General features: G+C 40.0%; 1 protein-coding gene and 1 long non-coding RNA gene across 2 annotated transcripts in view; both read left to right on the top strand.

The window, feature by feature from the left end:
• LOC104611592 (uncharacterized) overlaps positions 1-8,096 on the top strand; it is an 11,215-nt gene extending 3,119 nt beyond the window's left edge. Inside the window, exon 3 of the long non-coding RNA XR_737696.3 lies at positions 1,095-8,096. This is a non-coding gene — a long non-coding RNA (uncharacterized LOC104611592). The remainder of the gene's footprint in view (positions 1-1,094) is intronic.
• Positions 8,097-14,866: 6,770 nt separating this feature from the next.
• Positions 14,867-42,161, top strand: WAVE2 (SCAR family protein). The gene is made up of 9 exons (XM_010278725.3): positions 14,867-15,360; positions 16,968-17,131; positions 36,285-36,408; positions 36,487-36,619; positions 37,007-37,074; positions 37,254-39,879; positions 39,968-40,069; positions 41,578-41,685; positions 41,795-42,161. Exons 1-9 carry the CDS (start codon positions 15,206-15,208, stop codon positions 41,846-41,848), a joined length of 3,534 nt encoding a protein of 1,177 aa, XP_010277027.1. The 5' UTR covers positions 14,867-15,205; the 3' UTR covers positions 41,849-42,161.
• The last annotated feature ends 18,595 nt before the right edge of the window (positions 42,162-60,756 follow it).

Raw genomic sequence — 60,756 nt, forward strand, 5'->3', positions numbered from 1 at the left:
TTGCAATCTGAGCTGAGGTACCAGCCTGTAGGTATCCACCAATTATATGATATTCGGCAAAGTACTGTGGCTAAATCTTCATTTTAATTCTGTTCACTTCTAGGGAAATGATCGTTGCAAACCTGTTCATGGAATTGGATAATTGGCTTAAGGGGTAAACCTGGGGCAGTATGACTTGGGTCCTATAAATTTAATGCCCTGGTTAGATGGGGAAAGGAAAAGACACATTTGGAGCTTCATAGAAGGACATTATAATGAAGAGATGAGGAAATTATAGGTCTTTGGATGGTTACATCGAATAGATTTGATCTGCGCTTCTTCCTATTGGAGGTAAACTGTCTAAGGAAATTCTTCTGTCCATGACTAGCTACCTGGGTTGGAGTTCGAGACAGCACAAAGTTCCTCGAAATACCTCTCCAGTCCCCCTTGCCGAGACTCTCCAGACCGGCTAGAAAAGTTTTGTGCTCTTCTTTAGTCCATGGGATCCCTGAGGGAAGAAAGGAAAACTTTAAAACATATTTGTGAAAAAAAAATGGAGTTCTTCAACCCCAATCAATATTAAGTAGACCACATATAGGTGAATAGTTACTTCAAAATAAGGCCATCTATGACCATTATTGCAAAACAACACCACATCCATGTTCAAATCTATTTTTTTTCTTGACCACTGGAGTCTGTGCAGCCCTTCAGTGGTAAGACTCCTCAAAGTGCCCCCAAAATTCACATGAGGGAATGGCATTGATTGCTGTAATACCTATGTCAAAGCACTCATTCTTACTAGTATCATCATCAGCATGGTTTTGCATATCCAAGCCATTACAAATGATTTTTCCTATTTTACTGCTTACTGTGTATTGGTTCAGAAATTATTTGGTTAATAAATAATGCATTACCCCAAGGTGGCTTGTATTAATGTGTTTTTTTTTTTTTTGAAAACGTAAAGTATTGTATTGTACTAGTATAAAAAACGATTAGCATAGCTATACAGCTCCATAGGATATACAAATTGTTAGCAAGGTATTAACAGTTAAATAGCATGTCCTGGTCAAAATTATGTGATTGTCCAGCTCACTGAATTCCCTGTGAAAATACAGCCATGAGCAGAGCATCCCTTTGATGTTGGACAATATAGTTTGATAATCCGAGCTCACATTATTGAAGATCCGAGCATTCCTTTATCCTTTCCCTCCAAATACACCAAGGCCCTGTTTGCTTTTCGGTAAGTTATTTATCCGGTAAATGCAGTTACCTGTGTAAGTTTTTTCTGGGAAACACTTACTCGGATAAGTACATTTATCCATGTTCTTTTATTTCTCGTGTAGATAAGGCAATGATCATTTTAGCCATAAAAATCCATAATTAAAAGGGGCAATTTTTGTCCCATTTTAGTGTTGGCAACTTTCCCCCTAATGGGAAAGTATTTACCCACCTAAGAGATGGGGTAAATGATACCTAGGAAAATAAACTTTCCTTGGTTCCCACATAAATATGAAAAAAAAAATGAGATTTTTGGTCAATGGAAACCAAAATCCCATTGACCAACTTTCCCCCCTCTCAAAATCCAAAAAAAGAATGCCCCCCAAATAACATCCATACGAACCATATCCCATAGGGTTTGACCTCTCTTGCTCAAACATTTCAAAATCCAGCTTTTGAGAAAGGAGAGAATGGATGAGGGGAAGCAGCCAGACCAATCAAAAGTTCCCAGAACTACATTCCATGCCCTATGTGCATGCTGACAATGAAGAAAGATGTGATTAGCTGTTTCCAACTCAGCAAGGCAAAAAATACAGCCAGCTTGATCCAGTTTCATTCCTCTGGTTAGAAACTTATCCTGAGTTGAACACTTCCCTAGAGCAGCAAACCAGACGAAGGATTTGGCCTTTGAAGGGGCATTGTTCTTCCGGATTCTAGAGGCAAGGAAAGAATTGGGGACTGCACCAGCAAGGAGCTTGTAGAAAGAGTTCACAGCGAATGAGCCACCTTTCTCACCCACCCACATTCTAGTGTGTTGTGAGTCTCGCTTGGGAGAATGAAGGTGCAGCACATGGAGCATTTCCCATCCATTGATCAAACTCCCAGTCATTCAAATTCCTTCTGAAAGATGGAAACTAGTTGACAACACTATTGGAGATAGAGAAACAGTTCCTAATTAACCAACACCCCACTATCCTGATTTGCCAAGAATAAAGCTGGGTAATGGGTATAACTCCATTAGAGGTTTCTGCCCGAACCACTTCTCCAACCAGAATTTGATTACGCATAGACTACTCACTCCACGACCCATTTTCTAATGGTTTAAGTTAAAATTCTGGGACACTGCATAGATTACCAATAGATGATACAAATATGAATATAAATAGGAATGTGAAAATTGATTGTACATTCTATAAGTAGAAATGCACGAGACCGGATTGACTGGAGACAAAAGCATGTATATCGGGCTAGGTTATCTATCATGAGTGTACGTGACGTGATTTTTGAACCACCATTGACCCAGATGGTCAGACCGTTCGGCTTGGAAATTTTCTAGGCAATCGATTTCGTTTCACACTTAACTTGTTTTTGGCCAAAATTGTCGGCTTGATCAGCAACCCGCTCGACCCAGACAACAGTTTTGGCCATTTTATTTTAATTATTTTTTTATTTTTTTAAATTAGAACGAACTATCCATTCAAACCATATGATTGAACCACTGACCCAAAAACCAGTGGCCAAAATGGTTCAGGTACTGGGTCGGTTTTTAAAAACCATTGGTATATGCCAATTTTCAGTACAGGTGGGGCTCACAATAAAAATGTCAGTGTTCACTTGTGATAGATAACCCAGTCCGGTGTGCATGATTTTATCTTCAACTCATCCGCACTAGAAAATCCCCAAAGAAAATAAAAGTGTTCGAATGAAATAAGCTACACTTGTAGTTGAAATTCACTAGACAAAACTGATGCCGAACCCACCTTTAAGCCCCAGATCAGAAGAGCAAAGTTTAGTTAACTAGTTTGGCTATTGCTAACGGAGTGTGCTTGAATTCATTACCAAATCAAAACGCAGTTTGATTGGGCTGGGCTTGCCTCAGGTTAGGCCAGGTCTTGGGCTGGCCCCATGTCAACTCGTCCAAGTTGCACCAAAAGATATACTCAGAAAAAAAGGGGCCCTATCGGTCTTTTTAAAAGGGCCCCCTCCCTGTTAGAGTCTGCACTTGACTTTTTATATATCTTCAATTAAAATATGCTCCAAAAATCTTATTTACAGCATAGGAAAACGCGTTATTGCGTTAAGCTACAACCAAAAAAAGCAATAAAACCTTTAAGCCTCTACCCCAAAGTTAGTACCTCCAAAAGACAGTTTGTTCTTCCACAACGCGCTAGACTACAAACCAAACAGATTGTCGGGTTCTCGAGATAGTACTATCAAGGGAGCTTCTCTTCCGGTCTTCCTTCCTTCCTGTGCTTTGGTTTATAGTAAATGCAACCAAAGAAATTGTCAATTGAATGAAGGAGCTTCCAGCACAAAGATATAATTCTATTGACCGCAACGCATGGCTGATATATATGTACTATTTAAAAGAAAAACAAGTGCCTAAGATGGTTTTTAAAACCCGATCGGACTGGATGGTCAGATCAGAAAAACCGTGAACTGGTCAAGTGACGGGTTCCGCTTTTCCTCAAAACTGGAATTTTTCTAAAAATCGTTGATTTTGGTCAGTAAATCCCGGGCGATTAATTGTACGAACCACTTTGACCGTTTTTTATTTTTTGTCAGAACGGACTGACCGTTTGGCTCGAACAGTTGAATCATTCGACCTGGGAACCGGACTCCTGATCGGTTTGTTCTCCGAGTCAATTTTAAAAACCTTGGTGCCTAATACCAGAATAGGTCTCTCGATCAGAACATGGCCCTAAGCAGATTAATCTTTTGTCAAAGTGGGACCTTCCCTCTATGTCGTAGGATATGTTTGGTATCATTTTCGTTTCCAGTTGAAACCCTGCCACATCAGCACCACCTAGGCATTTTGAATTGTAATGGGAATTTTTTATTTGATTGAGACTTTTAACTCAAAACAGTCTAAGAAATGTTTTGCCGGAAGGGGTATTGGAGGAAACTTCAAATTGAGGTTCCCCCATTGTGTCTCACAATTCTTTAGCTTATATGACACTTACCTGTCATCCTGTGGCATGGTGATGAATTAATATGGTGCATCACGTATCATACAACACTTTGAGCAAAGCTATACAACCTGTCTTCACCGTACAAGTTCCATCGTCGTCTTCTTCTCAAAGCTGCCTGAAGCTCTTGATAACACTTTTATACATAACACTCCTGTACATTGGAGGAAAAAAATTAAATCGTAGATTTAGAAAGTTCTTGTCCATTAGATTGGTATAACAGTAATTGGAAGTGTGATTGGTGTTACATATAATTAAAATGAAATCGTATAATTGGAAAATTCTTGTTTGGAAAATTCTTGTCCATTAGATTGGTATAACAGAAATTGGAAGTGGAATGGGCAGCAATGGAAACAGGTGGATTCGGAGAGGGTTTTATAAATTCTAGACCCCTGTACCCCTCCCCATAACCTATACTAGGTTGGATTTTCAGAAATCAAATTTTCATCGCACAAGAAAATGCAAAAAACTCACCGACCTACCTTCCCCATTTGAGGGTGGGGCAGATTAGATTGTTGGGTTGGGCCCAGAACTTACATCTAATTTCTTGTTATTTCTCGTCATATATAGGCAATAAAGAAATAAAATAACATGAAAAAATATCAAAATTTTCAATTATTTGATTATAACATGTAACATGTAGAAGACATATAGACTATCAAATTTTCTTCATATAAAATTCATAATATTATTAAATTCAACACATAATGCATAAGTTCAGATGCCTTCCAACAATATATGAGTTGGTGTTGGGTTTAGCCTAATACTATACCCAACTTGCACCAGTACGGATTGTAATATCCCAAAATTCTCCCGTCTCAAAATCCATTTTTCAATTCAGAAAAGAATGCTCCATTAGGGACAAATACGAAATATATATCCACCGGATAGGGTGGAAATTTCCCTCCTTAGTCGTTGGCAGTATTTTCACATGATGGTTGATTCAGGTGGTTGAACTCATGACCTAGTGACCGGGCTCCAAACTTGCCACCTGGCCATCTTTCGGGTCCACAAAACCTCCGGGATTCAAAATACTGATAGCTACCTAGTCGATCAATATCAATAAGGGCTACTTGGAATTAAAATTTAAAATATGAATGCCTACTTTACAACCATGAGAGAAGTCCCCACTCCCCAGGCCTGTGGGTTGTATCACGTACGAAACACATTTTTCTATTTGGTTGAAAGCTTAAATCACTTCCAGAGGCAAGAGGAATCTAGTTACCTCATGGAATCCAGCCCCAGGATCACATATATCTGTATTTGTGGCTGAAGATGTGAAGTAGGGGAAAGGGGGAAAGTGACTTCTCCTTCTCCCATTGGAGAACTGCCCTAATCTTTAGTACCATTTTTGCATCTCTTTCTAACTTTTTGAAAACAGTCCTCTGTCCCATTTTGTCTAAATTAAATTGCCATTGAACCTTTCATTATCCTTTTGTAGAGTCTGTATAAAGTCTCAGACAATTATACATCACCTTTATCATTTTGATTTGCCTCTTGAACTCATTCATCTTTCTTTGCCCATAAATAGACTTCTTCTTTTTTTTTTGAAAGGCCACAATGAAAGTAAATCTCTAGGATTTCTTCAATACTCATTTCCATGCAAATAATAAAATGCTCAAAATTGGGGACATGCTATCCCTCTTTAACACGACATTAGTAAGTGCTTTCTTTATCATTTGAATAGACTGACTCCACTAACACATTTGTCTGCATTTGCACTGGTGTAAATGTATGGGAGTGTAAATTTTGGTTTACTTTGTTTCATATTTGACTTTATCTTGTCTATTTGTAAAAAACAAAACAATTGATAGGATGTAATTGGTGTGATCCCACCTTATATGCAAGAGAATGGAGGTTCAGTTAATTATTATTTGGAATGAGGCAAGATGATGTGATTCTCACTTTATGCAGAGAGAATTGAGATGGGAGAAAGGCAGCCTAAATTTTATATCAGTTTTGAGATGCAAAATTTACACTTCTAGCGAGTACAAATGAGACAATGGTGCAACATTTGTATCTGATTCAGATTTGCACCACAACCAAATACAGCCTTTATATTATTTTATTAGGCTATGTCCATTAATCATCCCCTAAGCCTTCTTCCAACTAAATAGGGTTGGTTACATAAATCCTATTTCACCATTTTGTTCTATTTAATGTCATATCCATTATCAAATCATGAACACATCAAAACTATTTTTCTGTATTTTTCATTTATTACTTTCTTGAAGATTTAAAAAAATATACAGTATATATATATATATATATATAATATAAAAAATAGGGGTTTCCTGTCCAGGCCTCCACTGAAGGATTAGATTTAAAGATATTATCAGCTCCTATCTATTACCTTCCACCACCATTGTGTATAATTACGTCAGGTACCTAGATATTTTATATATAAAACTCAATAGAAATGAATGGTAAAGCCTAAAGGGGACCCTCAAATCCATAAATACTGATTTCATGAAGAGCTGTGACTTGAAGGACAATGCAAGTATTAATAATTAATGGGGGAAGCACGTTCTAGATTTGATAAATTTTTTTAATTAATAGGCGACACTTCTCTTTGGGCATTGACTCATATGCTACTACACCTACACACGGCCTTCCTGTGCGAATTTTAATGGGGAAAACATAAATTAATGCATGGGATATTAATTGCATATTTGTGAAGAAAAACGGGTAGGAAATGCGAGTTGAAATCAGTCTCCCACAAGATTATCTTGCACAACATCCCACAGCACATCTCCGCCGAGCATTGGGAATATTTCCCGATAATAATCCTAGAAATACACGATGGGCATGTGCTATGGGGGCCAATCTTGTGGGGGGCTGATTTGGTCTCGAAAATGCCCTGAGAAATTCTCCCAATTAAAAATGTAAAAGAAAATAAAGACGAAAGGTATGATGATTTTTTTTTTTTTTTGGGAAATCTATTTCTAAGCCAATGGTAGGATGTTTAGACCCCACAAATTTGATTGCATACTTCCCATAATTTCCACCTTTTATATGAGTGAGGCCGGGCTTGTTCTTGTTTCCATTTTATAAATCAATTTCCTAAGAAAATGTTTCTCCTCATGACCATTATGTAGACAATTATCTATGGTGCAATGGTCTGGTGACTATATATAACTATTTTATTTCTCTCCTTGTCTATGTCAAAGATTAAATCTCAAAGCTTATACGAATGAGGTCTCTTAATAGGTTTTTATTCTTTTAATACACCCTCTCTCTCATGAGAAAACCATTTAAAGTGTGAATAAACATAGGTCCATCCATACTTTGTGTTAAATTTTAATTAATTATAATAAGGGTGGTGAGGATCAAATACTAGACCACTTGACCAAATAAGTTTTGATACCATGTCAAACAACCTTTTTACCTAAATGCTTAAGCTGTTAAGTAAGGTCCCTAAATAGGTTCTATGAAGATTAGTTAGTAGACACTCTAGTCTTCTTAATCTTAATGAAAGGAAATAGTAGGGAGTATTACATGAAGGGGGCGTTCTTTTTTTGGATTTTGAGAGGGGAGAAAGTTGGTCAATGGGATTTTGGTTCCCATTGACCAAGAATCCCATTTTCTTTTTTCAAATTAATGTGGAGACCAGGGAAAATTTATTTTCCTGGGTATCACTTACCCTGATACCCATCTCCTGCGTGGGTAAATAACTTTCCCACTTGGGGGAAAGTTTCCAACACTTGAATAAGACAAAAATGCCCCTTTTAATAATAAATATTTATGGTTAAAATGGTTATTTCATTTTTTTACTTTGGAAATAAAAGAACATGAGTAAATACACTTACCTGGGTAAGAGTTTCCTGGGAAAAACTTACCCAAGTAATTGCATTTACCTGGTTAAGTAATTTATCAAAAAGCGAGCCGGACCTAAAGCTCAGTTTGGAGGAATACAAATGTAAATTTGTATAGTGCAAAACCTTGTATTTTGTATGTATTTATATTGTACATACTTGTATTTGTACTCTTTCCAAACTGACCCTAAGAAGAATTTGGATTAGCTAAACGCTTTAGTTGTTCAACAGGTTGTGGAACCAATCAACCAATGATGAGGTTACGTTCCATACCAGTAATAAATTCATGGGCTCCACTATAAAATATGCGGGCCTCATGTATTTTATTAATGGCATGGAACCTCATTATTGGTTCCACAGCCCGCTAAACAGCAAAAACATTCAGCTAAATAGCCTAAACCTTGCTCCTCTAAGAGACCCTTTATTTTTTGTGAAACTAAGGCTTAATTTGGAAATAGTACAAATACAAATATGTACAGTACAAATGCATACAAAATATAAGGCTGCGTTTGGAATCAGTGTAAAAATACGCTAATGATGTTTTACGTTGAACTAGAAAGTGGCCATTGCTTTTTTGAAAATAGTGATGGGTGAAAGAGTGTAAAGTTTTACATTGATAAAATCAATGTAGTTTTTACATTGACTATCGATATAAAACTTTAGGTTGTGTTTAGTTTGAAGGAAAAAGTAGGGAAATGTAGGGAAACCTTTACAAGCCTTGTATAGGTTTCTCTATGTTTCCCTTCCTTTCCCTACTTTTTCCTTCAAACCAAACATAGCCTTAGAGTTGATGAGGTTTTACATTGAACTAGAAAGCGACCATTGCTTTTTTGAAAATAGTGATGGGTGGAAGAGTGTAAAGTTTTACATTGATAAAATCAATGTAGTTTTTACATTGATTATTGATGTAAAACTTTAGGCTGTGTTTGGTTTGAAGGAAAACGTAGGGAAATGTGGGGAAACCTTTACAAGCCTTGTATAGGTTTTTCTACGTTTCCCTTCATTTCCCTACAACATAGCCTTAAAGTTGATGAGGTTTTACATCAATTATCGCCATAAAGCTACACTTCACACACAAAACTGAACCAAAGTATAATTTTACATCAATAATAATTACACCCTCTTTCCAAATACATACAAAATCGAACCGATGTAAAATTCACATCCATTCTTGATTTACATCGCATCCAAATGCAACCTAAAATTTTACACTCTACATATTTATATTTATACTCCATCCAAACTAAGCCTAAGAGACCCTTATTCAGGGTAAATCCATTGAGATGATAAAATCATTTAATTGATCCTAAACTACTATTCAATTACTATTACAAAATACAGTGAAAATCTCTCTCTCTCTAAATGATGTCAACTGCATATTCCCATCATATACTGTATTTGTAGGGCATATTTAAAACCTATTGAATTATTTATACTTATATATATAGCTGGCGAGTTTTGGGAAATGACAAAAAATTCAATATAGAAAACTTTGGTGATATTTCAATATTGGACATACTGACTTCTTGGATGGGCAGATGTCTTAGGTAGGACCCATTAATTCTTGTCTTCTACTCCTTTACATCAATTACTCACTGAACAGCTACCCTTATTGAATTGAGATAATAAACTTAACCAAGCTTGATGAACATTCTGAATTAACAGCAAAGAGTCACTTCACACACTGATTTTAACAACTGGCTCATCCTCCATTAGATTTTCGAGTAGATGCATGTGGGAGTGTCTACTAGGTCGCCAAGGACAAACATGCATGCAATTTATCGTACCATCCGTCCGAGGATTGTCTCCCACCCTCTAGAAGCGATCATAATATATATATATATATATATATATATATATATATATATATATATATATATATATACTGTTTTCTCTTTTGGCTCTGTTTATTTGTACTTTGCAGCCAAAAAACTGAATCAGATACAAATTTTGCACTTGGTTTAGTTTTGCATCTATTTATTTGAAATTATAATTTGTACTCTTATCTGATACAAAATTGTACCTTTTATCTAATTTGCACTCATTAAAAATGTCAATAACTGAGAGCCACATCATTTTGCTTTCTACCTCACTCCCAACCAAAAAAAAAAAACTTCGACCTTCACTCTTTTTCATATGATTGCAACATTTTACTTCTCATAAAAATTTGCACTCAGGTCAGCCTATTTTCATTTCCATGCATTTACACCAACGCAAAATATCTTTTAAGGAACGACTGTTCATGAAAGAGAAAAAAAAGTTTAATAATCCTGATTATCAAAATTAATTAAGATAATCCCAAATCACTGTCTCTTGTATTTTATTACATGATGATGACCATGCATGTTACGGCCAGCTAAACTGAGATTACACTCCTGGGTCCTTACTACTTTGTGGTCTGACATTAAACCATTTTTTTTTGTCTGACAGTAGATCTGGATTCACTGCCTAAGCAGTTGAACCACTAAATCTAAATCTGAACTTCTAATAATAAATAGAGATAGCTTTCACCGATGGGTGTGTTATGGGGCCAAGTGATGTCACTGAACTGGACCCAGCTGAATTCACAAGTCCAACTGGAATATTAGACCATTCGGCCCACCTACCACGATCACAGTCGTGCGGTCTTAAAACAATGTTCCACCTGCTTCACTTAAAAGGGGCATAACACATACATCAGATGGGCCCTTCTCACTTTTAATTCTTCTGGCCTCCACCTGCTATTAATATATGGATCTTCTGCAAATTATCGTGGACTCAGAGCCATTGTTTTCATTGTTTTGGTTCCATCTAGAAGGCATCCTGGTCCTAAATTCTATCCAACTGGATGATATTAACCGCTTCATATGAGAGAGAAAGAGGATGAGAGAGAGAGAGGGTTAGTAAGGAATGAGTTCATTGAGTGGGTCAGTGTGGGTAGGTTCCAGACCAGAAACAAAAATTGTTCTATGCATAATGCATCCAAGATGGAATATATTATTAATCATGCGTGCATGAGGATCTGATAGTCATCTTATGAATTCTGATGGATTTGTGATTCATCCAGGGTCTCTCACACAATATAGGGAGAGAGAATTTTAATAGTAGATTGGTAGTGTTAGAGAATAAAAATCTATTTAGGATTTTATTTAACAGTTTAAGTTTTTAGGTTGAATAATTTTTTGAGATGGTATCAAAGCTAATTTGACTAAGTTGTCAAGTGTTCATTCCTTGCTATCATTAGTATAATTAATTAAATTTCAGCACGAGGTATGAGTAGACTTGTGATTATCTATATTTCGTGCCCAATTGGCCTTTGCGTGAGGGGACATGTTAGAGAATAAGAACATATTTAGGGACCTCACCTAACAGCTTAAACTTTTAGGTTAGAATAGTTACTTAAGATGGTATTGAAGCTAGTTTGACCAAGTGGTCTAGTGTTTGATCCTCGTTGCTTTTATTATAATTAATTAAATTTAACCATATATTATGGGTGTGCCTGTGATTGTTCACATTTCAAACCCAATGGGCCTTGGCATAAGAAGGTATGTTAGAGAATAAAAAACCTATTCTGGGACCTCACTTAACAACTTAATCTTTTAAGTTAAACTATTTCTTGAGATGATATCAGAACCAATTTGACCACAAACCTCACCCAACACTTTTACGTTGAACAGTTTTGATGTACAATTTTTTCAACCACCCATGTGGAATATTGTGTTGTAGGACCCACCCACCAAGAAGAAAACTTGCTCTATATGATGTAATGCATTTGCGTATAATCCAAGAATACCTTAGGCCCCGTTTGGTTTGCAGGAATAGGGGTCCAGAATCAGAATCGGAATGGATTATTCCGGTTCCAACTGTTTAATTGGATAGAATTGGAATTCCATTCCCATTCATGTGGGAATAACATTCCTCCATTTGAGGGAATGGCCCTTCCCTGCCCTTCCCTTGGGAATAAAATCTTATTTCTGCTGATTTCAATTACATTTCCATTCTTATCTGAATCAAATAGACTATGGAAATAAACCATTCTGATTTTGATTCTGATTCTGATTTTGATTCCAATCATAAACCAAATGGACATTTAGATTTTATTTTATTTTATTTTATACATAGTTGAAAGATAACGTAGTTGGTAAATTTTGGGAGTCACCTACAAGCCTTCTTAATGGGAAAATCGATGGAAAGGCTTAAAGCTTAAACAATGGTTATTGGTAGGCATCAGCCATCAAGGAAAGAACTAGCAGGACCTCATTGAAAGTTACATTGTTTATTTTAATAAATAAATAAGTGGTTTGGTAACCTATGAATGGGCTATGAACTCCTTATAAGGTTGCCTTGTTTACGTTAGTGCCAACATTCTCAAACCATATAACCTCACAATTGATTCCCTTTCCTTAATCACTCTCAGTCCGTTGATCAGTAGCATGGACTTCGGCCCATTAAAAAAATGGATTTATTTATTGTTTGCTTGTCGTGGGGCCTACAGCCCATACAGGCTACAGCGGACTAAACTGCAAATACTGTGGCAGTTGGCACTCTTGACTCCAAACAGTCCATTAGTTAGTGGATCCAGACTAGGTCTACTGTCTATACGTCCTTGGTAAAAAGTTGATCTAACCCATTAACCTGATTTGAACTGAAAAGAGTTAGGTTCTCATATCTAGTTACCCGAATTTGAGAATGACCCAACCTGTAGAAGGGATTGGGTCGGTTTGGGTCATGGGTTAAGTTGTTGACCCGATTGTTAGGTCTAGTTAGAATTTTAAGATTAATTTCTTTAATTTTATTATTTTTTATATTTTTTTTAATTTCAATTATTTTAGAATCAATCCATAAGTCAACCCTAGCCTGAACAGTTAGAATTACTTAAGTTTTTTTTAATTTTATTATTTTAATATTTTTTAATTTTAATTACTTTTAGGATCGGCCCACAAGTCAACCCTAGCCTGAACATTTAGGATTAGGGTCTAATATTTGCTGATTCAACCTGAATTCTAACCAGAAAGTAACATGACGCAACGGAAGCGAACCATATCCACCCAACCCAATTGCCAGGTCTTTCCACGTATACTAAAATCGGCCCAAATCTGATAAGACCCGGAATTGATGCATATAATTGGATCTGTGTCAGGGTTTACATGAACCTAGACATGCCTAGGTAAAATTTAGAGGTGAGAGAAACATGACATTCACATATGTGGGTGGGTGGGCCACTTTATGTCGTTAAATTGGAATCTATCTAGCATACATGCCCCCACCTTGTACGGTTGAGGTCTCTTCTGACACCAATCCACTGGTTAAAACTTAAAACCGTACCCCCCACCTCCACCACAACCCGAGGGCTCCACATTGAATCATGAACCCTTAGACAAAGGGCTATTACCCATTACCTTGTTACAGAGTGGAAGCTCAATAGCTCATTGGTAAGGTCTAGCTCTAGATCTTGGTCTAATGTTCTGTATCAGATTAGTAATCGGGTCCCACCTCCCACGTATTAATAAAGCTCAAGAACATGAACTTATTGGCCTGTTATTGGGTATGGATGCTTTCATATTTTAGATTTTCAATCAATTGGCCCAGGCCCACAGCTTAGGTGGTGGTGGCCTACTAGTGTGCATCAGATGACATCACTACCTTCTCATGTGGCAAGCTTCAGCCAAAGAAAGAGGAATAAATTGACTGATCACAGAGCCAGAGGCCCAGAGCCATCATCATCAGCCAAATGTGTGACACTGAGAATAGAGCCATAGAGGTGGTCAGGTGGGCTGGTGGGGTTGAGGCTTGGGAGGCCCAGAAAGGGAATATGGGTTGGGTTGGGGCACTGAACACTTGGCCAAGGCAGAAGGTTCTCCTATCCAAATGGACCATCCCAATTGTCCACCTCATCCTACCACATGGCTGAGCCGCTGAGCAAATGTAGGATATCCATTGGAGAGATAATTGGGCTACCTTTCTCTTTTTTGGGATGGCCACCCTCCCTGCTGAAACACTGCAACATGTCCAACTCAGATTTATGTACCGCTTTTGATTTTTAGTGGGCTTTTTTTTTTTCTCTTTTTCCTGTTTCCCTTTACTGGGCCCCCATCGGCCACGTGGAGTGATGCCCAGGATCATGCGTCATACATTCAACGCTGCAAATGGACGCGTATTCTCTCCGTCTCGGTAACGAGATGGATGGATTTCTCAACATGCAAAGGCGCGTTTCCACCAGTCAGTCATCAGCTCATCATACCGAATCTCGTTCCAAAACTTGCTGACGTGGCAAATCCTTTCGGTTCTAAAGCTTGTTGACGTGGCAAATCTCGACGATGAATTCAGTGAAGATTCCCGAGTCTGAAGACTGGGAAACAAAGCTTTAATTAGTCAACTCTGTTATAATGCAGTGGACACTGACCTCATTTCTATTTCCCACAAACGCGACAACACCCGGAAACAAAAATTTATGAAGGAATAAAGAAGTTTGGTAAATGCGCCAGCCAGATCCGATGTACCGGATCCGCTCACAAGTCACAACAAATATACTGTACCAACACATCCCAACATAATCTGTATCCACACATCACATAGTGGGTCCTACTTCCATGCAAGATGCATGGATACAGATTATGTTGGAACCGTGTTAGGAAAGTTTTAAATATTCTCTCCAAACGTCATGTGACCAGCGTCACCCACGTCGTCTCGGTCTTACGGTCTTTCTGGTTTTATTTTATTCTATTGTTTCAAATTTAATTCAAACTTCAATAACTTTACCACAATGAGTCAATGACCACCCAAGGTTATTTTCGTCATTTGGACCGAGACCAACCCGGGCGGGGACACGCGAGCCATTTCTGTAAATAGTGAGGGTTTGAATGTAAGTTTTGACTATTACCGGTAATGATGTTTGGAGGAGAGAATGCCTTGCAGAGTTGGCAATGTCTTCTTCGATCGGGGGGAGAGAGAAGGAAAGAGAGAGAGAGACAGAAAGAGAGAGAGAGAGGTGCAGACTGTTCGGCAGTTAAGCTGCTTCTATCCGATTACCTAATATCCGTCTTATCCTCAGCATTTTGTGCATTTGCTCTGTTTGTTTTGTTCTGTTTGCTTTCTTAATTGCAGCTCTTTTCGAGCTCTCTTCTCTGAGTGTGCAACTCAGTTCGATGAGATCAGCTCTCTCGTAGTTTCAGATTTTTTTTCGGTATTGAGAAAGAGAGAAAGAGAGAAGAGGAAAGGCAGAAGGAAGAACAAGAGGAAGGAACCATGCCTCTGGTTCGGCGTCAAGTGAGGAATGAGTATGGTTTAGGTACTCCGGAGCTCTACAAAGCTGCGAACAAAGACGATCCAAAGGCTATTCTTGATGGAGTCGCAGTTTCCGGGCTTGTTGGGATCTTGCGGCAGCTTGGCGATCTGGCTGAGTGAGTTTATTTGCCCGTTTATTTAATTTTCTTTTATATGTTTATCCCTTTACTCAATTTTCCTGAATTTCAACTCTTTTTTTATTGGCAATGTGAGAGATAAGAAAGGAATTAATTGAATTCGAGATTAAATTTTAGTTTAAGTCATTGTCGAGATTATCTTCGAAACTCTGCCGCCGGCTGATTTTGGTTGTAGTTTGTTTTCTAACCTTTACTAATAAAGTGAGCAGCGTGTTTTACTGAGCCTTTTTTCTCTCTGTGGAATACCATATCCTTATTTAGAACTCTTTGCTTTAAATTTTCTCTTTGTTTTTGGATAATTAATAGATGGGGATGAATTATTTTCTGAATGTGAATATAGTAGTGTGGTTGTGAATGCAATACTATTTAGGCTCAATGTGGACCATGCAACAGATGAAGTTCTCTTCATATGTTCCAACGAAGATAATAAATTAAACTGGAAGAGCTTATAGATCTACTCTCTCGAACTAGTGTGTAGAAACCATCCTATACTATAAAGTTTTGGGGTTAAGTTCGGAAGTTTGTATGTTTGGGGTATTTGTACTCCGTTCCTTGTGTTGTTGTTACTGGTTTATGAATTCCTGTTAAACTTACTCAATGAGAGCTTTTACCGTGCGTATTGTGTTTAGGTAAGGAGTGGTCTGGGGAAAGATACATGGCCTCTTACTCCCCTTTTGTCAGCTAATTGGATACATTAAGAAGCTTTCCTTACTGATAATTTTAGGTGCCTTGTTGATCATGAATTCTCAGTTCTTTAGCTAAAGTATAGGGCTTCCAATACAACAACATTTATTGTTCCCTTCTTGTGGGTCCTTCTTCCAATCAGTTACGTCAAGAGGGACTTTTACGTATATTCTAAACATGGAGTGGCAAACTCATGACAAATTAACAAAAATTAAAAGGATCCTAAAAAAATCTACATGGTTAGGTTTTTCAAGGCACTTGCCAAGAATATCTTTTTTTTTTTTTTTGTTTCTTTGAAGCTGAATTACCATAGGCTATTAGAGGCCATGTCAAAAATGATAGAACTGGGATGAGGAGCATCAGAGCAGCCTCCTCATATTGGTTATTGGCCTTTTTATGTTTTTTCCATGCTACCTTTGCAGAGGGAAGGTCAGTACCCTCTCCACTGTAACTGTAGTTTGGGTTGGATATACTGTGAAAGTTTACCACTGCAAATAGCAGTAGTCAGAAAATTGTGAAACTATGTAAATAGAACCACTGGTAGAAATTGTTAGAAAATATAACTGACTTGAATAATGCTTATATGGGAGGCATTTTTTATTAAATTTGCATTTGTGGACATTCAACTTTGAGTCATCTGGATCCATATTCATGAGGGTTTGGAAAAAAGTTTTAGTGCTGGATGCAAACCTGACACAACTCCTCCTTTATCTGGACTTGGGACTGGCAGTGTAAGACAAACTCACACTGGTGGAGTTTTGACATCCAACTTAAAGTAATCATACTATTGTTCCAAACATCTTTAGTCTTTTGACATTTTGTTTGGTATATATACATTTGTGGATTATCTGTTGTACACTGTGATTATAGTTACTAAAACAACATCTTGGATGTGTTTGTAGATTTGCAGGCGAGGTTTTTCATGGCCTACAGGAGCAAGTAATGGCTACTGCATCTAGAAGTCATAAGATAATGGTTCGAGTACAACACATAGAAGCAGCACTTCCTCCACTAGAGAAATCTGTTATGACCCAAAAAAGTCATATACATTTTGCTTACACAACTGGTTTGCCTCATATCTCCTGTTTATCATCATAATTCTTACATTTTTAGAACTTTTTGACTGTCATGGTTTTATATTTCTTCATATCTTCTTAGCCATTTTATATTGAATTTCTATGTATTTCTTTGGTGGTAACCCAATTATCACTTTCTATTTGTTTTGGAGAAGAAATCCAAAGATTGTTATTTAGTGATTTTCTGTAAATTATGGACCTTGTAGCTGTTGATTTAAGCAGGGTAAAATTCCTTTCATTTTGTAATGTATTTTGCTTTCTTTCATGGGTCCAAATGTGAATACGTTTAGGGAGCTTAACTGGTTTATGGAAAATAAGTATTCTTGTTGCAGGTCTTCCTAGCTTGATTATTTTCATATCTTTGTACCAATCAAATCTTATTTACATAAAATGCCTCTTATATTTACATGCATACATATTAATATTTGCCTACAAAAAGGCACTTGTTCAGGGATAATGGTTCACATGTGGTGTTAATGTGTTTTACAAGGGAGCCATTCCTGGGTTTGGTGGCTTTGTTTTTGTGGTGTTATAGTGGTGAACACCCCCAAAATAAACAAGAAAATATGTTCTGAAACAAATAGAATCAGCCATGGCTTACTCAGTGTTTTGAAAATGATAAGTCAACTGGTCCCTGGAGCTTGAGATACAAAGCACAAGTAAGGTGTGCAGCTGAACAAAGCTCCACTTATGAAAAAAGAAAATGAAAGAAAAACTTAGGGGTGTTCACCAATATGTATGACTTTGATTTTCAAAACAAAAAACATCACCAAAATCATATTATGTGGCAGTTGCTTCTGTTTTGAAAAACAAAATCATGCATATTGGTAAGAACTCCATCAATAAACAAAAATATGTTCTGAAACAAATAAAATATTTACAAAAGCCTGTAAGCTCAATTAGTTATTGTGTTATTAACATGAAGGCTGTAACCTTGTATTTTCCACATAAGCTAATCTGTTTTAAACTCTAAGCATCATAGTTGAGGTGCACTCTACAATATAGGAAAATTACATATTCAACATCAAAGACAAGGTTAATTCATCAAAATATCGCAACAAGCTAGGTGAGGCTCACCCTATAAAATGAACATCACATGTGATTGTGTGAACCTTGTAAAATGGCAAGCCTACTTCATTGTACATAAGCTATACAGTTTTATCATTTCTTTAGGGTTTTTCAGGGCTTGAATGAATGATCTTGGGTTCAATAGTTGACATGTGTTGAAGTTCAGCCTGCCCTAGAAGTCTGTTTTGTTTGTTAGCTGAAAAGTAAAGTAAACAGCAAGAAGGAAGAGAGGAGAGAAGAAGGAAAAAAGAGGAAGAAGAAGAGAAAAGGTCTAGTTCGAATTAGGAAAAAGTCAACCCTAGTTTCGGCCAGACCTGTTATTATATTATTAATATAATTGGAAAAGACATAAGTGCCCTTATTTAAGTAAGAGGCACTTGAACTAACATAATAGTACACACCAGCATTCTCAACAGGTACAAAGACCGAAATACCCCTTCACTAACACTCCCCCTCAAGCTGGTGAGTATATATCATATAATCCCAGCTTGTTACATATGTAGTCCACTCTCCCCTGACTCAAACCTTTTGTAAACAAGTCTGCCCACTAGTTTCCCGTATTAACATATGCAATCTCTATCACTCCATTCAGCACCTTCTCTCTCACAAAATGACAGTCAACTTCGATGTGCTTGGTTCTTTCATGAAACACCGGATTGGAAGAGATATGAACCACTGCCTGATTGTGACAATAGAGCTTCATTGGAGTACTGATGTCATATCCTATCTCCTGTAGAAGGTTCCTTAGCCACACTAATTCACAAGCAGTATGTGCCATGGCCCTATATTCTGCTTCTACACTGCTTCTTGCCACAACTGTTTGCTTCTTACTCTTCCACGTTGCCAGGTTACCCCCTAGAAAGGTGCAATAGCCTGTGGTAGATCGTCTATCAGACATAGAACCTGCCCAATCAGCATCGGTGTATCCTTCTACTTCCAGTTTTCCGCCACTTTTGTACAACAAACCACGACCAGGAGCTCCTTTCAAGTACCTCACAGTCCTTAGCACTGCATTCCAATGTGGGACCAAAGGTTTCTGCATGAACTGACTCACCACACTAACCGCAAATGAAATATCTAGCCAAGTAATGGTTAGGTAGTTTAGTTTGCCTACAAGTCGTCGGTATCTGCCAGGGTTTTCAAATACTTCACCTATATCACTGCTCAGCCTCGTATTTGTTTCCATAGGTGTCTCAGTTGGTTTAGTACCCAACAAACCTGTTTCTTCCAATAAATCAAGCACATATTTCCTCTGACACAAATTAATGCCATGCTTAGATCTTGCTACCTCTATGCCCAAAAAGTATTTCAATTTGCCAAGGTCCTTTGTTTGAAAGTGTTCCTGTAGGAATGCCTTCAATCTGTCAATGCCCATTTTATCATTCCTAGTCACAACGATATCATCTACATACACCACCAGTAGTATTTTGCCTGCCTGGAGAGTCTTGACTAAAGACAGAGTGATCAACTTGGCACTGTTTCATACCAAACTTCTTGACCACCTCACTGAACCTACCAAACCATGCTCGAGGGGACTGTTTAAGTCCATATATAGCCTTCTTAAGTCTGCATACCTTACCATCCTCCCCTTGAGCAACAAACCCTGGTGGTTGCTCCATGTAGACCTCCTCGAGCAAATCACCATGCAAAAAGGCATTTTTGATATCTATTTGATATAGAGGCCAATCATACATAGCTGCAAGGGAGATGACAACACGAACTGGCCCTATCTTAGCAACCAGGGAGAATGTCTGTGTAGTCAATGCCATATGTTTGGGAGTACCCTTTTGCAACCAGCCGCGCCTTCAGGCGCTTAACACGACCATCTGGCAAATACTTAACGGTATACACCCACTTACAACTGACAGCCTGCTTCCCAGGAGGAAGAGCGGTGAGGTCCCAAGTGTGATTATGATGGAGGGCAGAGAGCTCTTCTTCCATAGCATGACACCACTTTGGAGAGGTAAGGGCTGCTTGGACATCCTTAGGAACAACCACTGAGGATAACAAAGAGATGAACTGGCGATGGGAGGCGGAGAGGTGAGTAAGGGAAACAAAATTGGAAATAGGGTGAAGGGTGCAGGTGCGTTTACCTTTCCGTAAGGCAATAGGAAGATCAAAGTCGGAGGCTGGTGTTGGATCTGGAGCTGGATCTGTCAACGGTGATGAAGCCGGAGGAGTCGCAGTCGGTACATGTGGGCGATGTGTATACATGTGACGGATAGGAGGACGGTCAACGGACGGTGGCACCGGAGGCAAGGACGTAGGCACGACTGGAACCAGAGGAGGAGGATCAGCCACAGGAAGGGGAAGAGGAGGAGGTGATGTAGAGGAAGCAGCATCACCGGACCCCACAAAGAACGGAGTAGACTCGAAGAAAGTAACATCAGCACATACCAAAGAACAACGAGAACTAGGATGGTAACACTTGTACCCTTTCTGAGTCTGGGAATAGCCAAGGAAGATACACTTAAGGGATCATGCATCTAACTTGTCAGTCCCGAAACCTAGATTATGGATGAAGTAGACACACCCAAATACCCGAGGAGGAAGCGGAAACGGAGACATGTTGGGGAACAAGACACTAAAAGGAGAACGACCATCAAGAATAGACGTGGGCATCCGATTAATTAAGAAACAAGAGGTGAGCATTGCATCACTCCAAAAGGGTTTGGGAACATTCATGTGGTGCTTGAGTGAGCGTGCTGTTTTTACAAGATGTCGGTTCTTTCTCTCAGCAACCCCATTTTGTTGTGGGGTGTAGGTACATGAAGTTTGGTGTATAATGCCATGTTGGTCCAAGTATTCTTGAAAAGATGAAGACAAGTATTCACGACCATTATCAGAATGGAAAATTTTGATGTGAACGCCAAATTGATTGCGGATCTCAGCATAAAATTTCTGGAAGATAGCAAATAATTCACTTCTTTCTTTCATTAAATAGAGCCACGCCATTCTTGAAAAGTCATCAACAAAAATAACAAAATAGCTGTATCCATTATATGACATCACTTTATAAGGACCCCAAACATCTGAATGAATTAAAGAAAAAGGACTCGACACACGGTTATCAACCCTAGAACTAAAGGGAACACGATGGTGTTTCCCAAATTGACACGACTCACAATCTAGAACAGAAAGTTGACTCAATGAAGGAACCAAGGACTTCAGCACTTTCAGCGAAGGATGACCAAATCTACAATGCCACTGGAGAGGAGAAATAGATGATTGAAGGGCCGTTGACGTTCTTCCACCACCATCAAGATAATACAGTCCATCGGCTTCATGCCCTCCACCAATCTTCATCCCCGTCTTGAGATCTTGAAAAACACACATAGAGGGGTAAAATGTAATGGAGCAATTAAGGGACTTGGTCAGCTTACTAACAGACATAAGATTAAATGGAAGCTTAGGTACATATAAAACAGAGGATAGGGATACAAGGTCTAGGTCAACATTACCAACACCACGAATAGATGATGTGGAGCCATTAGTAAGGGTAAAAGATTGTGATGTTGAGCAATGAGTGAGAGATGAAAACACACCTGGAGTTCCCGTCATGTGATCGGGGGCTCCAGAGTCAATAATCCAGGGGTTGGGTGTGGATGCCAAACAAGCCATACCTGAGTGTGCAAAGGTAGTTGTGTTCTGCTGCGATGTGGATTGAACAAACCTTTTATACTCATCACAAGGAACACTCACCATCTCCTTGCCTGGACCATCTGAAGAGGTAGAAGGCATCTGGTCAGCTGACCGGTTCTCCTGTCTAAAGCTGGAACTGGTGTCACTAGTCATGGCATGGTTGGCCCACGTCGAGGGTGGACCATGTAAGTCATAGCAGTAGTTAATAGTATGTCCATCCAAACCACAATGAGTACACCTCCGTGGACCCGAGCCACGTCCTCTACCACGAGCTCCCCCTGAATCTCTGCCTCCAGTACGACCACCACCACGGATATGTGTAGATCCACCACTACCACTCCGGCCATACACTGGACCACTACTGCCACCACGGCCAAGCTGGGCTCCTCGAGCCCCACTTCTGCCACCTCGACCTCTCGACACTGCAAATGCTGATTTATTTGAGATATTAGAGTTTTCCATAGATCCAATGGAAGTCCTCCGAAGACGAGCAAACACCTCCTCTAAAGATGGAAGGGCAGATCCTCCTAGTATCTGGGCTCGTTCTGGTTCGTACTCAGACTTCAGCCCCACCAGAAACCGAGTCACATCAAGCTGCTCTCTCTGTTGTTGTTGAACCTTGACATCAGAAGTGAGAGGATGATAGACATTTAACTCATTACGGATATTTCTCATACTGGCATAGTACTCCTCAAGGCTCTGATTTCCCTGTTGCAGATTGATACAGTTGATATACCCTAGTTGTATTATCCTGACCAGAATACAATTTCTTAGCATGATCCCACACCTCTTTGGCTGTGTCAAGAAACATGAAGTTCACACTGATTCTGGGTTCCATACTGTTCCACAACCATGTGATGATCTGTGCATCTTCCTGTTCCCAGTCTTCGTACTCCTGAGAATTAGTGGGGGGTTTCTCCTCTCTTATGTGCTTTACCTTCTTCTTCGCCTTCAGAAAAACCTCTACAGACTTGGCCCAAGGGACATAAATCTCTCCATTCAGTTTAATGGAGGTCATTTGGACATTCGGGTAGTCAGTAGATATCATCACACTAGGTTTACTATCACTGTTATCTGCCATTGCCGAATTCCCTTATCACTGAATCCTGAGCACTACACACTACACACTGCACACTGCACACAGACACTTCACCGAAATCTGCACACTGATTTCAGCAATAATAAAGGCTGAAAGCCGTACTAGTAACACCACAAACCCTACTCTACAGCTACCGGAAGTTTCACCATTAAGTAAACACTACTTCCCTTCGAATCACACACAAACCAGCATAAACCCTAGCATACTGCAATCTGAAAACCCATCATACGATCTGTACCACACCTCTCATGTGTTCCATAACAGAAATTATGCATAAAAAAAAAAACTCCTTACCTCATCGCCTGAAGGCCAACCACACGAAGGAATGAAACACCACTGCACCACACGCACTAGCCCTACATTAATTAGGGGAGGGCTTAGAAACCATAGCAACCAATCACCAACGACACCTCCGGAGGCATAGAAACCTCCAAGGGAAGAGGGCGATCACTCATTTTCAGCCCTTTTCCCAGTCTCCAACCAACGGCTGAGAAATCCAAGAGAAACCCTAGTTCGAATGCGCAGAAAACAGAATTCTAGCAAGTCTGATTTGTTTAATGTGGCTTTGATACCATGTTGAAGTTCGGCCTGCCCTAGAAGTCTGTTTTGTTTGTTAGCTGAAAAGTAAAGTAAACAGCAAGAAGGAAGAGAGGAAAGAAGAAGGAAGAAAGAGGAAGAAGAAGAGAAAAGGTTTGGTTCGAGTTAGGAAAAAGTCAACCCTAGTTTCGGCCAGATCTGTTATTATATTATTAATATAATTGGAAAAGACATAAGTGCCCTTATTTAAGTAAGGGGCACTCGAACTAACATAATAGTACACATCAGCATTCTCAACAGGTACAAGGACCGAAATACCCCTTCACTAACAACATGCTTTACCATAAGATGTCATTTGGTTTGAGTTCAAGAAGGCAGTTGGAAAGTTGTTATTTGTGTGATGTTTTACTATGTGGGCTGGGGGAGCAGATGAATAGGGGCATTTTAACAGGAAATATTCTTCTTCTTGCTAACTATTAGGAAATTGGCTTCTAACTAGTATAGGACTTTCCTAAATGGGTGGAGTGTCCATTTCAGACACACATTAGATTCCAAGAGCCCTTGGACTTTTTAGGGATACTTGCACATATTGTTGTTTTATTCTTTAACTCGTTTGACATAAATGAACATTTGAAGTTCCACCTTTTACTATAGAATGTTCCTACATGGAACAGATAAAGTTCTATAATTACTTGTGTGCTTTTCTATGGGTATATAATCTTACAATACAATTCAATTGATCAAAAAAAAAAATCTTACAATACAATTCACAAGATAATTATTTTTTTCCTTTTCCCTTTTCTTTTTCCATGGAAAGCATGTATTATGTACCAAAGGGAATGCAAACATGAGAGGATGTACAAGACTGCATAGAATATAGACAGACATTCCTAAACCAGCACAGAAACTACATGTACAGGGAGATGCTGCAAACCCTGCTGTATGGAAAAGCTCTACCTGTTCCAGTCTTAACCAGCACAGGCTTGGCATTATCTCTTTGACAGATACATTATGTAAGCCTTGCCCCAACCATCTAATGACATTTGTGAACCTCCATATCTTCCATAGGCCTGCTGAAGGCCCCAAAGAATATTCCCATCAGCTTTGATGAGAACATTATCTATGCCTGTTTGTGCTAAGATTCCTAATAGAGATGCCATTAGGTTGTTTCTTAACTTTCTTCTATTGTGTATATATATATATATATATATATAATACATTTTACCAAATTAATCCTTTTCATATCACCAAGTCAGACTCTTGGCTGCACATGACATTCCAATTTCCAATATCCGTGTCAGTATCTATGTAGCAAAGCTAGGTTTCAATGTTTCTATCCTGATTGGTGAAGACCTCACCAATTCCAGCACACCAGGAGTTCCAAGGAATATTATTTTGCTAGTGATTCCCTTGTCAATCCCTGGTGTGACAGAATTAGTAGGGGCTTCATCAGTGAGGATGAATACATGGCTATCTATGCAGAATTGGTAGGGGCCTCATCAATTTCAGCATACCAGAATCGGTAGTTCCACAAGGCATAGATGGCTTTCCACAAGGAATAGATGAATACATGCTGATCTGTAATGTTATGTTAGAACCAGTGCTCCTTACTTAAATAAGGGCACATATGTCTTTTCCACTATTTTTAATAATAAAAGCACTTGCCTGGCTGAATGGGAGTATGGGTTTTTGACTTCCAGTTCGAACCAGACTTTTCTCCTTTTCTCTCTCTCTCTCTCTCTCTCTCTTTCTTCCACCTTTCTACCTCTTTCTACGTGACTGATATCAGACAAACAGAACTCCAAGGCAGGCCGAATCATAACATGGTATCAGAGCTAAACTAAGCAACTCGAATCTGCCTAGATTTCTGTCTGCCTAGATTTCTGTTCTCTACGCACCCAATCTAGGGTTTTCTCTTGTATTTCCTGCTATTAAGTGGAGATAAGGGAAAGGGATGAAAAGGAGTGATCGCCCTCTTCCCTTGGAGGTTTCTATGCCTCCAGTTGTGTCTTGTGTGGTCGGTTGTTGTGGTTTCTAAGAAGCCCTCCCCTAATCGATGAAGAGAAGAGGGCCGATTTATGTGGTGCAGTGGCTGTCTTTTGTGGATTGATTTTCTGCTTGTGTGGTTGTTCTTCCAGTGATAAGGTAAGAGATTTCTATGCATGTTTTCTGTTATGAATCAAATAGGAAGTACGTTTCAGATCATATGCTGGGATTTCAGACAGTAGCGTGCTAGGGTTTATGCTGTTTTTTGTGTGATTCAAAGGAAGAGTTGTGATCATATAGTGGTGAGATTTCAGGTAGTCGTAGGAGTGGGGTCTGTGGTGTAAAGAGTACAATTCTCAGCAATAAAAAAAAGTGCTGAAATCTGTATGACTACTGTGATCTAGTCGAGTGTAGTGTGCAGAATTCAGTGATAACAGAATTCAGCAAGTGTGCAGAATCGGTGATAACAGAATGGGAGATAACAGTGATAGTAAACCTAATGTGATGGTGCCTACTGACTACCTGAACGTTCAAATGACCTCCATTAAACTGAATGGAGAGAATTATGTGCCTTGGGCTAAATCTGTCGAAGTCTTTCTGAAGGCAAAGAAGGTAAAACACATAAGAGAGGAGAAACCCTCCACTGACTCTCACGAGTATGAAGACTGGGAGCAAGAGGATGCACAGATTATCACGTGGTTATGGAATAGTATGGAACCCAGGATTAGTGTAAATTTCATGTTTCTTGACACTGCCAAAGATGTGTGGGACCATGCTAAAAAATTGTATTCGGGTCAGGACAATACAACCAGAGTGTATCAGCTGTATCAGGAATACTTCAATCTGGAACAGGGCAATCAGAGTCTTGAGGAGTACTATGCCAATATGAGAAACATCCGTAATGAGTTGAATGTTTATCACCCTCTCACTTCTGATGTCAAAATTCAACAACAACAGAGAGAACAACTTGATGTGACTCGATTTTCGGTGGGACTGAAATCTGAATATGAACTAGTACGGGCTCAGATACTAGGAGGGTTAGCTCTCCCTTCTTTAGAAGAGGTATTTGCTCGACTCCGGAGGACTTTATCGACTAAGAACTCTAATATCTCAGATAGATCGGCCTTTGTTGTGTCGAGAGGCCGTGGTGCTAGAGGTGGAGCTCGGGGAGCTCAGTCTGGCCGTGGTGGTAGTAGTGGTCCGGTGTATGGTCGAAGTGGCGGTGGTGGGCCTACTTATAACCGTGGTGGTGGTCGTACTAGAGGAAGAGATTCAGGGGGAGCCCGTGGTAGAGGACGTGGCTCGGGTCCGAGGTGTACTCATTGTGGTATAGATGGACATACCATTAACTATTGCTATGATCTACATGGTCCACCCTCAACCTGGGTCAATCATGCCGTGACTAGTGACACCAGTTCCAGTTTTAGACAGGAGAATCGTTCATCTGATCAGATACCTCCTACACCCACAGATAGTCTCGTGAAGGAGATGGTGAGTGTTCCTCGTGATGAGTATGAGAGGTTTATCCAGTCCACGTCACAGTAGAACACGACTACTTTCGCACACTCAGGTATGGCTTGTTTGGCATCCACACCCCTGGATCATTGACTCTGGAGCCTCCGATCACATGACTAAAACTCCAGGTGTGTTTTCTTCCCTCTCTCATTGCTCAACATCACAATCTGTCACCCTTGCTAATGATTCCACATCCTCAATTTGTGGTGTTGGTAATGTTGACCTAGACCCTGTATCCCTATCCTCAGTTTTGTATGTTCCTAAATTGCCTTTTAATCTTATGTCTGTTAGTAAGCTGATCAAGTCACTTAATTGTTCCATTACCTTTTATCCTTCTATGTGTGTTTTTCAGGATCTCAAGACGGGGATGAAGATTGGTGGAGGGCATGAAGCTGGTGGACTGTATTACCTTGATGGTGGTGGAAGAACTTCAACAGCTCTCCCGTCATCTCTTTCTCCACTCCAGTGGCATTGTCGATTTGGTCATCCATCGCTGAAAGTTTTGAAGTCTTTGGTTCTGTCTTTGAGTCAACTTTTTGTTTTGGATTGTGAGTCGTGTCAGTTTGGGAAACATCATCGTGTTCCCTTTAGTCCTAGGGTTGATAACCGTGTGTCGAGTCCTTTTTCTTTGATTCACTCCGATGTTTGGGGTCCTTATAAAGTGATGTCGTATAATGGATATAGATATTTTGTCATTTTTGTAGATGATTTTTTAAGGATGACGTGGCTCTATCTAATGAAAGAAAGAAGTGAATTGTTTACCATCTTTTAGAAATTTTATGCTGAGATTTGTAATCAGTTTGGTATTCACATTAAAATTTTCCGTTCTGATAATGGCCGTGAATATTTATTTTCATCATTTCAAGAGTACTTGGACCAACATGGCATTATACATCAGACCTCATGTACCTACACCCCACAACAACATGGCACGATCCCTCATGCATCACATGAATGTTCCCAAACCCTTTTGGAGTGATGCGGTGCTTGCCTCTTGCTTTCTGATTAATCGGATGCCCACGTCCATCATTGATGGTCATTCTCCGTTTATGGTATTGTTTCCCACCTTGTCTCCGTTTCCTCTTTCTCCTCGGGTATTTGGGTGTGTTTGTTTCGTCCATAATCTGGGCCCCGGGAACGACAAGTTCGACGCCCGTTCTCGTAAGTGCATCTTCCTTGGCTATTCTCGGACCCAAAAAGGGTATAAGTGTTACCATCCTAGTTCTCGACGGTCCTTTGTGTGTGCTGATGTCACCTTCTTTGAGTCTACTCCGTTCTTTTTGGGGTCCGGTGATGCTTCTTCCTCTTCATCACCTCCTCTTCCACTTCCAGTTGCCGATCCCCTTCCCTTTGTTCTAGCCGTGACCAAGTCCTTGCCTCCAGTGCCACCACCTGCTGAACGCCCACCTATCCGTCAAGTGTATACACATCGGCCACGTGTACTGGCTACTACTCCTCCGACTACATTACCGTCGACAGATCCGGCTCCAGATCCAAACCCAGTATCTAATCTTGATCTTCCCATTGCCATGTGGAAAGGTAAACACACTTGCACCCTTCATCCTATTTCTCATCATGTTTCACTTACTCACCTTTCCACCTCCCATCGCCAGTTTGTCACTTTGTTATCATCAGTTGTTGTTCTAAGGATGTCTAGGAAGCTCTTGCCTCTCCAGGGTGGTGCCGTACGATGGAAGAAGAACTTTCAGCCCTTCATCATAATCATACTTGGGACCTCATCGTTCTTTCTCCTGGGAAGCAGGCTGTCAGTTGTAAATGGGTTTATACAGTTAAGTATTTGCCTGATGGTAGTGTTGAACTTCTGAAAGCGCGATTGGTTGCAAAAGGGTACTCCCAAACCTATGGTATGGACTACACAGAGACCTTCTCACCAGTTGCTAAGATAGGGTCAGTTCGTGTTGTGATCTCTCTTGCTATGTATGATTGACCGCTATATCAGCTTGATATCAAGAATGCCTTTTTGCATGGTGACTTACTCGAGGAGGTCTACATGGAGCAACCTCCAGGGTTTGTTGCTCAGGGGGAGGATGGTAAGGTATGCAAACTAAAGAAGGCTATATATGGGCTTAAACAGTCTCCTCGAGCATGGTTTGGTAGATTCAGTGAGGTGGTAAAGAAGTTTGGTATGAAACAGTGCCAAGTTGATCATTCCGTATTCAGTCATGACTCTCCAGGAGGAAAAATACTGTTGGTGGTGTATGTAGATGATATTGTTATTGCCGGGAATGATAACATGGGCATTGATAGGCTGAAGACTTATCTGCAGGATCATTTTTAGACAAAGGATCTTGGTAAACTGAAATATTTCTTGGGGATAGAGGTAGCAAGATCTAAGTATGGTATTAATTTGTGCCAGAGGAAATATGTGCTTGATTTGCTGGAAGAAACAGGCTTGTTGGGTGCTAAACCAATTGAAACACCTATGGAAACAAATACTAGGCTAAGCAGTGATATGGGTGAAGTGTTTGAAGACCTTGGTAGATATTGACGACTTGTAGGTAAACTGAACTACCTAACCATTACTCGGCCAGACATTTCATTTGCGGTTAGTGTGGGAAGTCAGTTCATGCAGAAACCTCTGGTTCCTCATTGGAATGCAGTTCTGAGAATTGTGAGGTATTTAAAAGGGGCCCCGGGTCGTGGTTTGATATACAGAAGTGGCGGAAAGCTTGGAATAGAAGGGTATTCTGATGCTGACTGGGCCGGTTCTATGTCTGATAGGCGGTCTACCATAGGCTATTGCACTTTTCTGGGGGGTAACCTAGTGACATGGAAAAGTAGGAAACAAACAGTCGTGGCAAGAAGTAGTGCAAAAGCAAAATATAGAGCTATGGCACATACTACTTGTGAATTAGTGTGGCTAAGGAACCTTCTGAAAGCTGAACTACTGTAGCAGAAGTAGCAAAAAAGAGGAGAAGAAGAAGAGATGCTGGAATGTCGAACTATACTTGCCAGTCGACCATGCTATTATTTATATTTGAATGTAGTACAGGATACAAGAAATTACTGGAATGCCCCTGGTTAGTGATGGGACACCCAGTTAACTTAAAACATTAAACAGGCTTAGGCCCATTAACACAGGCCCAGTTACAGGATAACTTAAACTTAAGTATGGGCTAATAAGAACTCTTATCAGCCGAACACACGTACAAAGAGACATCATTCTAACATTCTAACACTCCCCCTCAAGCTAAGCATGGATATCAATCATGTTTAGCTTGCCAAGTATGTCCCTGAACTTTGTTGTTGCCAGTCCTTTAGTCAATACATCTGCAATTTTCATCTCTGATGGAGTATAAGGCACACAGAGTTCTCCTGAAACAATTCTCTCTCTGACAAAGTGTCGATCAATTTCAATATGTTTTGTCCTGTCATGCTGCACGGGGTTGTTGGCAATGTTGATAGCAGCTTTATTATCACAATACAGCCTGAGAGGACCCCCAGCCTTAATACCAAGCTCATTAAGAAGAGTTTTGAGCCATAAGAGTTCAGCAACCCCGTGTGCCATAGCTCGGTATTCTGCTTCTGCACTTGATCTAGCCACAACATTCTGCTTCTTACTGCGCCATGTGACCAGGTTTCCTCCCAAGAATGTACAGTAACCTGAGGTTGATTTTCTGTCTCCAACAGACCCAGCCCAATCAGCATCAGTGTAGGCTTCAATTTCAAGTCTGCTGTTTTTCCTGAATAGAATTTCTTACCCTAGGCAAGTCTTCAAGTATCTGAGAATTCTTTCCACTGCTCTCATATGAGGGATCTTTGGTGAGTGCATGAATTGACTGACAACATGCACTGCATAGGCAATGTTTGGACGAGTAAGGGATAAGTATATTAATTTTCCTACCAATTTTTGGTACCTCTCTTTATCATAGTATTCCTCACCCATTGATTCTTGTAGTCCATGGTTCGGTTCTATTGGAGTGTCTGCTGGCCTGCACCCCATCATGCCTGTTTCCTCTAGGAGATCTAGCACGTATTTTCGCAGACATATGTAGATTCCTTCTCTTGTTCTAGCAACTTCAATCCCAAGAAAATATCTCAGATTTCCCAGGTCTTTGATCTCAAATTCTGAAGCTAAGAACTCCTTCAGCCTCTTCATCTCTTCCACGTCATTTCCAGTAATTACCATATCATCCACATAAACAATGAGAGTCGTAAGTTTGCCATCCTGTCTCCTTGTAAACAATGTATGATCTGCACTGCTCTGAGTGTACCCCACTTTCTTCATGGCCATACAAACTCTCAAACCATGCCCGGGGAGACTGCTTCAAACCATATAATGCTTTCCTTAGTTTATACACCTTCTTTCCAACATCATAGCCAGGTGGAGGTTCCATGAATACCTCTTCATGAAGATCACCATTTAGGAAGGCATTCTTCACATCCAGCTGATAGAGTTCCCAAGAGAAATTTGCTACTAGTGACAGTAGAACCCTGATTGTGTTGAGTTTTGCTATTGGAGCAAAGGTTTCCTTGTAGTCAATTCCTTCCTTTTGTGTAAATCCCTTTGCCACAAGTCTGGCCTTGTACCTCTCGATTGACCCATCTTCTCTGTGCTTTACTGTGAATATCCACTTGCACCCAACAACGCTTTTCCCCTCTGGCAGGTCCACCATTTCCCACGTTCTTGCTTTCATTAGGGTTTTCATCTCTTCATTCATGGCTTCTTTCCACCTTGGATTAGACGCCGCCTCTGAGTACCTGGAAGGGACACATATAGAGGAAAGAGTAGACACAAAGGAGTGATAGGCAGGAGATAAGTGTGAGTAAGAAACATAATCAGCTATGGGATGCTGGGTGGTACAAGAACGAATAGGCTTACGGAGAGCAATAGAAAGATCCAAATCCGAAGTGAGTGAGTCAGAATTACCTTGGATTGCAGAGACAGATTGATCTGAGTTCAACTGGTTGCAATCATGAGGTTGAGGGCCCTTCTTCCTTCTGCTGTATCTAAGTATCTCTTTCTCTTGCCTACTGGAACCTTCAGGAGCATCTACTGTATCAGGAGAAGTAACTGGCACAGTGGGAACCTCACTAGGTTGACCCGGAATGTCACAGCTAGGAGTAGTGGAAGGTGATGAAAGGGGAACAAAAAAGAAGGGAGAATGAGAATCCTCTTCCAACCCACTAGTCTCCCCCTGAAGAGGATTCTGAGAAGACTGGAAATAGGATTGAGACTCAAAAGACTACATCTCTGGTGACATATTTTTTCTTGGAGACAGGATCATAACACTTATACCCCTTTTGTGTAGGAGAGTACCCAAAAAAATATTCCCTTCGTAGCCTTGGGATCTAGCTTGGTTTTCTTTGGATCCTTCACATGTATGAAGCATGTACAGCCAAAAACCCGTGGAGGAAGGGGAAATTCTGGAAGAGTGGGACACAAAACAGAGAAAGGAGTCTTCATACTTGATACCTTAGATGGCATCCGATTTATCAGGTATGATGCAGTAAGTATAGCTTGAGACCAATATTGCTTGGGCACTTTGTGCTGGAAAAGTAGGGCTCGAGCTGTCTCCAATAGGTGCCTGTTCTTGCGCTCAACAACCCCATTTTGCTGAGGGGTGTAAGCACATGATTGGTGTAACATGCCTGCATCTTCCATGAATGAGTTCAGGGATCTTTCAAAGTATTCAGCTGCATTGTCCGATCGGAATTGCTTAATCTTCTTCTCAAATTGTGTTTCAATCATCTTGCAAAAAATCATGGTTATCCATGGAACTTCATCACGTCCTTTTAACAGATAAATCCAATTGCACCGAGAATAATGGTCAATAAAATTGATAAAGTAACGGAAACCATCAATGGAAACCATGGGTGAAGGTCCCCAAACATCAGAATGAACCAAATCAAAAGGAGCTCGAATTTCATTACTAGAAATTGGATACATTGTTCTACATTGCTTTGACATCTGACACACATCAGAAATTAAACTTTGACTTGGAATTCCATTACATAATTCGGGAAACAACATTGCTAAAGAAGAGAAAGACACATGACCTTGCCTAGCATGCCACAAGTGCAACCTAGCTATTGACTCCACACTATCCGGACTAGTAGTAGAAGAAGCTTGTAGGGCTAAGTTGATGTCTGCATCAAAATAGTAGAGGCCCCCATACTCAAGACCACTCCCAATCGTTCTCCTCGTCAATCTGTCCTGGAAAACACAATGAGAGGGAAAAAAAGTTATACTACAGTTCAAATTTTTTGTAAGCTTTGAAACAGACAACAGATTTGAGGTAAGACTAGGAACATGTAGGACAGATTTAAGAGAGAGATCCTTGCTTAGGTCAACCACCCCCTTTCCAGAGATGGTGGAGAGAGACCCATCAGCCACTCTCATCTTATCTTGGCCAGACAACAAATGATATGAAGAGAATAAGGAGGACATATGTGTCATATGGTCAGTGGCTCCGGAATCAATCACCCAAGAAGTAGAGTTAATGGAACTAGTTGCACTAAATGCAGAGGCTATACCTGATTTGGCAAGAGAGGTGGAAGCTAAAGGATTGTTCTTCAGACAGGCTAATGCCCGACTGAGAACCTCTACCTCACTAGCTGTGAAGCCCAAAGTACTTGGTCCAGAGGAGTCGGCAGCCTGCCCTGTGGAGGAAGAGGACACTGTCGGAGTACTCTCAAAGCAGCTGGCTTCAGATGAGGATACAAGACCCAACATTTCTCCTTTGTGTGTTTCTCACCACCACAATGGGTACACTTGAGGGACTTCTTGTTTGGATATCTATTTCCCTTAGTGGAGACTAGGGCTGAATGTTCTCCAGATAGTCCAGTTGACTGTGTCTGGGAGTCAACTTGCATCTCCCTTTTCCTGACTTCTTCATTCCTCACCAGGTAATAGACATGGTGAAGCTCCGGTAATTCATCTCTCCCTAGAATTTGTGACCTTATACCCTCATATACTGGGTCTAGGCCAGCCAGAAACTTGAAGGCTCTGCTCTCTTCAATTTGCTTATCATGTCTCTCCTTGTCCCTGGCATTTTCCCAATCTAATATCAAGTGATGGTCAAGTTCTTCCCAAAGACTTTCCGGAGTTGCAAAGTATGTTGCAGCTGTCATATCACCTTGCCTTAAGGCAGCAATGTCTTGATTCAATCTATAGATTCTAGCATTGTTTTTCTTTTGTCCATAGGTCTTAGACACCTTTTCCCAAATCTTGGCTGCTGTAGGAAAGTGATGAACAGTCCTGGCAACCCGAGGAGTCATAGAGGCAAGCAACCAGGACATAACTATGGCATTCTCCTTGCGCCACACAGCATAGTCTGCACTGCCAACATCAGGTTCCTTCTTGCTTCCATATAGGTAGCCTGTGAGGTCACGGGAAGTAATAAATAGCATTGCAGAAACGGACCATTCCCTGAAGTTGTATTCGTCCAGTAGAACACTTGTAATCTGCAGGCTGTGCAGATTAGGGTTTTCCAGATTTGAAGACCTTGCCGCAGGTCTGTTATCCCTAGAAGAAACATCTCCGGATATTGAAGACATCTTGACTGCAGCCTCTGTGCAGATGGCACTGATTTAAGACTAGCTGAAGCAGTTCTGAAAGTTCTGAAGGTTCTGAAGCAGTTCTGAAGGAGTTCTGAAGCAGTTCTGAAAGTTCTGAACCAGTTCTGATTAGCCGAAGTGACCTCAGCAGGCCCTGACAGCTCGCAACACAGTTTCAGACTTGCCGAGACTGTCACAGTTCTGAAGCAGTTTAGTTACAGCTGCAAATGAGGTGTTCTGGGCTGGTAACCGACCTGTGCTATGCAGACTCCACTTGAACTTCGAGTACTGCAACTGTAAAGAGATTTCCCTCCTTACGGCCAACACTAGGACTGCTGAAATCAGTCCTCAACTAGGTCTGTTCTATACAGACCTCTCTTAGCAGCCGAATAGCTGCTAACTAATAGAAACTAGTAGGACATCAGCTTCTGGGTCTTACCTCCCTTGCGCCCTACAACCAAGGGAAACCCTAGGTCGAACCTTGTGTTGTTCTCCTGAAACCCTAGGTTTCACAGCAGCAACCCAGATAAAAAAAAGAAGAAAGACAGCAAGAGAGAGGAGATGGCGTCGGCTGTAACCAGGAAGGTGCTCAATGCTCTGATACCATGAAAGCTGAACTACTGTAGCAGAAGTAGCAGAAAAGAGGAGAAGAAGAAGAGATGCTGGAATGTCGAACTATACTTGCCAGTCGAACTATACTATCGAACTATACTTGCCAGTCGACCATGCTATTATTTATATTTGAATGTAGTACAGGATACAAGAAATTACTGGAATGCCCCTGATTAGTGATGGGACACCTAGTTAACTTAAAACATTAAACAGGCTTAGGCCCATTAACACAGGCCCAGTTACAGGATAACTTAAACTTAAGTATGGGCTAATAAGAACTCTTATCAGCCGAACACACATACATGAGACATCATTCTAACATTCTAACACCTTCTACAAAAGATAGGGTACAACATCAATACTCCAATGAAGCTCTATTGTGACAATCAGGCTGCAGTTCATATTTCTTCTAATCCGGTGTTTCATGAAAGAACCAAGCACATTGAGGTTGACTGTCACTTTGTGAGGGAGAAAGTGCTGAATGGAGTACTAGACACTGCATACGTCAATACAGGAAACCAGTCGGCAGACTTATTTACAAAAGGGTTGAGTCGGGGAAGAGTGGACTACATATGTAACAAACTAGGATTGTATGATATATACTCACCAGCTTGAGGGGGAGTGTTAGTGTAGGGGTATTTCTGTCTTTATACTTATATTAAGGTTGCTGATCTGTAATGTTATGTTAGAACCAGTGCTCCTTACTTAAATAAGGGCACATATGTCTTTTCCACTATTTTTAATAATAAAAGCACATGTCTGGCCGAATGGGAGTAGGGGTTTTTGACTTCCAGTTCGAACCAGACTTTTCTCCTTTTCTCTCTCTCTCTCTCTTTCTTCCACCTTTCTACCTCTTTCTACGTGACTGATCTCAGACAAACAGAACTCCAAGGCAGGCCGAATCATAACACTGTGTATTGAAATAAGTGCCTTTGGATAGTTCAACACTGAAGGTAAATTGTATGATTTAGTGTGTTTGTGTGTATGTATTTAACAAACAGCATGGCCCCCATGCTATAAAGTGATGCTGATATTAACCCATAAAAGGTTATATAAAGGAGTTTTGTATTTTTTGACTGATTCAAGGATTTTCTTATTCTCCACATTTCTAATATCCATCTACCAAGATTTCAAATTCTTAATGGAAAGCAGCTGTATTGCAGGTTTGGATTGGCATGCCAACATTCAAACTGAACAAAATCACCTTCTCAACAGTGACTTACCACAATTTATTTTGGATTCATATGAAGAATGCCGTGATCCACCACGTCTGCACTTGCTTGATAAGTATGTTTTTACAATTGGAAATTTTGGTTTTATCCTATCAAACAATGATATTAGAACACTTATTATTTGCTGTTGTAGGTTTGATGCTGGTGGTCCAGGAGCTTGTTTAAAAAGATATTCAGATCCATCATATTTTAAGAGAGCAATGGCTAACTCGGAATTAATGAATGCTGATAAATCCCAAAAAGATAAGAAGGCTCGCAAAAGCAAGGTATATATCTCTGTGATGAAGAAACACAACTTTATAATGATTAAATAATGTTATATTTCTTACTGGGGATTGACATAATAGATCTTGTAGACTTAAATTAGTTGGCATTATTGTGTAAATCAGGGTGTCTATTTGGCTGGCCCAAGTGCATATATTGTATTTTTGCAAGACAATGCTGGAATCTTAGCCTTTCGGGATGTTTTTAGAATGAACATAATGGATTCTTTCCCAATAGTTTAAAATGTGCCAGGATTTTAACTTGTGAATCAAGTTTGTGAAATGCAGTATACATAATGGATTCTTAGCCTTTCGCATATGTTAAAATGACCTTGTACTGTCAGTTATAAAAAAATGACCTTGTACTGTGATGGTAAAATGTGTTGACAGAAAAAAGGGTCACGGCGGAGGAATGGAGAATTCCCACATACAGAGTTAATATCCCGTCGCAATGGAAGGTATTTCTGTATTCTTTTATCTTTTTACCTTTGAAATACAAACTAACTCTAGGTAAAATAAGAAAGTATTGGCATAGTATTTTAATAGTAGGTCTATATAAGATCTTGAACCATTTTACTGAAATAGTTGTTTGCATATTTATTATAAAAAACTAACGAATTTATGCCCAATTATGCAGAACACAGTTTGCCCCTTCGAACATTTATGGGAAGAGCTCTGCTGCTAATGTTATCTCCAATTTTAATATGAGATCAACATCAGAACTTGGAGACCAATCTTTTGATTTAAGAACCAGGTCAGATTATGCTGAATGTGTTTCCAATGGAAGTCCTTCCATGCAAACCAATGAACACAAGCACAGTGCATTGTCCTCTTCTAAGCTAAGGATGCAATCAAATGATGTCCATTCTTCTGTTGTTGATGAACAAGATGGAGTTTCAGATGATGATTTCCTACATGTGTCAGTGCAAGGCCGAAGTGCCCCTAATTCATCTTCTGTTATGTGGTATGAAAAGACAGAAATAGTGGAGCCGACAGGTCAACCACATGACCACATTGTTGATGATCAGCACGAAGCTTCAGAGTTACGACCTATGAACTTTGACTTAAATAAATTGGCTAAGAGATCTGTTTCTCTTGAAAATCATGATGCAGATGGTGTCTCATCTGGTGATGAAAATATAATTGATGGAAATAGACCAGATGCTTCTTTTGGTAATGTTGATACAGGCTTGTTCGGTATTGATACACAGGATGCAGGTTCTGTTGGGAACCAGCTTGATGAGATTGGAAGTGAGCCAGACAACTATGTGGATGCCCTTAACACTATGGAATCAGAAACTGATACTGATATAGAATGTCAGACCAAACGGGAAGTTGAGTTACCCACATCCAGTTCTAAAAATACAGAGATGGAATATGGAGCAGGTTTATTGTGTGAGATGACTAATCAAAGTTCAGATTCATATGATGTTGACTCTCATACTGCATCCTACTGTCCCCCTAACAAGCAACTGGACAAAAATTTTGCTGATATGGCTCCTAAAAAGGATATGACCTGTGTACAAACGCCCCATATATATACCATATCTTCTAATGCAAAGGTTTCAGAAGATACTGAGTCATGTGAAAATATTAATTTTGTTAATGTTTCTAGAGTAAATGATTTTGAAGTTGCAAATGATCAATTTTCTCTGAGCTCCAACATTCCCAATTCACAGGCTCCATCAAGTCATAAGATTATGGACAGCTCCAAGTCCAAAGAATCTCAAGCTGAAGTTTCTGGTGGACCTTCAATTCAGTTTTGGACAAATGGGGGCCTATTAGGACTTGAGCCATCAAAACCACCAGATTTTAGTATTTCAAACATTCCAAGTCAGAATCCCATATGTCCCACTGAGGATGAGTCACATGATCTTGCAATTAACACTGTTAGGCACACATCCCAAATGGGTGGCTCTTTTAGCAAACTAGACACATTGATTAAGACTCCTGAACACAGAGAGAAGGATCCAAGCTCTGTGGGGGAAAATTATGTCTCACCGAATGCTAGCAGCCCTACTGATCTTCATCCAAATCAAGTGGCAGGGGTAGGAAACAAATACCAAAAAACTGATTCATCTGAATGTCTCAGATCCTTCCATGATGATGATACTGTCAAGAGGAAGGATTCTTCAGAATTAGCTACAAAGACAGAATGTGCTGTCATGACTACTGGAGTGGAGTCGCCAGGTTCTTCTGAAGTCAAAGCCCCAACAGATGAAACTGGTAAAGAGAAGGTCAAGAATGCATCTGGTGTGTTTAGCCTTGGCAATAGATTACTTGTAAATGGTTTCCAAAGGAAAGAATCATCTGTCCATGGTGACACATCCAAACCTGCCCCCTCTTCGAAGACTGATGCAGTGAATTTTTCGGAACCTCCTTCCCATGAACAGAAGAAAGGACAACAAGGAGTTACACATCCAATTTCTCCAAAAGGAATCACCAAAGAAAAGCATCATTCAGGATTCCCTGCAAACTCCCTTCCACCTTCACCACCACTTGAACATATGAAGATTTCTTTCCACCCTACAAATGGCTTTGAGACATCCAAGTTGAGACTGAAATTTCCTGATGGGTGTCACTCTAATGAAAACATTAGAGATGTCATATTTGCTTCATTCCATCTGCTTCCAGAGCCTGATATTCCTCGAAGGGATACGTGTTCTGACTCTGACAATGACACATTTTGTCGATCATCTCCATATATGTCTGAGGATCTTAGCCCTCGATCTGAGTCAAACTCTGAGCAGTGGGAATCGGGTGAAACACGAGGAAGTATAGACCATAAGTTATGCGATGCCTTACATAGAGTATCATCTGCTGAATCCATATCAAGCTCCTCTCAACTGGGGGGAGCATCCCATGGAAATATTTATCCTGACTGTGAATTAAAAAACCTAGACACTGAAGATGCCATGAGACCTTTTCATTCTGGTCCTTCACTTGATTTTCCAAGTTTTGATGCAGTAAGTCCTCCAACAAATAAGCAAGAATTAAGGAGTGGTTCAGAACAAAAGGATCTCCCTGAATCAAGGTCTCATAATTCTCAGGAACCAACACCACCACCACCTCCATTCCCTCCAGTGCGGTGTGTGATTAATTGCCACCTTGATGTGGTTGAAGCTAAGGAAGGACCTTCATCTGAGGCTATTGTACATCCAAAAAATCTGGACATTGTGCAGTCAACCACTTCACAACCACTGTCTGCTCCACCAAAACCACCATCTGTTAAGGAGGCTACTGCATGCCCACCAAACAAAAAGGTGATAATTTTAGTTTATTGTCCTTCTTGTTCGAGTTTCAGCATGAATGATATTTGTGTTTAGTTTTGATGCATTGTCTTGCATGCAGCAAGGCCAGCAGAAGTTGAATGGACGCAAGGAAGTTAATCAGGATGGACATGTTAAGGAAGTGGATGAAAGGGACGATTTACTGCATCAAATTAGAACTAAGGTCAATACATCTCTCTCTCTCTCTCTTTTCCTTAAGATACCTGGTTGTGGAAACAATTTGAGTGAAACGTACCATTTTCAATAAATGGGATAATCGGATACACCCATTTATTGAAAATTTTGAGACCTTGATTCCGAGATCAATAAGATTGGAAGGGGAGGCAAACCATGGACTTCAACAATAGAGGGGGAATCAAAGGTGGTTATTGAGTGGTTAAAAGGGGAAATGGCATGACTATGGAATCTTAGGAAGTGTTTTCAAATGTGTATGGTTTTGTTTTCTAAAATAAAAAAAAATGCCATATCAGCAAAAACATGTATTATTTATGATGTGGCATTTTTTGTTTTAGAAAACAAAAACCATACACATTGGCAAACACTCCCTTAGTCACCAGAATAGAGAAGCAAGGTTGTATACTCTCATATGGATTCCAAGATCTGTCAACACACTTTCTGATTCCTTTGCTGAAGGAATAAATAGGTAAGCACCGGTATGGTGGGGAGTATCCTTTGGGATGAAAAGATCCATGTAGGGGAAGTCCAGTTCCTTATGGAACTAGGGAGAAGCATTGGACTGCCTTTGTTGTACATATCAAGAGATTATACTAATATCAATCAACAAACAGCTTGGATGCTGGGCTAGCAAAACATGGGGCAGTAAGATGTCAGATGTTTTTGGCGCATGGTCTCCCAAGAGGAGCTTGTGATTAACAATCCTGGTAGTGATTATCTGAGACTAGCTACCCATATTACAGTCTACTATGTACATATACACATTTATCTTCATATTTAATAAAATATTTTTACATTTACTGATAAAAAAAAATGGTGCAAATCCCTAATTATTAGTCAAAAAGAACACATTTTACCCCCTATGTATAACTTTTCTTTATCATCATAAACAGGGTTATCTTATGCTTTTTCAATGAGGATGTGCACGGATTATCAAGAAGGGGATAAGTCCAATTCAATCCCCATTTCTATAACCAAGTACAAAATATCTTCCAAGGGGTGGGCACATCAGTAGGATTCTATGGTTATTTAATGGTTTTTTGTATATCAGACATCCTTAACAAAGCCTCCCCCCGCCCCCTCCCCCAAAGAAGATGATTGGTGCTCATGATTCTTCTGATACATTTAGGATATTTCATAGCTAGTATATTTGTCCTATAGACTATGTAATGTAAGGGGAAAATGGTGATATTATTTGAGTGGTGAATAGAGTCAACTTATTATATGAGGTTCGAGAAGTTTTGTTCATGGACATAACATGGTCCACAGAAACAAGTTTTATTGCATTAGACTTGAACATGTTAGAAAGCCTTCTGGTTAAATCAGAAGTTATCCCTGTATACTGGCTAATTTTCTGTGTTGAGCCAGCAAATCAATATTCTTCAAGTTATGACAAAAACCCAATATGATCCAACCTACTGAAGTAATAGGACATAAGGAACTGATGCAGTTTGATATTTGATTTCTATGTTCTTACTCTTCTGGTTGAATTTCCAGTCATTCAACCTCAGGCGTACCACACCCAAGAAGCCAAACTTCTCATCCGGTCCCACTACCAATGTCAAAGTTGCTGCAATATTGGAGAAGGCAAATGCAATACGCCAGGTTCTTACCATCCTATTCTTTTTTTTATGGTTAATTTATTCCCTATACTTGTCCCATATTTTGAAAGCACAATGCATTAGATTTTACAACAATGTTTAAAAAAATGCAGGCTGTGGGAAGTGACGAGGAAGGGGATGATGATTCCTGGAGTGACGATGACTGATTTTCTAGAGGGCTTGATTCATGTTATTCAAGCCATGTTCAGCCACCATTGTATCTTCCCACTTGATGTTATCAGGTGAAGCTGTGTTCTATATGTGCATATAATCTCAGTTCCTTTGTGTAATTAAATTTTAGGGTTCATATTGTATTCTTTTACATTTTCTCGTTGTATTAGGTTCAATTTATGTTATAAACAATGACTTGAGTTCTTGGATGACGGATTCATGAAGCATGTATGCTAATCTTCCCAGCAATTATTTCCCTATAATGCCTGAGAAAACGAGCAGGCTTTATTATGGGTTTGGCCTTCGTTATCTTACAGTCTTTACCATCTACGGTATTGTTCTTTGGTTGTCCTCATCTTAGACTTGTTAATATGCTACCAATTGCTCTATTCATGCGCTTACCGGAACCGCTTTGGCGACCAGAAACCGGGTCAGTAGTTCGACCATCCGGTCCAAATACAATTTTAAAAATAATTAAAATAAAAAAAAAAGTCTAAAAACCGTTGTCCAGGTAAAATGGGTTGATGGCTCGACCACCCAGGTCAGCAGGAACTGATAACCTGGCCGGTTTCTAGGCTGAACGGTCCGACCGTCCAAGTCAACCACAGTCGGTATTAAAACCTTAAATGAAATCGTTGACCATAGTAAGGAACATTTGAAGAGGTGTCTTTGTCGGGTCAGGTGGAGTCGGCCATCTTCTCCAGCTCGTGCTTCAGAAGTACTTAAATCACCAGGAGGTAACCTTTGTCGGGTTTGTACAAGATTAATGTTGATGGTGTTGCCTCGGATTCCATGGAAGGTGTTGGTACTATCATGAGAGGCGACAGGGATTAGAGTAGTTTCGTGGCTGGCCGCTCCAAGTCGATATCCCCTTTTTCACTTTTTCTTGAATGACTATTGCTTGTTCGTGATCTTTGCTTGCATAGGCATCATTTTGGAAGGAGATGCCAAAGTGATAACTCAAGCCTTGTTGAAGTCTTTTTCCCTGTATCTGATATCTCTTGGTGTGTATTCAATGCAGAGTGCAAAATCTTGTATCTTGTATTTATTTGTATTTGTACTCTTTTTAAACCGGGTCAAAAGAGAATTACCAAACGCTCATTTCATCTCTTTACTGCACCGATATGACCCATGTTGACGGGAATACTAGTTCTTTTGGCCCACCACTTGGCTCAGATGGCATTAGCTCCTAATATGGATGTTCCTTGGATTCATTCTTATTCTGAATCCTAATTGTTTTCATCCTCTACTGAAAGTTGACTTGATGTGGCTTCTTTCTCTCTTTAAACAATGAGTCCTATTATGTAAAATGAACACTGTTTCACACAACAAAGAGAAACCTCAGCTTCTCATTTCGTGGGAATTGTGGTCCACTGAAGTCATAAAGTGGGATGCATATCAATTCAAAGGTGTGTTTCAGTTGCGTGGTTCAAAGGAGCTCATTCCATCCTTCCTTGAGTTCAGCAGATTTGTCAAACATTCGAAAGGAGAAAGGAAATGTAATAATGAATAAATTTTGAAAATTTGTATGAATAACAGGGATATTGTTGGTACATAAATATTTGAAACATTTATAGTTAAAGGATAGTGAAAAAAAAAATATATCAAGTATATATCAACATTGATTTGAACTCCACGTAGGACATTTTGCTCAACATGCATAGTAAAATCACAAAAGTGCGGCTGATTTTCACCTATTCTGCTATTCACCTTTCCATGTGGATTTAAAGGTTCCATGCTTACAGATACTAAAATTTATATGGATAAGATGGAAATTTGTGTGAACAAAAGGGGTATTATAGGTATATAAAATTTTATCATTGATTAATGTTGTGAAGCGAACCAGAGTTGAGGATACATACAATAGAAAAGATAAGATGGAAAATGCCTAAATAAAAAGGGGTATTATAGGTATACAAACCAATAGCTAAAATTGAGATGTAAACAAAGGATAGAATAGAAAGTCAGATAAAGAATATAGGTACTTTATTTTAAATATCTAAAAGTTTGATTGTAAACCTATTAATAAATTAACATGATAAAATAGAGATTTGTATAAATAAGGTCTAATAGGTATCCAAAAGTTGGACCAAAGTGGATGGGCGTGAAACTACATCTTTTAATATTTTTATTTATAATAATATTTATAGAGATAGATAACTAGCTTGTTCAGCGGCGCATAGAGTTACTGATTGGGGTCTTGGGGTGTCAATTGGACCAGATTTGGTCCAATCTGATTCGGTCCAATATGAGTCCGTTATAGATGGATCAGATCCAATCCAATTCAATGAATACTCTGGACCATTTTGGATTAATCCAATTCAATGTCTGGACCACCCCAATCTGTTTAAATTGGTTTTAATTTAGATTGGTTCTAACTCAAGCCTGATCCATTGAAACCTGTATTCTTATCTCCTATTAATGGACTGGATATTGGTTCAATCTAATATAAATCCATTACAATTAATCAAACCCAATTCAATCCAAGTACTTTGGACCATTAAGTCTGGACTGGTCCAATTCAATATGCATGCCTTATTGGTCTGTCTAATCCACCTAAATCGATTTTAATTTCAATGGGGTCCAACCCAAAACCGGTTCACTGACACCTCTAGTTACTGACGTACATACATACATGGGGTGTTTCTTTACTGGACATGATAAAAGCCCGTTCATGACTACTTACATAGTTACATGGTTAAGGCCAAGGTTCAAAGTATCGATACATATCATACTGGTGGCTTCCCAAGACGCCCCTACAGGGGGTGTATTGGGGTTCTGACCGATTCAGGAGGGTGGAGGAGCCTTAAACCGCCCCCCCCTGAACTGGTTTTGAAAAAAAAATAAAAAAAAAGCCTAAAAAACACTATCGATATTGCTTGATACGTCCCTACTGGCGCATCGATATTTTGAACTTTGGTTAAGGCTATGTTTGGGAGTGCTTAAAACTAAGTGCTTATTTGGACCATTAAGCACTTATTGGTATCTGGGAAATAAGCCTAAAATAAGTGCTTCTTTTTTTTAAGCCCAAATTTTAGCTTTTTTTAAGTGTTTATACAATAAGCACTTATTCAATTTTTTTCTTCCAAAATTATCCCTAGTTGAATTTTATAAAAGTACTCTAATAAAAGTGCTTTTATTAAAGTGCTTTCGTAAAAATACTTTCATAAAAGTGTTTTATAGAAGTAATTTAATAAATGTGCTTTCAAGTCACAAATGCTTATTGGAGAAAAAGACTACCAAACGCCCAATATGAAATAAGTGCTTATTTTTTAAAATAAGCACTCGAAAAAAATGAGTGCCAAATGCAAATAAGTGTTTATTCGAATAAGCACTTAATTCAATAATCACTTATTTTTAACTTAATCACTCCCAAACACGGCCTAAATCCAATGGCACATTCTATAGCTCATAGCCCATCTCAAATTTCTATCTATGGAAAAAAGGCTGTTTTTAGCCATTGAGGACTAATTACACGGTTAAGCCCAATAGCCCATCTCAAATGTGTTAGCATGTCTAGGAAAAAGGACTACATTTGGCTATTCAGGACTACTTACATGGTTAAGCAAAATGGCCCATTCTATAGCCCATCTCAAATTTCTTAATATAGGAAAAAGGCTGTTTATGGCCATTCAGGACTAATCACATGGTTAAGCCCAATATCCCATTCTATAGCCCATCTTAAATGTCTTAACATGTCTAGGAAAAAGGGCTACATTTGGCTATTCAGGACTACTTACATGGTTAAGCCCAATAGTCCATTCTATAGCCCATTTCAAATGTCTTAACATCTGGAAAAATAGGGCTAAATTTCGCCCTAGTTCCTTCTTAGGTGGAGAAGAGTTGCAAGGATGAAAGTCATAAAAGGGTTTCATTGGAATTTCTTGACAAATGGATCGATAGGCCCATTTGTAAAAATAATTTTCCGTGCGGTCTGTCCCAGTAGTTGGGGTCTGAGCGGGCAAGGATGGACCTGGTCCTTCCTTGACCTCCTTCCAACAAAAACTGTCACAACATGGTTCCAACTTGATCTGTATCCAGAACATGTGCTTGAATGGACCAAAGAAATTGCTACCTCTAAGCCATACATACCATTCCTCCACAGGTATACTGGGTGTTATATAATGTAGATGAAAAAATAGTGGGAGCAGTTGTTTTAAATTATGGGCAAAATGTGTGTATAGAAACTGTTCACACCTAAAGAATTTAGAATCAATTATTTTTTATTAACAAAAAATAATGAAAATTGGTTTAATTTTAAAATATTATCTTCAAATATTAAAAATTATTAAAATAAAATAAAAGGAATGAAAATAAGCTAAAAAATAACTATGACAACCATGAATGGGGTGGATGGTCCTCATCTGTGTTTAGTTTGAAGGAAAAAAGTAGAGAAAGGTGGGGAATCATTTACAAACCTTGTATAGATTTTCCACCTTTCCCTTTCTTTCCCTACTTTTTCCTTCAAACCAAACATAGCTAGATGATATACCATGGAATGGACTTTCTCTATCCACAATATATTATAGGCGGACATCACCCATAGTGAATCGAACAGCAACATATCTCGTAGATAGGACCAAAACAGTCTCGTCCACGAGACATTTATGCAACTGAGCACAATCATAGATGTCAATTTTCATCTTGGTAACAAAGCCAAGCCCATAAAATTGCGAGGGGAGATGGGTTAGAAGCTCTAGTTATTTTTTTAAACCCGTGTGGAGGGTGCCATTGAAAATTCCATTAGAAAAATAAGAAAAAGACTTGTGAGGGGGGACATAAAAATCATATATCGCTGTCCTAGTGGTACGTCGCGTGGTGATTAAGGGGCATTCTACAATATGAATGTTTTTGTTTTCATTTGTTTTTGAAATTAACACATCAGTATAAAAACAAAAACAGGTTTTAAAGTCTGTTTTGTTTTCAAAGGGAAAACAGGTTAGTTTTGTTTCAAAAAACAATACATGTTTTTGGAACCAACAAAATATTGATTTCTAAAACAAAAACAAATTTTTTATTATAAAATATGATTTATGGAACATGATGTTGAATAATCAGATGAAAACACTTCAAAACCATATTCAAGAACGCATTTTTATTTCAATTTTGAAAATAAAAAACACATACACAACCAAGAACATGCTTATTGTATTTTTATTTTAAGAAACAATCTATTTTTGAACCATATGGTTTTGATTTGTTTTGAAACGAGCAATAAGAAAACAATTCACGTCGTAGACCACACCCTAAGATGCCCAACGTCATTCTAGGCCCAGTTCTACCTGTACCTGCGTACGTAACCTATTTGTTTGTACCAAAGCAGATCTAAAAACTTGTTAGGTAAATAATAATAATAATCTGCTTGCCTTTGTATAATAATATGAATAAATAAAATATTTTAAAATTAACACAACATAAGATCATGTCGTAGCCATTTGAAAATGCTTATGGCAGTACCTCTGATTAGGGTTGTTCATAAGAAGACCCAATCCGACCAAACCAACCAATCCGAGTCGGCCGGATTTTCTTCAGCATCGGTCAGTTTCGAGTTGTAAAAAATCATAAACCGACCCGAACCGGACCGACTTAGTAATTAATAGTTAGTTCCTAGTTAATAGTTACAACCTACTTACTTCCTACTTAACTAAGTTGTCTCTATCCTAATTACAACCTAATTTAATTTATAGTCTTTTAGTTAGGAATGACATTAATGGCAAGTATTATAAGACAACTAGACAAGGAATTTTTTTGAAAAAATTTAAAGAAAAAGAATCAAATGATCCTAGTTTTTATGGTCTTTTACACCAAATAGGCAACCAATTACAATTAGAATTAGGTGTCATTTTTTACGTAGATTAGAAGGTTTCTTGAAATATACAAATTTCAGTCTTCTTTCTCTAATACAGTTTGACTTTCTATTTTCTTGATAACTTCTATTCTAACTTGGTCTGCCCCCTACCAACTTCAGTCTTCTTTCTCTAATCTACCAATTTGTTAGGTAAATAATAATAATAATAATAATAATCTGCTTGCCTTTTTTACATCAAATTTTAGTCTTCTTTCTCCAATCTACCAATTTATTACCATGGTTGAATTTAGAGCCAAAACCGACCGAAACCGACCCAACCCGACTCAAATCGATCAGATCAGTTTTGCTTAACACAAGATCGGTTTCGATTTTGATTTCAATTTTAGGTAATCTGATCAAGTCGGGCCAGTTAGAAAATTTTCAGTAAACCGACCTAACCCAACCCATGAACAACCCTACCTCTGATTTTTAAAATAAACTAAAATATCAGAAACCTTGGCATTTCCCTTATCACAAACCTTGGCATTTCCCTTATTATTGTTATTACATGCCAATGCTACTTAATTAACTACTCATGTTGTCATACATCATCATCCCAATAAATAAATTTCTTTTCTAAGTTCAAATTATTAAAATATTTTTAAAATTTTCCACTTTCGTACAAAAATAGTAATATACTAATATCCACTTGAGTAATAAATTAAGTTACTCCATGATAGCCTTTAATCAGCCTTTCTTTGTCAGGGCTATATTTTATATAACCAGGCTTGTTGATCAAGCATGAACCTCCAGCTAACCAAATATAGCTAAGCATGAGACCCATCTGTGTGGGTTAAGCCCTTAAGACTTGGAGGCCTGGACTGGAAGGTATTCAATTATTCATACATGCAGAAAGCCATTGAACTAAGAAGTCTCAGTTAAGGCCTTAGGGTTGGGTTTGAACCTAAGACTTTAGGCCTTTTTATTTTTTTTGGACTAGGCCTGTTCCTAGCCCTTAGATAGTCCGAACTCGGTCTGAGTTCAATCAAACCTTTTTCCAATCTGAGTCCAGTATGACTATATATACATTCATACATACATATATATATATATATATATATATATATATATATATGTAAATGTAAATATATAAATGCATAAATACATATATAATTTTAGAATGGATTCATTGACCAACCCAGCCTGGCCTAGACCCAAACCCAATCCGAATGCATCGAATTATAGTGCAGATTAGGCTTGGATTGAAATGGTCGAGCTAAACCTCAGGCTCAGGCTTAGGCACAAATCTTAAGATTGGGCCTGGATTAACCATAAAGATGTCACAGTCTGCTCGACTTGCACGGTTGCACCCCTACTCTCAGTCCTATTGGTTATTTCGTTTATAGACAACTCTGTGTGTCTATTAATTATAAATAACTGACAAAAATATCAAGGATAAAAGACTTAAACCTCCCCTAAGATTTAACATAAATACTTATACCTCCCATCTCATTTTTCACATGACCTAAACCTTCTTTGTCAGAATAAAGTAGGGTTATATTTAACTGTATTAATGAAAAGACCATTTTGGCCTTCAAAGTTCTTTAAATTTATGAAGAAAACCACCAATACTTGTGCATCAATACTTGTTCATATACAAGCAAAGGGTCAATGAGGGGTTTAAAAAAGATTAACTTTCACATGATGTCACATATAAAGAAAATTGGACGGAAAGCTAATGGAAGGAAAACTTTTGTCTGATTACGTGACTCCACAAGGGAGGTCTTTGTCCAATTTGAAAATTGAGGGGACGTCAACATTAAGGAAGGTTTAAGTCTTTTACACAAATATTAATTTAGAAGTCAGGTATTAAACGGCCAAAATTACCAGAATTTTCAAATACACCAAGGCATGCCCACATGACCTCAGATGTAGCACGCCTGGCCAAACATGGGCCAGCTTGCATCACAACAAGATGCAGAGTGTTCACCTGCTAGAGTCTAAATTATGTGGACTCTTTATTTTTTGTTATTGAGTGGGGTCAAGGACGAGTTCACATCTGCGCCTCACGAGGGGGCGCCCCACAATGCCCCACCCCACATCTCCACTTTGTATTTGGAGCATCTCACGATAATAATTACAAGAGATGATGAGACATCATTGGGAGATATTCTCAATACAAAGTGGGGACGTGCTGCATTGTGGGATGCCCCCTTCTGGGATGCAGATGTGAACTTGTCGGGGATATTATAGTCATCCAATCAGGATCAGACGGTTGTAATTGAGGTGGCCGACGACTTAAAGGCTGAAATGGAGGATTTTTGTTGGATGAGGATTTGGATGTCAAGCTGACTAGGCCGAACCGGGGGTAGATTGGGTGTCGAGCTGGGTTGATTGCTGAGCTATGTAGCTCTTCAGAGAAACCTGCAAGGAAGCAATGTTAAAGGACTCGGGGTGGCTAACCCGGCGAGGTCGCTCCGATGATTAAGTTAGTATTCTAGTAGTAGATCGTGAGCTAAAAAATCACAAGGAATGAGATTTAAAATGTGCTTACTCGCTTCTCTTGTGTCATTCGGGTTGGTGCCTTTATATAGGCATTGTTTGGTGTGGGCCTCACGCACTGCACCCGGGATTTCTGGGAGGTCGTGCCTAACCAGTCCGAGATCCTCGGAGGAAACTGCCATGCATGTTGGCCATCATCTGGAACATTCGGTACGGGGCCAAATTCCGAGAAACCTGGGAGAATCGGGATATGCATGCCGAATTTGTCAGCGAACACATCTCGTAGGTCACCGCCTGGTCCCCAGTCAGGTCGGAAAGCCCTCGAGGGAGGTCGCTCCTCGCGTCAAGGTCACTTTGGCCAGTGACGAGGTGCTACAGGCTGACCCTGGACGAGGTGCTGCAAGCCAACCTAAGTTGTGGTCGAAGTTGCCAGGTCGGTGGTAAAGGGAGGTCGCCAGGTCGGGGTAAAGACGAGCTGCGATCTGGAACTCCAAATCATCACTTAGGTGGTGCCTAGGTGTCATCTAGTCATTCTGAGATGCCATGCGTCACGACGTGATTGGAGGGCCAAATCCGCCCTCATCAATTGTCCCCCACTCTCGAGTTGAGGGAAGCTCAACAAAGGGAGTAGGTCATTCCTTTTGGCTTGGAATGACTGTTTGATGAACTCGTAGTCATATGCGTTGGTCCAATTTGCTTCTCAAGTCGGAAGAGTTCAAGTGTTTGTAGCCTTACACAGGACCTTGCCGTCTTGATTTTCGAGGCATGAAAGCAGACTCATCCGCTCGAGGATAGGTGAAGCAGGTATCCCGAGGACATCTACCTTACTAGGGATGCAACCATCAAGGGGTTCTGCAATTCGACCTATTACCTCAAGAGCGGAGCTCCTCATGCCGCCCTCAATAAGGGGTTCTAACCACGTGATTGCTTTATTAGGTCGCTCCGCCTAAGTAGACTTCGACGCAATGTCACTCGAACTGGTTCTCAAAAGAGTAGCCAATGAGTTCTACATGGAGCTTGAAACCGAAGTGAAGAGATAGTCCAATTTTGCATCTGTCATGATGCTGAGAGCAAACTAGTCTTTCCTTTGTTCTCTTTCTCGTGTTGAATGCAAACTGCTTTTTGTTTCGCCCGTGCAAAAGAGGAGACTGGGTCTTATGTAGTGCCGAGGTCTTTTATCACCTTGGCACCTTAGCCCTTAAGCTCTGAGAGTGACTCGCAGTCCACTCTCCTTATCCTTGATCTTGCCCATGCTGAATAGGTGATTGGGTCTCATGTGGTGCCGAGGTCTTTTATCAGCTTGGCACCTTAGCCCTTGGGCTCTAGGAGTGACTCGCGGTCCACTCTCCTTATCCTTATTTAGTTAACGTGCGACCTGACCTTTCTGCCTAAGCAGGTGGTCATTCTGTAGTAACTTCTCATATGGCTGCTTTTATGTCATCCCGTGGGATTATCTTCTTGGGTGAGTGCTTGCGAGACCACAACGTACATGTTCTGCCCCCCTTGCGAGGGCATAACATTGTTGTCGGTGTGAGTCGACAGTTTAAGGCCACGACTGCATTGCATCGTCCTCGTTAGTGACGCCGATCATCCACTCCTACAAGAAGCCATTGGGAACTCGACCTACGGGGGCAGCACTACTGACTCTAGGTCACCAGCTCGCATGGGAGCTTTGGAAGGCTCGACCTGCAAGGGCTTCCATGCAATCCGTTGGCTGCCAATTCCCGCTAAACTTGTCTACTTGTCTACTTGGCCTGAACTTGTCTACTTGTCAAAGGGGAATTCTCTAGGTTTTCATTCAAATTTTAACGAAATCCTAATTCGAACCAGCCCAAATTGCACCTCTAATTTTAACGAAATCCTAATTAGAAGGGCTGATCATAATTAGTAGCAGTGCTTTTAAATCAATCTGAAAGTAGAATTGTAATTCCATATGGGTCAATGATGCACTATCTGAGTTTTAACCAATATGTGAAGTCATAATTAAATAATAAATATATAAAAATAGAAAAGATGTAAATATTATAAAAAATTGTGGTGTATCTCTACGGTTATATATTTATCATATTAAACAAAAATAAGTGTGATAAATCAAAATTATTTTTATTGATGATGAAAATGGTCAAAAATATAAAAGAAAAATAAAAAGAGAATAAATATTTAACATGTAATATATTGACAAGGCCCCGTTTGGAATTGGAATTGGAATGGTCTATTCCGATTCCAACCCTTTGGTTGGGTGGAATTAGAATCCCATTCTCATTCATGCTAAAATGGCATTCCCCATTTGAGGGAATGGCCATTCCCGGCCCCTATCTTAAGAATAAAATCTCATTCCTTCTAATTTTAATTCTCATTCCCATTTCTGTTTGAACCAAACATACTATAAGAATAAACCATTCAAATTCTGATTTTAAAAAATTTTGATTCCGATTCCAACTAGAAACCAAATAGATCCTAAATCAAATGATTCAGAATTCAACTAACCAGAACCAATGATTTTCCTAAACAAGTATTTTTAGTAATAAAATGAATGGACATATAGATCTGTTGACTCATTTTAGCATACATGATCTGTATAAGAAGCCTCACTTTTCAAAGGCTGTGGCCTACCTATAAGAAGGAAGAAATGAATATAATATGCATCTGCGTATCAAACAAGATAACTGGAGTAAAAGGTATATTATTAATTATTCTTATGGGGTTTGTTTATGTTTAGTTCCTTTTCTTTACACAGGCGCATGAGTGTATGATAAGATGACCTGTTGAATTTAATAAGCTCTCATCTCCAACAATTCAGGTAATTTATCAATGTGGGTTCTAAAAGAAAAAAAACTTGGCTCCTATTGTGGTCATTTCTTGATTTTTATTAAATTCTTTTCACCAGGAAAAAAACCTAATAAATTCTTAAATCTTAAACTCTAAGCCCCCAAGGTTTTAAAAACTGGACCGGACACACAGAACCATTTTGGGGATTAGTTCTTGGGTCGAACAGTCTGATCATCTGGTTTGAACGAATGACCTGTTTTAATTTAAAATTAAATAAATAATTGAAATAAAAACAGCCATAAACCGTTGTTCAGGTCGATGGGTCAACGGTTTGATTGCCCAGATCAGCAGGTTGCTAAGCAAATTAACGGTTTTTGGCTTAAGAGTGGTTTTAGGGTGAAACAGAACTAATTCCCGGGCTAACCGATCCGACCATCCAGTCCAGTCTGGTTTTCAAAACCATGCTAAACCCTAAAACCTTAAATCAAAAACCCAAAACCTTAAAACCTGAATTCTAAATGCCAAACCTTTAGAGTTTAACCTTAAAACTTTAAACCTTTTTTTTTTGTTTCCTAAACCTTAAGCCCTAAAACTCAAGAGAAAAATGCATTTGGTCGGTACATTTGACCAGGTAAGAACTCTTTTTTCTCTTTCTTTGTCCTCCAGGGCCGGTCAATGCAAGCCTCAAATTGCAACTCAAGAAAAGGGTGGTGTTTTTTAATATGAATTATTTTTATTTTTGTGAGTTAAAAAAAACAAAAACAAAAATTTTTTTAGTAACTAAAAAAATTTAAAACCATCTGATTTGGAAACAAATTGTTTTTTAAAACAAAAAATATATTCCTAGTTGTATATGTTCATTTTTGTTTCCAAAACTGAAACAAAATACGTATTCTTGAATCTTTTGTCTGAAAAAGAAAAAATATGTTTTCATGTAATGATCTCTTGATCATCTTTCATTGTTCTCCAAAATTTGCTTTTGTTTTAAAAACCATCATTTTGATGAGAAGCCGGACTCATGAACAATACGACGAGAGCACAAATTACGTATTTCTGCTCAAATCAATTTCACACCAGTAATAAAATACATGGGCCCGCTGAACAGCCATCGTGTTTAGCCAAACTTTGCTCTTGAAAGAAAGGAAAACTAAGAACCCAACTGTATTGAACAATGAGCCCATAATTTGCAACGTTAGGCATATAATGTGCATTTCAGGTTCTACTATGATACGGAAAAGACATGATACTCAAAAAGCTTTAAATCAATTAATCGGTATTACAATAATGACAACCAATCAGGTGGTATTTATCAAAATTCACGGGAAAGGGTGATTTGTCAAAGCTCTTTAGGTATCATGTCTTTTCGACATCATAGGTTATTTATCAATCCATGACCATGAGTTCTTTTAATCAATTCCCAGACCCAGTGACCTCAGTCTTGGTTGTGGTCCTTGTGGACTCTGGAGGCTGTATTTGTCTCCTTCCGGCCTCTATCAGACTATCACAGGTATGATACCTGAAGAAGAAAATGATAAAAGTATTAAACACCCTAAAATTGTGCATCTCCAATTTTACATGTGAATGTGATGGAACACAAATAATCATTGCGTTGATATGGTATAGCAACAAAAATAGAACAGATGGAAGATTACCAGATCCATTTTATTGGGCCTTCTAGCCCATTTTCATAGAAGTCCCCACCCCCAATTATTTTGACTTGTTTCCCTGCATCTTAAGGAGCAAAAGTAAACTAAAATTTGCATTATTCTCATTTTCTCCTTCATGTATTTGTATTAGTACAAATGAAATTGCACCTCAAAGATTTGTCATCGAATCAAGTGATTTCTCGCTTGTGTGAGACTCGATGTTTTAAAAATCGATTCAGAACTGGAACCACTTTGGCCATTGGTTTTTGGGTCAATTGTTCAATCATCTGGTTTGAATGAATAACCTGTTCTAATTTAAAAATAAAAAATAATTAAAAATATTAAAATAAAAAATAGCTAAAACTATTGTTTAAGTTGAACGAATTGATGGTTCAACCATTTAGGTCTATGAATTACTAACCAAGTCAATAGTTTTTGGCCAAAGAACCAGTTAAGGTTGAAACGAAACTGATTGTCTAGACACTTTTCGAACTGAACGGTCTGACCACTTGTTTCGATGAATATGAGTTGGGTTTACCTACCAGATAATTACAAGAAAAATCAAAACTCAAAGAGTTTTTTTTTTTTTTTTATGGAATCGTAATCTGTTGAATTTGATAATGTTCCATGTTCAATAATACATGTAAATCCCTTTTAATTTATAAGAAAAATGGACAATTATGTCTATCTTACACAAGGTTTTTAAAATCGACCCGGACAACGAGCTGGTCAGGGTCCGGTTTCTGGGTGAATGGTCGGCTCATTCTGACAAAAAAATTGAAAAAATAACAATGGTCAAAACCGTTCGAACGGTTAACCGCCTGGGTCAGCGGTTTGCTGACCAAAATCAACGATTTTTAGGAAAAATCTGGTTTTGGAGAAAAACAGAACCGGTCACCTGACTGGTTCCCGATTTTTCTGGTCTAACCGTCCGGTCCAGTACTGTTTTGAAAATCATGATTTACATTCAAAATTTTCTTTTTTTTCTTTATCTAATTTTATAAGTCAATGTTTTTTTCTATAGGACCCTTAAAGATGTACAAGGGAGACTAAGCACTGAATTTGCAGTTAAGGCTGTATTTGCATTAAGACTTATCTCCTTTTTGCAGTTAAAATACTGAACAATAATTTTTTAACAGCAAAAAGGAAATTAAAATAAGGAATGCCAAATGCAGCCTAAGCTCAGTTTGACAAAAGTACAAATACAAATAACAAAGCTTTGTATTTTATATTTGTAAAACTACTACTTAATTGTGTATCCCATCTGAGTGTTAAGATTATTGTCACTGAATTTCGTTTTCATTATAATGAAAAACAAAACAAAAAGGAAGTATGGGTGATTTTGGGATTCATTGTATAAGGACTGTTTGGACCACTCCAATATGGTCGGCACTTATTCTTAACTTTTCGCCACCTTTTTTTTTTTTTTTTGCTCAAGGAAAAAACAGAAGGATGCCTTGGCAGCACTAGGGGCGGTACCCATCGGAATAACTCAATCTACTTAATCATTCAAAGTGCAATATCATAAGATTATTTTTCTTCCTTTTTGCTATTTGCTTGGTTTCTCACGGAAATGGTTAAATAGAAAATTAAGTATGGTAATTAAGGATGGACTTCCTACCCTTTTCATAAGCAAGAATTTTAAAATTCTCCAATTTCTTTTTTTCCTTTTATTAAAGGAAACCTATTAGAAATACCAACAAAGTAATATAATTATCTTAGGCTCAGTTTCGAAGGAGTACAGGTATAAATTTGTAGAATGCAAAACTATGTATTTTATATTATTTTGTATGGATTTATAATGTATATATTTGTATTTATACTTCTTCCAAATTTAGCCTTAAGAATAAAATAAAGCAAAATAACAAAAACTCGTTGAGTTATATATTTATTGAATCTTCACAATTTTCTTCCTTTACTTTGTGAGGATAGTTTAATGTCTAGTTCCACCAATGTTTTAAAAACAACCCAGAATTGAAATCCCTTTTGATGGAGGATGATTTGACCTGACCTACGAAACGGTGACACGTGGACCTAACTCAGCACAGGTAACAGCTCAACATCGTGGCTCCGCACGAAGAAGTAACGAGCCCATAGAGCAACTCGCTACACCGTAGCTCGCAAGAGAAGGGGCTCGCCACAACGCAAGCTCCGGGTTTCCCGAGCTACCCCGAAAGGGATATTCCGAGGCAATTTTAGCTCACAAGCTGGGGAAACTAGCTCGCCCGAGCCCCCAAACAGATAAGTCATCCTGGGGACCAATTTTACTAAGGGTGACCCTGAAGCATCTCGAGCTCACTGCCAAGTAGCTCGGGAACGAGCCGCATGAGCGCTCCTCAGGAAGCTTCTATCTGACAGGCCGTACCGATCAGACTGTGCCACTTTCCTTACTGATGGCGCAGTCCCTGTCCTTTTGACAGTCTGCGTCCACGCCTCTTAGCAGGCGGAGGCGTGCCTTCCAATTTGGGGACGTGTCACTCACCCGGGTGAGAGGTACGTCACAACGGCCACCCACGCAGCCCTGGCAGGTAACGGATGTAACAGAAGCCCAGTGGCGGTTATGCCTGACCTGACACGAACACCCCTATAAAAGCCCTCATGGTAGAGGAGAAACTTCTTCTTGAACTTCTGGTCTCTTGAGCATAGTGGTAACGCACTATCTGCACTCTTAGCCCTTTGCCTTTTCCTTGCTTCTACCAAGTACTGACTTAAGCATCGGAGTGTCCCCGCTGGGCAGACCCCCAAGGGATTCTTCTTCTTCTTCTTCTTCATCTCAGGTGTCTCTCAGGAGCCACGCGAGTGCCAGCTAGGAGCGACCGGATCGCGCTACATCATTTGGCGTCGTCTGTGGGAAATGCTTCGAAAAGCCTTTCTCCAAACTTCCACGTTTCTTTACTCTCCATAAACCCAACACTCATGGCTTTCTCTAGCAACGTCGGAAGAAGCACGGAAATGGATAACTCCAGGGAACAACCCTAGCTTCCTACAGTCTGTATCGAATAGTTCATCGTTCCCCTCTCGACGGACGGAATCCCCAGCTTGAATGTGCCTCTTGCAGTGGCACCTGTCGTCGTGCCACTCCCTGCTACAGTCGGAGCGACATTCACCGAACCTTCAGTCGTGCCCCCAGCGGCCAGCCCAAACCAACTGGAGGACTTGATGCAGTGCATGCGGGTCATGCAGGCCCAAATGCAACAGTTCCAGCAACTTCAGCTCTATCAACATGTGTTGCACCAAGTCTCCCAGTGTCAATATCAGCAGCAGTTTCCCCAGTTACCTCAACGTCAGATTCAGCAATCGCAACTTCCCCCTCGGCACCCAGTCTCGCAGCGAGCTAGGTCTCGCCGACAAGAAAGACCGGCCGCCCCGGCCTCGCCACGGGCAGTCAGGTCGGGAGGACCTCATCTCGCCAGACCCACGTCACCTCAGCCCTCAAGGCCCGGTACTCCGTTCCTGGAAAACCGATTCGAAATCCTGGCCGCAGGTTTCAAGCAGGAGCCCTCTGTCTGAAGCCATCACCAGCGGCCCGAGCTACTTCCTGCACACACCATTCCTGACAGTACAGAAGTGAGCAGCACGAATGCCGAGCCCGCCAGAAATCAGAGACGCCGCCGCCGAGCTCGCCGGTCTGCCACTCACGACCTACCTGAGCTCAGGGGCAAAGAAGAGGTAAGCTCGGGCGATGTCAAAGAACCCATTCTTTCAGTTCAATCCCCTCTATCTCCCGAGCTCCTAGCAATCCCAATGCCTAAAGATTTCAAGCTCCCCCCTCTTGATAAGTACGACGGGTCGTTCGACCCAAATGATCACATAGATGCCTTCCAGTCGCAGATGCACCTAGCAAGAATAAGTGAGTCGTGCATGTGCGTGGCCTTCTCCACCACTTTCAGAGGAGTAGCTCGCACATGGTACCGGAACCTGACGCCCGAATCAATAAGAAGTTGGGCGCAGTTCGCACAGGCTTTTACGTCGCACTTTGTTACCAGTAAGCGGTGCCCGCGAACTGAAGAGAGCCTCCTCAACATAGTGCAGAGAGAAGGAGAATCCATTCGGGTCTACGTCAAGCGGTTCAACGATGCTTGCATGTAGATACTGTGCCTGGACCCCGCCGTGCGCCTTGCAGCAGCTGAGAAAGGCGTGACGCACAAAGAGTTCAAATGGCACATGGTTGTCAACCAACCAGTGACCATATCTGAATTTCTTAAGCTCGCAGACAAGTTCATAGCCACCGAATAGGAGATCAACCAGAAGGGCGAGAGTGCGCCCGAAAAAAGGAAGAGGGAAGGAGAGCCTTCCGGCCATGGGGACAACCGAAAGAAAAAGGATGCAGCTCGAGGGGGGGAGCTAGGTCAGTCGTTCCGAGCTCCTGTAGCGGACCGACTGATTACACCCCACTGAACACAAAGCGGGCCGAAATCCTGATGGCGATCAAGGACGCTCCGTATGTGAAGTGGCCACCCCGTTTGAGGGGAAATCCCAATGAAAGAAATAAGAATCTATATTGTAGCTTTCACAAAGATCACGGTCATAGCACCGAAAATTGTAAAAATCTCCGCGACGAGATTGAAGAACACATCCGTCGCGGATATTTAAGAAACTTTGTACAAAACAACAATAATAATAACAAAACAGGTCGGCAAGGGGAGCACGGTAAAGGCGCTCCCGAGTCCAGTAGCAGGCCGGCCGAGCAATCACAGAGGCAGCCTCCGGAAGAGAGGTCGGTCTAGGGCACCATCCACATTATAGTGGGAGGATCGATCGTCGCGAGCTGCACTTCAGCAGCAGCTCGGACGTCAGCTCGCGAGGCCGCCCGGGACGGACAGAATCCTCCGAAGCGGTCGAGAACAGAAGAGCCAATTTTCTTCACGGAAGATGGCGCGCGAGGGGTCCATTACCCCCACGATGACGCACTTGTAATAAAGCTGAGGATCAACGACTTCGAGGTCAGGCGCGTATTGACTCGGGCAGCTCGACAGATATCCTCTTCAAAGCTACGTTCGACCAGCTTCAGTTGCAGAAAAGTGACTTGAGGCCTGCGGACACTCCTTTGGTGGGCTTCAGCGGAGAAGAAGTCCGGCCCCTTGGGAAAATAGCAGTACCTGTGGAAGTCGGCACATGGCCCTACGTAGTCAGACTCAACCATGACTTCTTGGTGGTCGCGACCCCCTCCCCGTACAATGCCATAATAGGTCGGCCCATATCCTGCGGGCGGTGGTCTCCACCTACCAGCTCGAGTCCCGCAAGTGCTATGTCGCCGCCCTGAAGGGGAAGACCAAGGTGGCCGACGACCTCGAACTGGAGCGGCCTACGGAGCAAGGCGAAGAACGAGCCGCGCCCATAGAGGAAACAGTCGCAGTCCCGACCTCAGCGGCAGACCCAGCTCGGACGCTTCAGATCGGTGCTTCCGTCTAGGAACCTCTACGATCCAAATTGGTAAGTTTCCTACTTAAAAATTTGGATATTTTTGCATGGTCTGCGGCAGAGATGCCCGGTATAGACTCCGACCTCATAACTCACAAGCTAAATACTGATCCTGTAGTTAGGCCCGTTAGACAGAAGAAACGCAACCTAGCCCCGGAGCGGTGGAAAGCGGTCGACGAGAAGGTCAAGAAGCTCCTCGCAGCTGACTTCATAAGAGAAGTTCATTACCCGAGCTAGGTAGTCAACCCTGTCTTGGTAAAGAAGGCCAACGGCAAGTGGCACATGTGTGTTGACTACACCGACCTAAACCGGGCTTGCCCAAAGGACTGCTTCCCGCTCCCCAGAATTGACCGCCTGGTGGACGCGACCTCAGGGCACAAGTTGCTAACTTTCTTGGACGCCTATTCGGGCTATAACCAAATCAAGATGGACCCAGCGGACGAAGAAAAGACTGCCTTCATCACGGAGTTCGGTCTATACTGTTACAAGGTTATGCCCTTCGGGTTGAAAAATGCAGGGGCAACCTTTCAAAGGCTTGTAAATAAGTTGTTTGCGCCACTAATTGGCAGAAAAGTGGAATTCTATGTAGACAACATGGTCGTCAAAACTCAATTTTCACACGAATTAATACAAGATTTGCATTCTATTTTTGAAATTTTGCATAAGTTTAATATGAGACTGAACCCAAACAAGTATGTATTCGGTGTGACCTCGGGTAGGTTCCTAGGATACATCGTTAATCAGCGCGGCATTGAAGCCAACCCGGATAAGGTTAGGG

This window comes from Nelumbo nucifera, chromosome 1 (assembly GCF_055504915.1).
Source record: "Nelumbo nucifera cultivar China Antique chromosome 1, China Antique-T2T, whole genome shotgun sequence".
NCBI lineage: Eukaryota > Viridiplantae > Streptophyta > Magnoliopsida > Proteales > Nelumbonaceae > Nelumbo > Nelumbo nucifera.

Coding starts and splice junctions, on each gene's coding strand:
- WAVE2 (XM_010278725.3), top strand. CDS start 15,206: ATGCCTCTGGTTCGGCGTCAAGTGAGGAATGAGTATGGTTTAGGTACT. Junction 36,409..36,486: donor CGTCTGCACTTGCTTGATAA/GTATGTTTTTAC, acceptor TTGCTGTTGTAG/GTTTGATGCTGGTGGTCCAG. Junction 40,070..41,577: donor TGCATCAAATTAGAACTAAG/GTCAATACATCT, acceptor TTGAATTTCCAG/TCATTCAACCTCAGGCGTAC.